Raw genomic sequence first — 72089 nt, forward strand, 5'->3', positions numbered from 1 at the left:
TGTATCAATTAAGCTACTGGCATTTTCGGTTAGACAGCCACAGCCCGAAATAATAGGGCGACCTGGAGGATGGGTTAGTGATTTGTGAACTTTCGGCAAAACGTAGAACATTACAATCTTAGGTTCTTCTACATTTAAAAATGTCCAGGTAGGTTTGTCAATCAAATTTGCAGAGAGGGCTTTACTGATGATATGTTTATATTCTCTACAGTAAGAATCAATGATGGTGCAGGAAATCGGTCTGTACCATTCACGATTTTGTAGAATGTGCAAACACATTTTTTCATAATCAAAACAGTTCATTATCACTAGATTTCCACCTTTATCAGCCGGCTTAATTATAATCTCCGTGTTATTTTGTAAATTTGTAAGAGCTTTCCGAAGTGGGGGAGAGAGATTGTCCGGATTAGGTCCAGACCAGGTCATCTTCTCCACCTCCTTGGTTGTCTGCAAGACAAACGCCCATATGTTTGGACATCTGCCCAAATTGGGAAAGTTCCTCGATTTGGGTTTAAATAACTGAGGGGGAGGGAATGTGCGAATAGGGTAAGTCCCCTGTTTTACAGGGGGAGGATTTATAGGAGAGTCAAGGGACTCTCCGTCCTCCTCCCAAAATTCCATTAATTCATGTAATGCCTGAATTTCTCGAATAGTGAGATCTTTCAAACCAGTGGATGTGGTCACATGATCCACATCCACTGGTTTGTGGTAGATGGTCTTAAAACAAAAGCCGATGGGCAAATAAATGAATATCCTTAATAACTTCAAAACGATCTACATTGGTGTCAGGACAGAACGTTAGTCCCAGTTGTAAGACACTGAGTTCATCATTGGTTAGTGAGTGAGACCCAATAGTATGTAAATATGTTGGGAACCAACCCCAGATCACATACAAACGTGCCAGGTCTCTGCGAGACCATCTTATTCACAGCCATTATCAAATGTCCTCTTTATCTACACTTACTCCGGGCTCATTCCCCTGTAAAAAATGTGACAAATGCCGCTTTGTGCTAAATCATCAAGAAATTCTTCTGCCTAATGGTCAAATTTATAAGATCAAATATAGGGTAACGTGCCAAACTCCGAGTGTTGTCTATTTAAGTGCAATGCACTTGCAAGTGCTTTTATGTTGGAAAGACTAAACGTATATAAAAAACGGAGTATGGAAACTCCAATCAGTCGCCATGTGGGATTGTACCATGGCTTCAGATTGGACACCATTAAGTTTATGGCACTAGAACATATTCCTTTGGACATTAGAGGAGGTAGCAATGATCAGAAATTATTACAACTCGAATCCCGTTGGATTCACTTATTGAAAGCCACGGTCTATCCCGGTTTAAACGAGATGCTGAGTTTCAAGCCCTTCCTATAAGGTCCCCCCACTACCCCTTGCTGTTTCCCCCTTTTTTCTTCCCCTCTTTCTTCCCCTCCTTCCCCCCCCCCCCCCCCCTATTTTCCCCTCCCCTCTTTCTCTCTCCCCTCCCTTTCCTTCTCTCTCTCTTTTTTCCCCCCTTTTCTTCTTTTTCCCTCCCTCCCACCCCTCTCCTTTTTCATTTCTTCCTCATCCCCCCTTTTCCCCCCTCTGTTCTTTTCATCTTTCTTCCCCCTTCCCTTATATGTTTTCTTTTTCCCTCCAGCTCCAGTTCCCCCTTTTTCTTCTCCCTTTTTTCCCCTGTCCTCTCCCTTTCTTCCCCCACACCCTTTGGCCGTTATCCCCTTTATTTGTTATTTGATATTATTAACATATTATCCCATTTAGTATCAACTAGGAATAGATCCAAATACTTAGATAATAACCCAGCTCCTTTGTTTATTTTTCATTTGAATTCATGTGATCCCCCAGATATCCTTATCCTAAACGAATATTTTTAATCACACATATATTTATTTATATGATACACATACTTTGTATGCCTCCTTTACATCGCATATCGATGTTTGTTGATCATTTGAAGCCTTGTTGTTTTTTGTTTTTTGTAAATGCACCTGTGTCTCCTAAAGCCTAGGGCATTGTTCCGGTCCCCCTAGTTTTCCTTAGAGTGAGCGATGGCTCCTGCCCATGCCCCCTAGCTACACTCCGGTCCGACTCTTTGGGCACCTTTTTTGGAGGTCACATGGACACCCGGGGGCATCCCTGCCTCACAGCGGGACGCCCGCCATTCTGTGCCGCTCTGCGTGCTCTGCATCTTATCTCCCTGTTTCACAGGGATGACTTTTCTCCCCCTTCGACCACCACAGGAGGGAGCTGTCCCACGCCGCCTAGTCTCTGAGCCTAGGACCCGGCAGTGATGGACGGAGCTGCGTGACGATGCACTGCGCAGGTGCGACACAGCTCCACGTCTGCTTCCGGTCCTTCGGGACCGGATGGAGGGGATAAAATGCCGCTGCTCCGGCGTTCACACGCTGCTGGAGCCCCCAGGGACAAGAAGCGCCACTGTCCATCCCAAGGTATTTCTCCATTCTTTTGAGAGCTTTTGTCTGTTTGAGACCTATTTTATATCTACATCCTGACGCCGGGCTGTCCTACCCTTGACTACTCAGGCTTCTTAAGATATTTTATGTTACTTTATCATAGCCCACAGTGTTGGTTTTCCCTATCTGGATTACCATTCATATATTGCGTATTTTTTGTCCTATTTTCTCTTATTTCCTTTTGCATTAGACCATTCCTTGCTTTTGGTTCTGGGAGGTGGTTCTATCAAGTCACACGGTTTTGAGCTCATATAGGGTCTAAAGTGTAAGTTTACTTTTCCCTTTTTATCTATTTGAGTAGAAAATTGCTATACATCGTATTATATATATTACATATAAAGACTCCCCTAACACTTTTCACTTATCCCTAGTTATATAATATTTGTTATGGCTTATTTGACCCCCTACATATTGTTTTTAGCTGGTCCTTTTGTCCCCTCTGTGACCCCCGTTCGCCTGCGGTCTTGACCTGTACAGTTGGCTGTGGGTTAGATTGTGACGGGATTGCTGCCCCCATTACTTTGGATACACCGGGACTGTAGCACTGCTCTGGGACTGGAGACACAGGTGCATATATTTATTTGTTTATATGCTTTGTATTGTATTTATAATTATTTGAACATGACTGCTTAGTGTTTATCCATCAAAAGTCCCTAATGTGTATACACTTTTTTTGATGTTTAGACAGTTACTTAGTATTTTTTCTCCTCTTTTTGTGTTTGTGTATTGTCCTTTTCAGAAGGCCTGTACCTCCATAAAGACAGCCCCCCCCCCCCGAAGAAGCCCAAACCATGGGTGAAACATGTCGGGTGTAGTTTGGTTGTCTTGCTTAAACATCTTGTCATCAGCATTTGTACATGCCTGTGTCCTTTGTTTTTATGTACATTTTTTGTTTTACCTTCTAAAACAAAAATAAAATATTTTTTATGGAATACATGTGATGATATTTTGCACCCTTAAAAATCCCCACCCCATTCCTCCTTAGCTTTTATATTTAATTGGGGGATTGGTGCCGATTGTTAGCATTTGCACTTACTGTTTTTGACATTTAGCACATCACTGCTATTTGATACTTTATATGGTCATTTATATTTACCATTAAGAAATTGTGCTGATCATTTCACTACTTTATTCATTTATGTGGACTGTGTACACTATAGGTCTAGCAGCAGTTTCATTTATCATTTTTTAAATTGTTTATTCACTTGGTAGCGCAAGGGACCACACTCTTCAGACCAGTGCAGTTAGCAACAGTGCCCCTGAACACCGTCACATTCATTCAGTATTCCCAGACCAGTGCAGCTAACTACAGTATCCCTGATCATCTCCACATCAGTAAACAGTGTTATCAGACCACTGCAAAAAGCATGCACTAATGGAAAAGAGGGCCTGGCCAAAGCATAAAAAAGCATTTACTAGTACATACTGAAAAACAGCCAATGCGTTGCGTAATAGATGAATGTGGACTCTTTTATCCTTTGGTCTGGTGTTCATTCCATCAGTGCATGCTTTTTTTTCTGGTAACCTGCTGAGGCACACACTGGAGGGTAGCCTTGCCTGTTGTGAGCAGCCTAACCTGAGCCAGTGAGCTCTCTGAATGTTTTTGTCCTCTCACTACTTTGTATGAACTCAAATTAAAGTTCCAGCACCTCCTTGAATGCTTTTTTTCCTCATTGGACCAGACCAGTACAGCCAACTGCAGTGTGCCTGATCACTGTTACACCAGTTCATGTGTAAGCCAGCCACAGTGTTCCTGATTTCCTCAACACTTTTCTAGTGTAACCAGTGCAGCCAGCCATAGTGTCCTTGATTGCTGCCACACCATTACAGTGTCACCAGACCAGTGAAACCAACCACAGCGTCTCTGATCAGAAGCCATACCAATCACACTGCATGTTTGTTAGCCAAACAAGTCACAGTATCAACAGACCAGTTTATGCCAGAAACAATGTTCCTGATCGTTACCACATCTATCCCAGTGTCACCACACCAGTGCCATTCACTGCCACACCAGTTCAGTGTCACCAGACTAGTATTGGTGAACAACAGTGTTTCTGATTGCTAGCCACACCAGTGCCAGTGTTGCCAGTGTGAGCCAGCAACAGTGTTCTGATTGCCACCACACCAGTGAAGTGTCGCCTTTGCCTACCTCTTGAACTGACCCTGTCTGTTTTATCAAACTGATTTTTACCTGCTGCCTAAAGTAATCCTTTGCCTGCATACTGAGAAAAAACAGAGGAGGTGCCCCTGCGATTTTATGGGCAAAGCATAAAGACCAGGTAAAAGAGTAAAGAGCGTATGTAAAAAAGTAATACAAAATGTATTAATTACAAAGAACATATGAATACACAAAACTGAATGATTATAAAAGCAAAATGGTTAGTCATGCTAGCATACTATCATGCTAGTACAATACAGCTAGGTTCTGGAACACATTATTGATCTTATAGTGGGAGGCCAAACAAAGTGCATAGGTACAGAAATCCCAACATGTTTTGAAATATATGTTTAAATGTTTAATTCCTTCTTCAGGGCTGAGTTTAAGCAAGCTGTGTTATCTGGTGACACAACAGCAAAAAAATCAAGTCAGAAAAAATATGTATATACAAAATACAGTATATATAAGTATACAAATATATAAACAAAAGTAGGAGACAGCATGATATATAAATAGGGCAGGCATTTTGAATCTGACAATACTCACAAGTAGGGATGAGCCGAACACCCTCCGGTTCGGTTCGCACCAGAATTTGCGAACAGGCAAAAAATTCAGCAGAACACGCAAACAGTCTATGGGACACAAACATGAAAAATCAAAAGTGCTAATTTTAAAGGCTTATATGCAAGTTATTGTCATAAAAAGTGTTTGGGGACCTGGGTCCTGCCCCAGGGGACATGTGTCAATGCAAAAAAAATTTAAAAAACTGACGTTTTTTCGGGAGCAGAGATTTTTTTAATGCTTAAAGTGAAACAATAAAAATGAAATATTCCTTTAAATATCGTGCCTGGGGGGTGTCTATAGTATGCCTGCAAAGTGGTGTATTTTTCCCTTATTTAGAACAGTACTACAGCAAAATTACATTTCTAAAGGAAAAATTGTCATTTAAAACTGATCGCGGCTGTAACGAATTGTCAGGTCTCGACAATATAGATAAAACTCATTGAAAAAAATGGCATGGGTCCCCCCCAGTCCATTACCAGGCACTTTGGGTCTGGTATGAATATTAAGGGTAACCACGAACGAAAATAAAAAAAAACAATTGCTTGGGGTCCCCCTAAAATCCATACCAGGCCCTTCAGGTCTGATATGGAAATTAAAGGGAACCCTGCACCAAATTAATGGTGTAGGGGTCCCCCCAATCCATACCAGACCCTTCAGGTCACCCTTGCCCGGTGGTTGTGGGGGTATGCGGGTGGGGGGCTTATCAGAATCTGGAAGCCCCCTTTAGCAAGGTGACCCCCAGATCCCAGCCCCCTATGTGAATTGGTAATGGGGTACACTGTACCCCTACCATTTCACAACAAAAAGTGTCAAGAATGTTAAAAAAGACAAGCGACATCTTGGGACATAAAAAAATAAAAATGTCCAGCGATATCCATTCATCTTCTATCACGCTGCCCGATGGACCGGAGAAAAAAAAAAAAGCCACAACCATTCCACCACCATGGGAGGTTCCCACCGATTGACGCTTCTTCTCTGTGACACTTCTTATATAGCTGAGGGCGGGGCCACCCGGTAACGTAAACGGACATAAACGGGTGACCCCACCCCCCTCTGATGCCACAGGGATTCCACAGGGAAGCCCCCATGGGGTCAAAGGGCGACAAAAAATGGCATGGTTACCAGCTAGGTACATGATATATGAAGACAGGAACACACATAATGTGAGTATAATAGTTGTCTGTTTGTCATGCAAATGCATGCACACAGATGCATATGTGGGAAGGCTGTCATGGTATGGGCATAGTACTATTAGCAGGTCGATGACCTGTATGGTACGCCAGCCTGACAGTGTCCTGAACAGTGAAGAAAAAAGAGGTTGTGTGATCCTGGCTGTTTAGCAGCTAACTAATGGTATACCTGGGCTGTTTATAGGTAAGGAGGTCAAATAATACACTCCCCAGGCACGGGTGAAGTCCAATGCCTGGTGCGGATGGACATCTGGTGACCGGAGGGCCCATCCTGAAATTGACAAGCCTCTCCGATCAGCTGTGTCACAAGCGTGTCTGGGAATTCGTCTATTAGACGATCCCCTGGCACAAGCAGCGTCCGGCGTCATTGCGCCATGTGTCAGTATCGTGGGCGGTACATCCGAGTCAGAATGGAAAAGACAGAGCCGCGCATGGGCAGACCGGCTTAAACCACCGGTCCACAGCGCAGATATAGGACTGAGCCCAAAGGAGGTGCCCGAGGCACCAAAGCACCAGGGCTAGCAACAACATAAAATCATGGGAGTATCCAAGAAATCTGTGCGAAGGAACATGAAATTGAAGGATGACGCAAAACCTGAACAGTATAAAACAGAGATGTAGTTGATGACATAAAATGCACATACAGTTTAAGAAACAATAAATTAATAATAAATAGACACTTGTATTGTATACTTCAAATGAGACATTTGTAGATACATAACAAAAACTAGTAGAGCCAAAGAGATATCAACAGGGAAGCAGAATGGAATAACAGAATCCCTAAAGGATGGTAAGAGTAGGGGTGACACGAGTAGGCAAACAGAGGCATTATGGTCCCCCCAATGAGACTTAGTCCGAATTTTTGAACAGGATGTATAGATGGACATGTTGGTGAATATGTCTCAAGGTATGAGTATCATATGTGGCATGAGAACATATGGTCACATGTCTCTCTCGAAACCTCCAGATGAGAAGTCCTGTAAGAATGGCTTAAAATTGAAGGCCTCATTTAGGCCAGGTAGTGAGGTAGCATTTAAGTCTGAGATCCATCTTAGCTCATGTTGTAGGAGGAGCTTGTTGAGGACTCCTCCACATGAGCCTGGATGTACTCGGTCCAGTACCAGGACTGAGACTCTAGGGAAACAACCGTTATGGACCTCTGCCACATGTCTCCCCAGAGGCAAATCCGGGTCGCTGGTCTGCATGGCCGGAATGTGACGGTAGATTCTTTGCCATAGTTTTTGTATGGTTTTACCTATGTAGTAACAACCACAGTCACACTGCAACAGGTACACAACTAGCATAGTTTGGCAATTAGCAAAATGTCTGGGGTTAAAAGTCCACCCATTGGGCAATCGTATGTTTTTCCAAGTGTCCATGTATCGACAATATGCACATGATGGTCATCTCGGGTGGATCCCCTAAATTCACTTTGGACTAGGATGTAACCCACAGAGGTGGCTTGTCTGTATGTGACAGGGGGGACTCATTATGTGTCTTAAAAATTCTTTTGGGTGTTTGTCTTTCAAAATGTGTCCATTTTGTGGATGTTTGTACTGTCCTTGCACTCCAGGGCCCCCAAAAATGTGATGGTCATGAACTTAGATTAATAATTCATGCCCTTTGAAGGTAACATAAGTGGGATTGTAAGGGGTAAATTGTAAACTACGTACATTATACATTTTGAGGTGAACAAGATGACTGCTGCTCTGTAAAAATAATACAGACTGGCCTATATAAAATAAATGAAATACTGTACCATCATCACAAGTAATCTTTATCATTCAGCCTTCTTTAACAAATTAGTTTAAAGTGGATGCCTAGGCACAAACACATCTTTCTAAATTCTTAATTGTAAAACATGTTTTCTTTGGGCAGGAGTGTTGGACTGTAAATGGTTCACAGAATACAAGGTGTGAATGGACAAGTGGAGATGGGGGGATATATACAGTAAATGACAAGGCCAGGCCAGCAAACTTTTTGGTATGTATGAATTAACTGTGAAGATTGCTTCTATGTACTGTTCAACGTACTTGCTTAGAGGTAACATTTTTAAAATAAAGAATTTGTAAAGATTTCTTTGTGCCTAAAGTTTTTCTTTCACGCCTTTCACGGTTTTGGAATCTTCCAGCGCTGACTTCCTTTGCAGCTCTCTACTTTTGGTTGCATAACATCTCATAGCTTGGAAGAAAGTAAATGCTTGAAGATATAAGCCTGATCGGGAAGAAGATGCCAGTATAACACTGAACATCAGTCAATGACTGTCTGTCATGTTCTGATTAAGGTCTGAAAAGGGGAGTATCTTTATTCAGTCAAAGCACATATTAATTCTACTGGCCTGGGGGGGAAGACGCCCCCCAGTACGCATTTAGATCAACAAATTACAGAAACCATTTGTGCAAAACAATGGGTATCCTGCAATATTGGATGTGTTGGCAAGCTGCCAGTCTGAAACTTTTTACTTTAGACAGGAATGTGTTACTGCGAGTCAGCATCATACTGTTTTGTTTTTTCTCCTAAGTGTCACCCCTGACAGCCCCGCTGCCCTTGGTCACAGTCTATGTTTGCTATACAAAAAACTGACATTGTGTGAACTTTCCTATGAATTAGAAATTATCTGTTACTTGTTTATTTTTCAAGGACCTCCCTCTTCCAGTGTGCTTCAGCATGCTTTCTACTCTGCAGATCCAGAGCTTTATCCTGCTCTGTGGGTGTCTGCTCTGCCATGATCCTGCTGTTGGCCTGCAGTTCCCAGTTAAGCCTACTCTCATTAGCTATCAGTTACAGTGTAGTTAGAGGGCCCACATTGGTGCAATAGCTGCCCTGACAGTTTGTTATTTTATATCTCTGTATAAGCCATTGTATACATCACAGTTAGTGCTAAAAAAACATTTAGGGCTTGTGTTTTCAGCCCTAGAATTGGTCAGCTCTTTATTTATCTTTTGGGTAGGAATACATTCTATGAAGAATACATGGAACAAGATAAATATATGATGACTGGTTATCGGCAACAATCCATGGTTTTCAAGTCTCCTCAAGCAGCTGTTACTATGTCTTGATCCTTCCCCACTAGAATCAAATTACATTTTAAGATCATCAAGTCCTGTAAACTCACTTCATACTGAACTACCGTACTGTAAGCCAATATGGCAATTGATGGATCTTCATGAAACTTCCTTTCTCTGTTGACAGTTACATTAAATAAATTACACAGCTAATAAGAGAGGAAATTACATCTTTCTTTGTGTAAACTCATATTAACAGTTGTTTTTAATAGGTGCCAGGGCACAATAAATATTGTTATAGTAATCGCTCCTACTTTTTGCTAGAAAGATTTTATAACATATATTTATAGAATTTTAAAAGGAGTTAGAAAAATGGGAAATTAATTTAGGTACTTTTCAACTTATAAGAAAGTGTCCAAGGTTTGTTGCAAAGTGAGTGGTTTTTGGCATGCTGTTTGGCTGTATTTAGTAATAGAGAATCTTATCGTTTAGCAACATGCATGTTCTTACACGTTTTCATATTTTCTGTAAATCCAGAAGCATTTCCTAACATTTGCAATTTTATGTTAGGAAAGTGCTCATTTTACCAAAATAATTTGCAAATAATTTACTTAACAATTTGTAGGTCTTTTTTTAGGAATGCAGATAAGCTTCCAGCTATTTTTTAAAATGGTCTTTCCATATGTTTTTTTTTTTTTTTCAACCAGCAGGCTGAATGAAAAAAAATGATTACTTTATAGCCAGCCTAAGGTTCACTTTTCTGTAAGATACACCACACAAAAATGCTGCTACAGGATATTAAAAATTAAAGATGCTAAAAAAAGATAAAATGCTGTTGAGCATCTGAATTGCCATAAGAATCTGCCCAGCTGGGCACTGGAATTCCCATGAGAAATTAAAAATCTTTTAGATGTGTTTCTTAGCAAACAAAATGTACAGGTAAATAGAAAATAGTAATAACATAAACACTCACACGCACATGCACACACACACACACTAAGGTTGAACTGGATGGACTGGTGTCTTTATTCAACCTTACCAACTATGATTTTGACTATGTGCCGCATCCCATTGAGGCAGTGGTTGCTTGCAGAATTTTGAGTGCCCAGGAGGTAGTAGTGAGGCATGGTGATGTCACCCATGCCTCCCATGGAAGCTAGAGCTGAGAATATTATTTTTATATTTGTTGTACCTTTTATCTTTATTTTTTTACAGATAATTTTGCTTAGGTAGTGGGGGGCTGGCAGGAAAGCAGGTCTATTTTAAATGTTTTCACTCAAGATAGGTGAATGGTTTGAGTTTTAACCAAGGGTGGTAACATTCTTTGAGGAGGATATTCCCAAAAGCATCACCTGTCTATAAGGCATTCATTGACAAATGTTCTGTGCTTTTTTCAGTACATGGGGTTATTAACCACTTGCCGATTTACATCGTCAGAATGGCACGGGTGGGCAAATGGGCGTACCTGTACATCTCTCCCTCCCTGTGGGACCGATCAGTCCTCAGGGCCAGGCCAATGATTTATGGCCTGGACCTGCTGATCGTTCCTAACAAAAAATCTAATGAAATCATTTCCCTGTCTGTGTAAGTGTAAACACAGACAGGCGGAAGTGATGTCATCTCTCCTCGTAGAGTCTTTTAGATTCCAGTAAGAGGAGAGAGGACATCTTACCGTGAGTTGCACAACACTACACTAATACCAGTACAAATAGGTACACTTGCCATCCCCGATCACCCCCGATCGTGCCCCCCCAATTAACCCCTTCACTCCCTGTCACTGTGTCACCAATTGCAGTTTTCAGATTTTTCACTGATCGCTGCATTGGTGTCAATTGTGTCTGTAATCTGTGTTAGGGCAGTAAGTAGTAGGCCCCGTTAGGTCTAGGGTACCCCCTAATAAAGGTTTACCCCTTGATCACCCCCCAGTTAACCCTTTCACCCCCGTCACCAGTGTCACTAATAGATATTTTTTCTGTTTGCCGTATTTGTGTCACGGGTGACGCTAGTTAGCCAGCTAGTTTCACCGTCAGGTTTTTATAGCATCAGGTACCCCCATATATTACCTAATAAAGGTTTTAACCCCCTGATTGTCCACTAGTTAACCCTTTCACCCCCTGTCACCAGTGATCACCGTATTAGTGTTACAGGTGATGCTGGTTAGCTCATTTGTTTTTTATAGCATCAGGGCACCCGCCGTATATTACCCAGTAAAGGTTTAACCCCCTGATCACCCGGCGGGTGATATCAGTTAGGTTTTAGTGTCAGATAGGGTCTGCATTGCCCCAGGCAGCACCAGATTAGTGCCAGTAGCGCTAACACACACGCACGCACCATACACCTCCCTTAGTAGTATAGTGTCTGAACGGATCAATATCTTTGATCTGATCAGAACTATATTAGCATCCCCAATAGTTTAGGGTTCCCAAAAATGCAGCGTTAGTGGAATCAGTTCAGATACCTGCTAGCACCTGTGTTTAGCCCCTCTGCCCAGCCCAGCCAACCCAAGTGCAGAATCAATCGATCACTGTCACTTATAAAAACACAACACAAATAACTGCAGCGTTTGCAGAGTCAGGCCTGATCCCTGCAAACATTAACAGTTTTTTTGGTAGCGTTTGAATCAATTGCTGACAGTCAGGTGCTTTTTTGCCTGTGAGTCTCACTAGTGTACCAGTAAATTTAGAGACCAAAATGTCAAATCGAAGGTACACTAGTGAAGAGGCCTACACGTTTCTGAGCATGACAGATAGTGAAGAGGAAGTCACCCATCTGTCAGATTCAGGCCCAGAATACGAACCTGTAGACAGCAGCGGCACCCTGACAGATAGCTCTGACGATGGAGCTGTGGTCCCTGCCAAGGTCAGGCGTACCCGACCCAGTTCTTCTGCTGTTGTTGAGGTGCAAGAACCGCAGGGCTCTCATATGGAGCAGAGAGCCAGTACTAGTACCGCTCATCCTTCTGGTGAACTGGCAAGCACCAGCAACCCAGTACACCCTGGTCATAGTCAAACCAGCACTGCAGTATCACGTGGTGGCGTGGCGAGTCCCATGAGTGCAGTTCAAGCTGGTGAGGTTGCTAGCACAACTAGTGTCCTGCAGCCACCAAGAAGACAAAGACAGGCCCATCGAGTCCATAGTGCCATTCCTGCTGCATTTGCCAATGTAGTGATCGGGTATATTAATATATATTGGGTGATATGATGTAGAGTGGGTATGATAATTAATTAGTGGTTATTATAATGATGATGATGTAAGTACTCTTCCGCAGCAACCCAATTCTTCCAGAGAGATGCACTTTATTGACTTCCAACACAGAACAAAGTCCAAAGTCCACAGATGACAGAAAATCCGACAGAGTAGATATAATTCAGAACCCCATCTTCATAGGTCTGCGTGTCCATACACAGACAAGCCTCACCTAAAACTATAGACTGAATGCCGTGTTATATTCACTAAATATTGAATGGCTGAGCAATTTGATTGGCCGTTTCAGTTTAGGACTTTGATTAGCTTTAGTCTTTTAAACAGACAACAACTCCCAGCCGTGAACAGCTGTAATCATAAACCGCCCCAATTTGCACTCCGGCATATCAACATCAACAAGTCCCCTTAGGTATGTGTAATTAGATTAGATTAACACATACCACCTGAATACCCTTTTGAGCCCTTGGAATGCCTACATTATTCTTGCATATTAATATCAACAAGTCCCCTTGATATATTAGCCCCACAGGAGGGAGCCTCCGCTAGGCCAACCCAAAACACTCCTTGATCCCATTGTTACCCCCTCAAGTCTAATTACCATCAATAAATACTTCTTCTATGGTCCTTTAAACAATGTACCCTTTGAAATGTTCAATTAGGTTAACAGCCCATACCTCACACCCCTAGGTAGACTTGCATAAGATTAACACATCAAAAGATCTTCAACTGTTATCTTAAAATTGAGTTGGCTTGGACAACCATTGTCAATCTGGCCTGGTCAACATTGACTGCATGTGTACATACACACAACAATGTCCCACATAAATCGATGAACATATTACAACATATACAACATATACCCCCACTTGGGTCGGTTCTAACTACTAGAACTGACCCATAAATCAAACAACAAAAAATATCATTTCGATTTAAGGTACTGGATGCTTTACAATGGCTCATATAAAATATGAAGTTGAAACTGGTTACATCTCTCTTCGCCAGCCTCTAAAATATCCCCATGAAACAGTTATTAGATAATATAACTTTTAGACCATGACTGGAAAAGGATTTGGTAAACGTCAGTGGCCCATATAGCTGTTAGGCCTTATTATATCACATCAAGATCTTGAATATTGCGCAAAGACGAGCTGATGTCACAGTCCATCCTTCGGTCTGACTTCATCACCTCTCTCACCATCTCACTGAAAGTAAACTTGGTATGCTCTGGGAGCTCCAATCCACAAGTCCAGGATTCTCTCATCTCCAGGCTCAAGCTTTTCATTTTTAAAGATGCTTTTACGCAAACACTCTACTTTCTTCTTAATAGTAAGTAGAACTATCAATGTACCAGCACTCACTTTCAAGGTCAAAAGGTTTGGATATGGCAGTAATAACTGTGCTTCAAACTATTGTCTTGCGCTTGACATTCATGAGTCCATCTTGCAAGCATTTTACAATTCACATCTGCTTCTTTCCATTTCCACAATTTGAACAAAGATGACCAGGTTGTGTACCTGTCAAGTACCAGAATTTGTTGATTGCCAGCCACAATTTGCTTTTGTAATTTGCTGTAGGCCGACCCCTCATTGCCTTCAATAGAGCAGTTACTTGGATCATTCAGTCCACAATTACACCTGAATGGTATACCAACATATACATATAGATATACCCCCACACGATGCTTCAGATAGAGTCATCAGTGTTTATCAGATCTTCTATCCAGACAAAGCGGCAGTGGAAATTCTTGCCAGTATCTTCACCATGAAAGGTAGAAAGGTCTTTTCCATCCATATATGTCATAGCCTTTAGCATATTATAAACAACTGAATCAACAAAGTTTCAAATCATGACTAGAGTGATGAATTTCACTCACCCCTCTTATAAATTTAGGAAAACCACCCAACATACTAAAATTTATTCTATGCCAAGCCATTGTGCAGCATCTCACCTTAGATGTCAAATATATTGATCAATACGCATTATGTAATATGTACAGATGTTATGAAAATTATTTTACGTTTAAATGCTTCTCTTTGGTTTTAAGACAAAGTTCAAGAAATAAAACATAAAGAAAATAAAAAATGAACTGCAAAAAAGAGAGAAAAATTAAAAATTAGGGCGTTGAAGAAAAAAGAAAAAAAGGTCCATTGCTTGATGAATCTTGAGAGTCCATGAACTTTTAATAATTCCTTGTTGTCTATTCAGCATTCCTCCCATAATTCTCCCCCACTAGCCAGCAATTTCAGACTGTGCTTCTGCTATTCACATGCAAACCAGCATCTTCAGACGTCCCTGAAAGACAAAACTCTCCAACAAAACTAATTAGCAAGGTCTTTAAACGTAGTTTGAAGTTAAAACAAAACACTATTTACACGTTTACAGTTTGGAGCTAATTCACCCCCACTGCTAGAGAAATGTCATCTGCATTCAAAAACAGATCTGGAGAATGTACATCTTCTGCATTTATGACACCCTGTACCCCCTTCAACTGCTCTAATAATTTATCATGCTCCTCTCTCATCTTGTCATACTCAATTTTCAGGTGGTCATATCTCTGTTTTAACTGAGAAAACGGTATCCAAGTCTTGCACCTTTTCTTATTATTATTTTGGTCAGCTCTGTTTTTCATATTAATATCACTTATGTTTGACCCGGTTTGTCCTCTCTGGGTGTTATCATAGGATGTTATCTTCTGATCTTTATGCTCAGTATTTGTCCTAAACAATGTGGCTAAATCAATTTTGACAGCCTGCTCATTTGACTTTCTCCATAAATGGTCTGCTCTCAACAATATGTCTTTTAAATCATGAGGATTTGGGGTAACTAATAAAATATTTTGTTTGATATCTTCATGCAACGCATCTAGAAACATACTTATATGTATCAAGCCCCCACGCTCAAATGCAAGATTATTACCAACCAATAATTCCATAATAGTTGCTATCCTGTGTGACAATTCATAGGGAGATTCATTTTGCATTTGTTGGATCTTCCCATGAATAGTAACATCAGAACGTACACCATACAAAACACATAATAATTCCAGTAATATGTCCCTTGTCCTCAGAGGCTGAATACAGATTTGTTTAATTCTTATCCAAAGACCACTTCCTACAGAATGTTGCAAAACTCTTTCTAAGTCAGATGGGTTGAGATTGTACATATCTCTGACTTGCTGCACGTCACAAAACCATTTTAAAAATCTGTTTAAATCATGGTATGGAACCATTCCTATTTCTTTAAGAATTGCGTCTAATAATTTTGATTTCAAAGGCTTCATTACAAGCTGAACTTCACCTGTATTATTATTGTTATAAACTGTGGTAGTCACAGTGGGGGCAGCTGGTAATGAATTATCAGATTTAATATGAGGTTCTGTTTCATTTGATAGAGAGTCTGTGTCTGTATTTTGCTGCAGATAGCTGAATCCAAGATTTGATGCATATCTGCATTCCTGAGATCTCTTCTCTAATTCCATAATTCTTAATTTTAATCTCTCATTTTCCTCTAATAATTCATCACAACGTTTAGATTTCTCAATTAAGGCTTCACCAATGGTAACCTCATGCAACTTTAAATTTACTGTCTCAGTGTCTGATTGGTTTTGTAACCTCTCACAAACATTGTTGCTATTATAAACTGCCTTCTGTAACTGCGCTATTTCCTCAATCTTACCATTCAAAGAACTTTCCATTGTTAAACAGCAAGATAACAAGCCCTGTATAATACAACCTTTTCTTTTACTTTCTGAAATTTTGCTATCAAAAACATTTTTTCTCTAAAAATTCCTTCATCATCGTCCATGTCTGCTTACATTTTTCTGGAATTTCATAAGGACCGCCATGGCGCCTAATACATTTTAATACCCATCTGTTAACTTTATCAGAACTGATACTGGCTTCACACTGAGTAAGCATTTTGACTATATTACTAATAATTAAAAAAAAGGAAATATTTTACTCACCACATTAGTTACTCCTTCAGCTTCCAGTTCAGGTCTTCTGGTACACGACACAGTCCTTTTTTTTTGTTGTTGTTTCCAGTCTCCAGAGAATAATTCTGGGGTTCCCAACTTGTTTAAATTTGTAGACCAGACTCTTTTATGTCACAACCAGACATTAGAGTCACAGCACAGCTCTTGGTTCTTCATCAGACTTCTGTCCAACTCACAGGATTGTTGTCACCACCGACTTCTCTTACTAAGTCCGAAAATGCTCTTCTGGTCGCTTGAACGGCACCAATGTAGTGATCGGGTATATTAGTATATATTGGGTGATATGATGTAGAGTGGGTATGATAATTAATTAGTGGTTATTATAATGATGATGATGTAAGTACTCTTCCGCAGCAACCCAATTCTTCCAGAGAGATGCACTTTATTGACTTCCAACACAGAACAAAGTCCAAAGTCCACAGATGACAGAAAATCCGACAGAGTAGATATAATTCAGAACCCCATCTTCATAGGTCTGTGTGTCCATACACAGACAAGCCTCACCTAAAACTATAGACTGAATGCCGTGTTATATTCACTAAATATTGAATGGCTGAGCAATTTGATTGGCCGTTTCAGTTTAGGACTTTGATTAGCTTTAGTCTTTTAAACAGACAACAACTCCCAGCCGTGAACAGCTGTAATCATAAACCGCCCCAATTTGCACTCCCGCATATCAACATCAACAAGTCCCCTTAGGTATGTGTAATTAGATTAGATTAACACATACCACCTGAATACCCTTTTGAGCCCTTGGAATACCTACATTTTTCTTGCATATTAATATCAACAAGTCCCCTTGATATATTAGCCCCACAGGAGGGAGCCTCCGCTAGGCCAACCCAAAACACTCCTTGATCCCATTGTTACCCCCTCAAGTCTAATTACCATCAATAAATACTTCTTCTATGGTCCTTTAAACAATGTACCCTTTGAAATGTTCAATTAGGTTAACAGCCCATACCTCACACCCCTAGGCAGACTTGCATAAGATTAACACATCAAAGGATCTTCAACTGTTATCTTAAAATTGAGTTGGCTTGGACAACCATTGTCCATCTGGCCTGGTCAACATTGACTGCATGGATCATGGAATTGGCGCATGTGGCACCGTGCGATCTAATCGCCGGGGCTTACTCCAGTGGCTTGTAGAGGCTGGGGTAGAGAGCCTGCTTGAAGTGTAATAATTTGCTCGCTGTGAAGTGGAGGGATAATCAGAATGTTTTTGTTCTGTCCTCCCTTCACGCAGACACAATGGTCCAAATTCCTACAGCAAATGGTGTTCTGGAGAAACCCCTCTGTGTCCACGAAGATAACCTTAATATGGGAGGGGTGGACCTCAATGACCAGTTGTTGGCGCCGTACCTAGTTACCGTAAGGCCAGACGCTGGTACATAAAAGTGTCTGTATACCTATTTAAATTTCTCTGCTGAATGCTTATGTGCTATACAAAGCTTCAGGCTGAACTGGATCCTTCCTTAAATTCCAGGAAGAGATCATCACAGCCCTTCTGTTTCCAGACGGTGCTGTGGCCCAACTTCCCAATCCAAATGCAGTAAGCTGGCTGTATGAGAGGCATTTTCCATATGTCCTCACTGGTACCCCTACCCAATGAGCCCCCCAAAGAAAATTTTGTGTCTGTAGAAAGCGCGGATATAGGCGTGACACCCGCTATTATTGTCCCTCCTGTCCTGACCATCCTGGTCTTTGCATTGGTGAATGTTTTGAAAGCTACCACACACTAGTGGAGTATTACCATAGGGTACAGCACTGCACAGACTAGGACACACTTTCACAGGGTCTCCAAAGATGCCATCGTATTTTGAGAGACCCAAACCTGGAACCGAACTGTTACAACCACTACAATCGTCACAACCACTACAACCATTACAGTTACAAATAAAAGTGTAAAAAAAAAAAAAAAAAGAAGTTAGAAAAAAAATAAAAATATATAAAATAAAAAAAACAAAAATAATTGTTGTTTTATTGTTCTCTCTCTCTCTATTATCCTCTTTTTTACTGTATTCTACAATGCAATGTTTTATTGTTACTATGTTTTATCATGTTTGCTTTTCAGGTGTGTAATTATTTTATACTTTACTGTTTAATGTGTTTTATTGTTAACCTATTTTTGTTTTCAGGTACGCCATTCAGTTGCAGCACTGATTTATTTATCTTGACAGCAACAGCGTTTGCTCCCACGATACGTAAATCAGTGACTCCATCGCTGTAGAAGGTGAGTTCACCATCACAGTTAAAAAAAGAGCATTTATGCTGAAGCAAGGGGGCAGGGGTGGAGGGGCAATTTGCCCCTAACATTAGGGGAGGATTGCCCCCATGCTTCGGCATATATTTTTTAGGCACAGATTGCATTGAAAAATGTTTTATTTTTACTATGTTTTATTGTTTTGCAGCTATGGTATGTCTTATGCCCCGTACACACGGTCAGATTTTCCGATGGAAAATGTCCGATCAGAGCATGTTGTCGGAAATTCCGACCGTGTGTGGGCTCCATCGGACATTTTCCATCGGATTTTCCGACACACAAAGTTGGAGAGCAGGAGATAAAATTTTCCGACAACAAAATCCGATCGCGTCAATTCCGACCGTGTGTGGCCTGTTCCGACGCACAAAGTGCCACGCATGCTCAGAAGAAATTTCGACACGGAACAGCTCGGTCAGGTAAAATTAGCGTTCGCAATGGATACAGCACTTTCGTCACGCTGCAATGTTAAAAATGGTTTAATACAGCGCACTCTCTTCTTCTTTATAATGTGACAAGAATTAAGTAGTTTTGCTGCTCATATTCACACACACTTCTCACAAACTTATTTCTTTACTATTTATCGGGATTCCCTCAATATATTTTGATTTGTCACATCTGACAACATTATTATATTTTTTTTTTTTTGGTTTTTAAGGCCGATTTGGTTTGGTTTGTCTTTTTTTCAAGGCTTATTTTTTGTTTTTGGGATTTTTATTTGTACTCCTGAAAATTTTTGTGTGTGTTTTTTGTGTCAAGTTACCATATCACCATTGATATGTTGTTCTATTTAATCTGTAGAAGATTGTGTGGTGGTGTTGTCCCTTGTTAATTTCACATTTTATGTTAGAAATGTACCTGAATCGTCACCAACAAACTGTCCTTTTTGGATGAAAACAAACATAGGAGAGGATAATTTTCCAAAAAATAACTTTTATTAAGGGCTCACAACTAAACAAAGAGGGAGGCAACGGTGGAGAAACTGCAGAAATGGGTGAAGCCTTGGACCCCCAGGGCAGACATCAATTATTTTCAAGGAAAATTGGTGGCCTGAGGAGTCCATATCTAAGGGAGGGCAGTCTGGTCCAGAAGTCCCAGAGATCCGGAAAGCAGCAGATGACATCTGTGTCCCCAGGCTGTGGTCATACGAGAGACTGCAGCTTTTGTCAGACCAGACTGAACCCTGGGCCATCACTCTCTGGTCTTCCTTCCACGCTTCCTTCCACACGGTGGCTCTGGTGGTGGAGTTGTGGCAGCAGGAGGAGGAGGAGGAGGAGGATGGTCCAACTCAATCACGTTGGTCTTGGGTGTTAGTTCCCCACTCACCCCCTTACTTAGGACTTTATAAAGCAGGTCCTCACATAGTTTGCGTTGACCCTCCTGCATGCCCTGCAGTTTTGTGGCAGCCATGCAGGCAAAGGCTTCTTCAGGAGTGGGTAAGGCGAGTCGTCTTCCTCGCTCTTTTATATGGAAGGCAGAGGGGAGGAACCTGCGATTCAGTCAGGCTGCAACTGGTCCCAGGCTTCTCTTGGCTGACAGTTAGCCCCGCCTCCTCCTGGCTGCCACTAATCCCCGCCTCCTCCTGGCTGCCACATTCCACAACCTTGTCCTGGCTGAGGTCTTCCTGTGTATGAAAAAGGGACAGAGTTTTAGTTTTTTATTCATCAATCACACACAATTGTCACCTCCTGACTGTTGCAAATTGAATGTTAACAGATATAACAGACTATCCTTCTGAGCCCAGCAGTTTTCTTTCTTGTCCCAATTTTGGGTGCCCACTACTGTCTATTGATATGTAAAACACTTTTTTCAATCAGCAATTAGTGATCAATAATAACATCTAGTAAAGATCATTTCTTTATTGACCAGAAATCTGTAGAAGAATGCTATACCTGACTCCAGCTGGGCTCCTCCACTTCTTCCTGGCTGGAAGGCCCAGGTTGGACATCGGAAGCCTCAGCTGGGGTGGAAGGAAGAGTAGAAGGAAGAGTGGAGAGGGATTCCCTGACTTCAGTGTGGTCTGACAGAAATCGCAGTCTCTCATAGTACCACAGCCTGGGGACATAAATGTCATCTGCTGCAGCTCCGGACCTCTGGGAATCTGTGACCTTCTGGCACTCCCTAAGATAAGTGCTCCTCAGGCCACCAATTTTGGCTTTTAAATAGGGGATGGTTGCTGTGGGGACCACCGGCTTCACCAACTCCAGCAGTGTCTCCAGCGCTGCCTGCCTCTTTTGTTTATTATTATAATGGGGGTGTCTCACCTGCCACAGACAGGGCAGCTCCCTGTATTTTTCTATGAACAGGGGGAGGAAATTGTGGTCATTGAAGCCATCCATTTTCTCTGCAAGACACAACACAAGACAAACCCTAAGGTCAGGCCAAACTCTCCTAATCTTGTTACAATATAGGCATCAATTTCGAAGCAGTATAGGCCCAAGTTTAGATCTTACCTTCGTTATCACGATCAGCGCTTTCGATGCTCCTTCCTCCGCTCACAGATCGTACGTAATACGCACGCGTGTTACGCTTTATACACACTGCGCATGCGTGTAACTCCACCCGCCCCTGACGTTCTTTCTAGTCTATTCCCCGCCCCTTTTCGTTCGGCGCAGTGGGGGAAGAGAACATGGCGGAGACACAGCAGGTGCGTGCTAATTATAGCAACGAGGAGGAGGAGGAGGAGGAAAGCCCGGAGGCAGAAACGTCCCGATCCAGAAGGAGATTTAAGGCCTCAAATATGTCCTTTGGGGAGATGTTGGAGATGGTGGACATCCTGAAGAGGGCTGACTATGAGGGGAAGTATGGACCTTACCCCAACCCCGATGGTCGAAAGGCCAAGATCATGGCGAAAGTGGTCAAAAGTCTGCACCGGTATTTCGGGGTACGTTGATCGAAAGATCAGCTCAGGAAGCGGTGGTCGGACCTGAAATTAAGAAAACATGAGAAGTACAGAAAGATCCGGAGAGTGCTGCAAAAAAGTAAGTATTTGTGCTGTGTTCCTATTCTTTTTGTGTTTATTACATTCGTGCTGCTCCATGTGCTTTTAGGAACTGTTGTACAGTTTAAAATGGCAACTTTTATGTTTATTACGATCGTGCTGCTCCATGTGCTTTTCTTACAAGTCTACATTTTTACATGGCAAATTTCATCTTCATGGGTACATTATTCGTTCGTATCAAACATTTTTCTTTCAGCCTATAAAACACCATTGTTTAGGCCATATGCATTTGGCCACAATTTTTACGCCCTACTTGTCATAAACTATTTTGGTTGTGTAGATGGCTTTGTTACTAGAATGAAATGCAAAATAGATTCTGTGTAAGGAGAGGACACTTAGCAGCTGTTTTCACATCTGGACACTGGAGCACTAGTGTGGGACACAAGAACACCCTTTTTATTAGGGGGGGCACACAGGTACTACAGTGTATACTATAGGGGGGGGCTACATCTGTGAAGCTTGTACCAAACAGGTCAAGTATTAAAGCTTGACAAAGGACACTGAAAATGCCACATTTTGGAACTCTGCCAAAATAGACAATTGTACCCCACTTCCAAGCAATGTTTTCTAATTATAGTTCTGCCATCAAATCACTGTGTGCTAAGTATAGCATTTTTTTTTTACATAGGGGAGAAAAGACTCGGAGGACACCCCTCATCCGAGGAGAACACAGACCCCCCACCTCTGGAAGAAGGGGAAATCCCACCATCCCAAGAAGAGCAGGAGGAAGAAGACGTGGTGGAACTAGTCACCACAACAGGTGAATGTCTGCGACCACAGGTTCAGGTAAGAGATGTATGACGGCATTTTTTTTAAACCTTTTTTTTTTGGGTTTCTCTCTTTTTAGGTGATCGTGATGTTGTGGATCCAGATCCTTTCACATCAGAAAGTGCCCAGATCCTGATCGGGGAGATCATGGGGTGTAATTTAGAATTGGAAAAACTCAATAAAAACATCAGTGATGTTATTCAAAAAAATAAAAACATCATTGATGTTTTGGGGCAAATTTAAAACCCCTCCCAATCCCTTTGTTTTTTGTGTGCTCCAATGTTCACAATGTTTGAAAGATTTTTCGAAAAGCCTAATTTGGAGGATGCACACAGTGTGCCAACATGTGCTATCTGCCATCACAGGAGATCAATGGACGCGTTTTGGGGGTGCAACCCCTTCCTCAATAATAAAGTAGCTGAGAGGAAGGGGTTGCTCCCCCAAAACACGTCCCTTGATCCCCCGTGATGGCAGCTAGCACATGTTGACATTGGGAAATTTGTGTGCATCTTCTAAATTTGGCTTTTCCTGAGGTGACTTCAAGCCATCTGAACGCAATATCAAACACAGTTCCTAAATACTCATGTCTGATATTGCCTTCAAGTTCTACCAAATGTGAACTTTGTAAGTTCAAGATTTGTGGCTTTCTTGTTGGTTTTACACATGCCTGTTTTAGCTTAAATGGACATTTATCTGTTTGATAATGCCACCCCAAAAATTGTTATACCCCAAACATGTTGTTTTGTTAGAAAAAACTTTTCTAAATGCACATGTGATTGTGCAGGTATTAAAGAGATTGCTAAGCAAGAATGTGTGGATTATTGTGTCAACGCTAAAACACTTTGTTGGTGATGTCATTGCTGTTTTCTGTGAAAATGGGGGTTATTTCCTAAGGGCAAAACCTCTTTGCACTACAAGTGCAGTTTCACTGCACTTGTAGTGCAAAGTGTCTTTGCCTTTAGTAAATAACACCCAACAGTGCTTTGTATAAGGTTACACAATCACGCCATTTTCGGGACTCACCACATTTCTGTCAGGGTCAGCTAAAACAAACACAAGCAGTAAATGTCCACAAAGATTTTCTTTTTTTTGCTTTTTTATTTGATAAAGGCTTCACAAATTTCCTGGCATATTGATGGCCCCCCTACCCACAAAGAACTCCAGGTATCGTAACCGGACATCACGGGAACTCAGGGAGGGCAAGCCAGGACGGCCGCTTTCAAGCGCCGTCAGTGTTGTTTCATGGATCATTCCGGCCTCAGGCCCAACTGAGCCAGCATAGTTGATGGAATGTTTGCGTAAAAAGTTATGGAGAATACAGCACGCCAGGATTATATGATTAAGTTTATACTCCGCCATATGGATGGGTGTCAGAAATAGGCGGAACCGGCTGGCCAGGATTCCAAATGTGTTCTCCACCACTCTTCTGGCTCTGGCCAGCCAGTAATTAAAAACCCTCTGTTCCGGGGTGAGGGTCCTCATAGGGAATGGCCGCATAAGATGGTCCCCCAGCGCAAACGCTTCATCAGCAACGAACACGAATGGGAGTCCTTCCACATTGTCCTCTGGAGGTGGCAAGTCCAAGCTGCCATTCTGGAGACGCCTGTAGAACTCCGTCTGGGCGATGACTCCACCATCGGACATCCGGCCATTCTTCCCCATGTCCACATACAAGAAGTCGTAATTAGCTGACACCACCGCCAACATCACAATACTATTGAACCCCTTATAGTTGAAATAGTACAACCCCGAGTTGGGTGGTGGGACGATGTGGACGTGTTTCCCATCAATTGCCCCTCTGCAGTTAGGAAAGTCCCACCGCTCGGCAAAGTGGGAGGCCACAGTCTGCCATTTCTGCGGCGTTGAAGGAAACTGTTGAGGAAAACAAAAATAAATTAATATTTTTGCAAATAAACATGGCAAGCAGATTAGACACAAACATTCTTGGCCAACCTCCAGATAGCATTTATTAAGGGGAATTTAACAACACCAAAGTATAAGTTACACCTATCATACCCCCCCCCCCTCTCATGGGCCATTTCTAACATTATGGGGGGTGTGGAAATCTTGGACAGGTAACCCTCTCCACTTCATTGAGAGATGAATGCCTAAATCCAGGGTATTACTTGGAACAGCCCCTCCTTAGTTACACTATTGGCAGCCCACTGGACAGGTAAGAAGTGTCATAATACAAAGATATAAATACACACTGTACACATTTGAGCACATTTGGACATTCTGCTATTACCTATCAAGATAATAATAGGAGATAAAAACTTGAAACAGTACCATTTGAAAGTATACAGGCAGGCCCTTGCACTACATGCTTTGGGGAATTCATCCATACATCTGACCACAAAAGAGATGGGTATAGTGTGTATGGGTTTGGCAAAGTCAGCAGATAGATGAGGATAGATAGAGAATTAGGATCAGCTGCCTTAGCAGTTGGGGGAGGGAGGGTTACTAAAAATGATTTGGGGACACCACAAAAAAAAAAGCCTCTGGCACTCTGCCTGAATTTAAAGCAAAAATCACATTTCTAAATATTTTAGGGGGTGTTTGGGGTAAAGCACTACTATGGAGCTGATAAAATACATTGTTAAGTGACTACATGAGGTGAATATAGGGCAGGAGAACATGCTGGGGAGGTAAGTGAAGGCAAATATGTATGAAGGACCTAAAAAATTAATTACATAAAAATCCAGCATGCATGAGAACAAAGGGGACATTCACAGCATATTACAATATATTATCAATCATTCAATACAATAAAATGTGATATTAAAGGATAAAAATCTTACCTTAATATAGGACCTGGATGATGGCAGAACAGGTCTCCGGGATAATGATCCCCAGAGCCTGGGGGGAGATGCCTGTTGAGAACTTGAGGTCCTGCAGACTTCTCCCCGTCGCCAAGTACCGCAGGGTAGCGACGAGCCTCTGCTCTGGAGTGATGGCTTGCCTCATGAAGGTATCCTGCCTGCTGATATAGGGGGTCAGCAAACCCAGCAGACAGTGAAATACGGGATCCGTCATCCTGAGAAAGTTCCTGAAATCATCAGGATTATTCTCACGGATCTCACGGAGCAAAGGCATATGAGAGAACTGGTCACGCTGAAGCAACCAATTCTTGGTCCATGAACTCATCCCCACCCTGTTCATGGACTGGACTCGTGTCAAGGTCAGGACCCCAACACCAAGCCCCCGCACAGCACGAACTCTACGAGGAGTACGGATACGCAACATGGCTAGAAAACGGTCGGCTGCTCAGAACGAAGTAACAGAACGCACTGAAGAACAGCAAGGCCTGTGAAGAGCGACCTGAAAAACAGTAACGAACGCACAAGAACACAATGACTACTTAAAGTCACGCGGAACTTGCTTGCACGCACTGAAGAGCAGATACAAACCCACAAGCACAAACTGAACGGCAGAAAACGATCTGAAAACCACGAGTCTGAAAAAGCGCGAATCGTCTCTCACCAAACTTTTACTAACACGAGATTAGCAAAAGGAGCCGAAAGGGTGCCGCGCTTGGTTCTGAACTGGCCTTTTCTAGTCTCGTCGTATGTGGTGTACGTGACCGCGTGGTTGGCGATCGGAAATTCCGACAACTTTGTGCGACCGTGTGTACGCAAAACAAGTTTGAGCCAACATCCGTCAGAAAAAAGGATTTTGTTGTCGGAATGTCCGAACAAAGTCCGACCATGTGTACGGGGCATAACTGTTATACTGCAATGTTACTTTGTTTTATTGTTAAAGTGGTGTTCCGGCCGAAATTATACTTTTTAAATAAAAATACCCCTATAATACACAAGCTTAATGTATTCTAGTAAAGTTCGTCTGTAAACTAAGGTCAGTTTTGTTAGTTTATAGCAGTAGTTTGTTATTTTATAAACTTACAGCAGACCGTGGCCATCTTAAGTGTGGGCATCTGAAGCCAGACTGTATTTCTTCCTGGATCTCATCCTTGCAGATCTCGCACATGCTCAGTGCAGCACAAGCAGTGTAATAGGTTTCAGGTCAGGTTTCCATAGCAACGGCAGTGTCAGAGGAAGTTGCCGCCCCCTCCCAGAAGGCATTGCAAACAGGAAATGATGGGCCACGGCCAGGGAAGAGGAAGTGAAAAATGAATACAGCAGATATACAGTAAGTGCTGAGAAAAAAAAAATATTAAAATATCCAATTCGTGCACAGTTTAGTGAGGGATGCTGAAGAGCTGTAAAAATGGGTGGAACTCCACTTTAACCATCATTTGCTTAACAGGTATACCATTCAGCTGCAGCATTGATTTATTTATCTTGACAGCAACAGCGTTTGTTCCCACGATACGTAAATAAGCGGCTCCAGTGCTGTAGGTGATTTCACCACCACAGTTAAAAAAAAAATGGTGCATGTATGCCCACCATTAGAAGTGGGTGGATGAAGGGCAGTATTTCAATGGTGGACATACCCACCGATCAATCTCTTTTTTTCGTTCAGCCCACAGGCTGCATGAAGAAAAGAACATTACAATGTATGCCCAACAAGAACCAGCAACGTCCTGGTATGTTGCTGGACTTTGAGTGGTTATACCAGAATGATGCCTGCAGGTTTAGGTATCATCTTGGTATCATTCTTTTTAGCTAGCGGACGGCTTTCATGTAAAAGCAATCCTAGCAGCTAATTAGCTTTTTACAAGCAGTGGGAGGGAACGTCCCCCCCCCACGTCTTCCATGGTTTTCTCGGGCTCTCCTGTCCCAACAGGGAACCAGAGAATGCAGCCGGTGGTTCCGCCAGGTGACCATAGAGCTGATCAGAGACCAGAATGGCTCCAATCATCTCTATGGCCTAAGAAACCAGAAGTTATGAGCATTTCATGACTTAGGTTTCACCGGATATAAACAGCACCATTGGGAAATTGGCAAACCATTTTATCACACCAATCTTGGTGTGGTCAGATGCTTTGAGGGCAGATGAGAGATCTAGGGTCTAATGAACCCCAATGTTTTCAAAAAAGAGTACCTGTCACTACCTATTGCTATCATAGGGGATATTTAAATTCCCTGAGATAACAATAAAAATGATTAAAAAATAAAATACTCAACATGCCTCTCAGAAAATAGCTTGGGGTGTCTAATTTTCAAAATGGGGTCATTTGGAGGGGTTTTGTGCTATCTGGGCATTTCATGGCCTCTGAAACTGTGATAGACAGTGAGGAGTGAAATCAAACATATACTGTACGTCCTTGGAAAGCCTGAAGACGGTGATAGGTTTTAGGGGTCCTGTATGCAGTTAGACTGCCAAAAAGTCTCACACATGTGGTATCCCCATATTCAGGAGGAGCAGCAGAATGTATTTTGGGGTGTAATTACACATATAACCATGCCATGTTTAAACAATATATCCTTTAGTGACAACTTTGTGTAAAAAAAAAAAAAAAATTGTAATTTTCCTAAAACTTGTGGCAAAATATAAAACATTCCATGGACTCAAATAGCTTGAAGTGTTTTCTATCCAAAATGGGGTCATTGGGGGCGGTTTGTGCTATCTTGTCATTTCATGGCCTCCGAAACTGTGATAGGCAGTGAGGAAGGGAAATCACCATTTTACGCCCTTAGAAAGCCTGAAGACGATGATTGGTTTTTGGGGCCCTGTACATGGCTAGGCTCCCAAAAAGTCTCACACATGTGGTATCCCCATACTCAGGAAAAGCAGCAGAATGTATTTTTGGGTGTAATTTCACATATGTCCATGGCATGTTTGAGCAATAGATCATTTAGTAACAACTTTGTGCAAAAAAATATTTTTAATTTTCCCGCAACTTGTGGCAAAGATATAAAACATTCCATGGACTCAACATGCCTCTCATCAAATAGCTTGGGGTGTCCTTTCCAAAATGGGGTCATCTGGGGGGGTTGTGCTATCTTGGCATTTTATGACCTTTGAATCTGTGATAGATAGTGAGGAGTGGAATCAAAAATATACACTCTTAGAAATCCTGAAGGCGGTGCTTGGTTTTCGGGGTCCTGTACGCGGCTAGGCTCCCAAAAAGTCTCACACATGAGGTATCCCCATACTCAAGAGAAGCAGCAGAATGTATTTTGGGGTGTAATTCCACATATAACCATGGCACCTGTGAGCAATATATCATTTAGTGACAACTTTGTGTAATTTTTTTTTTTTTTCATTTTTAAATCACTTGTGACAAAAAAATTAAAATAATCAATGGGCTCAACATGCCTCTCAGCAATTTCCTTGGGGTGTCTACTTTCCAAAATGGCGTCATTGGGGGGGGGGGTGTGTACTGCCCTGCTATTTTAGCACCTCAAGAAATGAGAAGGGCAGTTATAAACTAAAAGCTGCATAAATTCCAGAAAATGTACCCTAGTTTGTAGACGCTATAACTTTTGCGCAAACCAATAAATATACGCTTATTGACTTTTTTTTACCAAAGACATGTGGCTGAATACATTTTGGCCTAAATGTATGACTAAAATTGAGTTTATTGAATTTTTTTTATAACAAAAAGTAGAAAATATCATTTTTTTCAAAATTTTTTTTTCTTTTTCCGTTTAAATCACAAAAAATAAAAATTGCAGATGCAATTAAATACCATCAAAAGAAAGCTCTATTTGTGGGAAAAAAAGGACGCAAATTTCATTTGGATTCAGCATTGCATGACCAAGCAATTACCAGTTAAAGCAGCGCACTGCCAAATTGTAAAAAGTGCTCTGGTTATTGAGCAGCCAAATCCTCTGCGGCTGAAGTGGTTAAGCAAGCCCTCTCATGTACTGTATTATTTCATGTATTTCAAGTAGCCCCTGTGCCTTTTCCAGCCTGTACCAGTCCAATAATGTATTTTACATTTGAAAGTTAAAGTATCACATTTGTACCAGAAGTTACAGCAATTTTTATGTATAATATTTTTTGACAGAAGTAATTACTGCATTAATTAAAGCCTTACCTATTTTTGTAGATATATTGCAGTCAATACATTATTTATAGCATTCCCCTAAAGAATACAAAACATACTTCTCTAAGGCAATACAAGAAATTAAATTTGTATATTATATTCTATTTAAATATTTTGAAACCAGTTTTGCTTTTTAGAAAATCACTTCCTGTTCTAGCTAACGATTTGCTTAATGTTGCCAAAATGATATAGCCTGCACAAAATTAAATGTTTTTCTGCTGAAAAAATACTACAATAGAGTTGAATATGTAGCCTTTTGGTCTGCCAACCTCACCCCCTCCAGCAGCAGTGGTGCCCCTCCTTATCTCCTCCCACTTCCTGATATCACCAGTCATCCATTTTGGAGCATGTGGATAAGAAACAAATATGCACTCAGTCAGGGTGACCAATAAGGGGGTACCACTGGTCCTCCTGTACAAGGCTTGGTCCACCATCAGTTCATCAGTGGGACCCAGGCAGTTAACAAGCACAATGAAATGGTAATTGCTCCCCCACTGTATTGATCACCCCTTCCTGGTCCCCCCCGCAGTGCTGCCAGCTTCCCCTCTACTCCCTCCTGCCAGCTGCTGCAGGGCACAGGGGATTGTTTCAGAATGGAGAGCAGCCTGGGGCCAGTAGGTATGCCATATTTACTGACCCCTTCCTTTTCTATATGAACACAGTGAGTGATTAGTACCAATCACTAACTGTGTTCATTCATAACTGCAGCATAGTAAACTGTATTTACTATGCTTCTGTTTGTAAAAGAACAGGAAGCCTCTGTACAGAGCTTTTCCTGTTCATTCATTCTGTGCAGCTGCAAAGATAGAGACTGAGGACTGTGTTCTCATTCACATTCTGTGTCTCAAAAGTGAGACATAAGGGGCCTGTTTATACCCCTGATATTTCACCAAAACCTCCCCAACAGGGTTGTTAAAAAAAATAAAAATTGTAAATAATAAAACCCCCAAAAAATTCAAATATTATTAATGGCTCATTCACAAGGGTTCTCTGGCCCATACAGTGTGAATAAGCAGTTTGTTTGTGCAGCTGGAGCCGCCCGTTACTCTATAGGGATGCAGCAACCTTACAAACACATCTGCAGATCCTAATTTGACAGGTGTGCATATATGGTTGAGTGGCCATGAATGCACACTGTCTGTGTTCAGGACGTTTATCCACACACCTATCAAATTAAGACTTGAGACACTTGTTCGTATAGCCACTGTGCCTCCATAGCATAACATAGGCTGCCTGCACACAGTTCCAGCCACATAAAAAAATTAACAAAACACTGTTTTGATATATTTGGAAGAGGGGGGGGGAGGCCCTGTCAGGTAGGTTGTACAAGCCCCATGATTTCTAACAGCAGCCCTGCACACAGTAATTCCATGGTTTCCTAATAAAATGCTCATCTGGCAAAGCCACTGTTTATGTAGTCACTGCTTTTTAATTTTTATACTGCAAAGTCTTTACAGTGGTATTAAACCCAAAACCAAAAATGTACCATTTTGCAGCTTACCAATCATTTGAAGTTGTGGCTGCATCAGTTTTCTTTTCTTTGGCTTTTTCCCTCTGTTTTGTTGGTGGCCTGGCCAGTAACAAACCTCCTGTATTACTGAGACAACACTATGGATGAACAAGTATAGGAGGCACAGCAGAAAGTAGCATTGTCAGTCTGGGCGGGCAGAGTGTTAAATGTATTAGTAGATTTAAATACACTAATTGAAGCAAAGCTCCAGCTAACACTTTATATTCAATTACAGCAAACACTATCTTTTGAGATAAAGATTTTACACGAATAAAGAAAAACTGATCATTTTAACTTTCCCTGTCAGTGTTAAATGTTTTGTCTCATTCATGTAAACTGATACAGTGCCTTGAAAAAGTATGTAATACCCCTTGAAATTTTTCACATTTTTTTATGTTACAACCAAAAACTTACATGTATTTTATTGGGATTTTATGTGATAGACAAAGACAAAGTGGCACATAATTGTGAAGTGGAAGGAAAATGATAAATGATTTTTCAAAGTTTTTTACAAATAAATATGTGAAAAGTGTGGCGTGCATTTGTATTCAGCCCCCCTGAGTCAATATTTTGTTAGAACCACCTTTCACTGCAATTACAGCTTCAAATCTTTTTGGGTATGTCTCTACCAGCTTTGCACATCTAGAGAGTGAAATTTTTGCTCATTCTTCTTTGCAAAAAAGCTCAAGCTCTGTCAGATTGGATGGAGAGCGTCTGGGTCTGTGGACAGCAATTTTCAAGCCTTGCCACAGATTATCAATTGAATTTAGGTCTGGATTTTGACTGGGCCATTCTAACACATGAATATGCTTTGATTCTAAACCATTCCATTGGAGCTCTGGCTGTATGTTTAGGGTCATTGTCCTGCTGGAAGGAGAACCTCTGCCCCAGTCTCAAGTGTTTTGCACACTCTAATGCCGCGTACACACGGTCGGACTTTTCATCTACAAAAGTCCAACGGACGCCGACGGACTAAAGCTGGCTGGTAATCCGATCGTGTGTGGGCTTCTCCGGACTTTCAGCAGACTTTTTCAGCCTCAAATCCGACGGACTTTAGATTTGAAACATGCTTCAAATCTTTACGTCGTAACTACGACGGACCCCGAAATCCGCTCGTCTGTGTGCTAGTCCGACGGACAAAAACCCATGCTAGGGCAGCTATTGGCTACTGGCTATGAACTTCCTTATTTTAGTCCGGTGTACGTCATCACGTACGAATCCGTCGGACTTTTGTGTGGTCGTGTGTAGGCAAGTCCGTTCGTTAGAAAGTCTGCTGCAAGTCCGCCGAAAGTCCGCCGGAAGTCCGCCGGAAGTCTGTCGGACAGGCTGTCGGACTTTTGTAGACGAAAAGTCCGACCGTGTGTACGCGGCATAACAGGTTTTCTTCTAAAGGCCCGTACACACGATCTGACTTTCTGACAACAAACATGCAAATTAGCTGTTTTGGAGCAACATCCGACCGTGTGTACGCTCCATCGGACAAACCTTTTCTGTTTCCATCAGACTTTCGTTGGCTGTGGGAATGCACAAACTTTCCAGCAACAAAAGTTCAATGGAGCAAAGTCCGATCGGGAGTACACAAAACCATTGGACTTTTGTACAAACTACAGTACGCAGCCGCGAGAATGTTTCCAGCTGGTTCTCGGCGACAGGGTACTGTACTGCAATAGGAAAAACACATTTTCCTACTGCGGCGGGCACGAGAGGGAATTCCCCTCTGGGGGAATACCAGGCCCTTCGTTCTGGTATGGATTTTAAGAGGAACCCCCTACGCCAAAAACGGCGTGGGGGTCCCCCCAGATCCATACTAGACCCTTATCCGAGCACGCAGCCCAGCCAGTCAGGAAAGGGGGTGGGGACGAGAAAGCACCCCCCTCCTGAGCCGTACCAGGCCACATGCCCTCAACATGGGGGTGGGTGCTTTGGGGGAGGGGGGCACCCTGCGGCCCCCCACCCCAACGCACCTTGTCCCCATGTTGATGAGGACAAGGGCCTCTTCCCGACAACCCTGGCCGTTTGGTTGTCGGGGTCTGTGGAATCTTATCGGAATCCAGGAGCCACCTTTAATAAGGTGGCCCCCAGATCCTGGCCCCCCACCCTTTGTGAATGAGTATGGGGTACATCGAACCCCTACCCATTCACCTAGGGAAAAAAGTGTCAATAAAAAAACACAGTACACAGGTTTTTAAAGTAATTTATTAGGCAGCTCCGGGGGTTTTCTTCTGACTCCGGGGGTCTTCTTCCGACTTTGGGGTCTTCTTCCGACTTCGGGGGTCTTCTTTCGACTTCGGAGGTCTCTCCGGCATCTTCTCCCGGTGTCCAGATCTTCTGCCAGCTCCTCCGCTATCTTCTGCCACTCTTTTGCTAGTGGTGGCCCGAACTTCTGGATCGTCTTCTTCCCTCTTCTCCTCTTCCGATGTTGACACGATGCTCTCTCCAGACGGAATGCTCACTGAGCGCTCTGCAATGGACTTATATAGGCGGTGACCCTGCCCCCTTATGAGGTCACAGTCCCGAGGCATGCTGGGACTGTGACCTCATAAGGGGGCGTGGTCATGTCATCCGGTGTCAATCTCGCCGATAAAAGTGGCAAGATTGACACAATATCAGACAACAATACAGAACTTGACCAAAGGGTGGTGGTAAAGAGCTGAAAGACCACGGGATTTGGTGAAAGTTGACTGGAAAAGTCCTGCTGTCTGTATGCAATACAAACTTATGGCCAACGCCCTTTGTACAAAAATCCAAGGGAAAGTTTGTACAACGTCCTATCGTGTGTATGGGGCTTAAGGTTGCCCTGTATTTGTCTCCATCTATCTTCCCATCAACTCTGACCAGCCTCCCTGTCTCTGCTGAAGAAAATTTCCACACATCATGATGCTGCCACCACCATGTTTCACGGTGGGGATGGTGTGTTTAGGGCGATGTGCAGTGTTAGTTTTCCACCAAAAAGAAGAAACACACACTACCCCAAATTTATCCTTATTATATTTGTGTGAGCGGTGCCCCAATCCCCCCTCAACATAAAATCTTCTTAGTGACATTCCTTCCTATTTACATAAGATGTGACATATCCCATCCCTTTCTATCAATTTATGTTAGGATGCACATTCCAGCAGAGAAATCAGCCCTTCTACAAGAGCTTTGAGGCACAGAAATGCACGCATTTCTGTTGCCCATAGGAATCGGGCCGTGGCGCATGGAAGTGCGCATGCACGAACTGGCGCGCAAACAGAAGCCATCGTGAAATTAAGTGTGCGTCAACGCTCGCGCGCACACGTGAGTGACGCTGGAGCCAGTGAGTCTATTTAACACAGCCAGTATCTAGCCCCAGTGCTGCTTCATCTTCAGTTCTGTGCATCCTGTTTCCTGAAACCTGTATCTTGATCCCAGTTACCTACCCAGCTTGTCTTGACCATTCCTTGATCTCTGCCTGCACCGACCCCGGCTTGTCCTGTGACCATCCTCCCGTCTTTCTCCTTGGCTCCTGTTTGCTTACCTGGCTTTTGACCTTGGCTTGCCTCCAGACCATGATCCTGCCTGCACCCTGCATCCGTTTGTCCTAGCCTTGTATGACCCAGCCTGCCTGACCTTGCTTCTTCATTGCTGCCATCCGCACCAGTTGCCTGCCTGTCGGTCCTTCATGCTTAAGCCTGCTGCTGTCTTCTCAGCCCTTCCAGGATTGCCGTCCAGCTACCTGTTAAAGACTCTTGGCACTTGTGCGACTCTGTACCTTGGCGCCTTCTGTTCCCACTATCAGAGGCGTCAAGTCAGAGCTGTAAGGGAGGCCTTGCTCGTCCATTCAGGCTCTTCTACCAGGTACGTGATAATTTATGAAAAGAGAAATTACTCAACTTTTTACCACCTATTGGAGATTCCTCCGTAAAGTGCCTATTCTGTGAGAGAGAAAAAAACAAAAAAAAAAACACACCCCCTAATAATACCCTCAACCGTCGTCTATATTGTTTCATATTCTCAGTGACTTCTTACTTACATAGATAAACTGTGAGTTTCCCAGTTCCTTTTATTAAATTATAAGAGGAGAAAGTCTCGATTTTTTAAATCGATCACAATGTTCTCCAATGAAGTGTGCCTAATTTCTGTGTACCAATATCAAGAAAGAAAAAAAATTAAAAAGGGGGGGGAGTTGGGAAGGGGAGGGGGACAAAGGCGGGAAACGGTGGAACGTCTAGTTACTTCCCACATAAATTATATAATAAATCCGCGCTTAGGAAAATAGGTTGCAGCCTCCCCTAATAGGTTCCCAAGGGAACTTACAAGAGTGGATAAAAGAGATTGGGGAAATGGCACTACCCTGTATGGCCCTTTTTGGTTAAAGAAAATTATAAAATGTTTAGGCTAAGCTCCCAAGCCTGACTTATATTGCATATATTAGCGGAGTGTATGTCTCAAAAATAAAAATAAAGGTATTGTGTAAGAAAGGTAACACCTTATAGATACTCACTAGGTGTGTGAGTTAAAACTTTAAAGTGAATGAGTGTTAAGGGGGTAGTAGCTGAGAAAGGTTAGGATGCAGCTCCACTAAAGGAATAATGGGATGCACACCCACCCCCACCCATCCAACCCAAAACTAGATTTATACCTACATAAATCAATCCAATAACATAAATAAAAAAACATAAATAAAAAACGTGAATAATCTAAAAGTACAGAGCTCTCCAACCCTGATGTGAACACTATTAATATGTGCACACCCTAATTTGATGTGCAAAAAGAGTCCACAACAGTTGCATACTATAAGTGAGTGTCCAATGTGTGGTCCAAGTCCATGGACAAACATGAAAACATAAAAACAATATATGAACAACAAAGATGTGATCCGAAATTCCAAAGGATCAGGTGATTTTGGTGCACGGCAGGTATGGTGACTTGGTGCTCCCCCAATGGGTCCCCACTCACCAAATGTAGTTACCCCTGCAGGGGTAATAGGCATAGAGTGGGCAGCTGTATCCGGATCTCCTCCTTGGGTAGCTGTGTTACATCATCTGCACCTCCGCCAGCCTGTTCTCTTGTTCAATGGGACTCCGGAGTGTACTCCAATTAGGGCTTGTTAGATTCCTCCATTACAGCAGCAAGTGGCAAGGTCCTCATGGGAAAAAACAAGGGGCTCCCATAGTGTAGTAAAAGGATTTATTTAAAAATTAAATATATAAAAAGCACAATCGCTAATTAGCGATGGTAAACTGAGCGAGGAAACACAATTGGTACACTCCGGAGTCCCACTGAACAAGAGAACAGGTTGGTGGAGGTGCAGATGATGTAACACAGCTACCCAAGGAGGAGACCTGGATACAGCTGCCCACTCTATGCCTATTACCCCTGCAGGGGTAACTACATTCGGTGAGTGGGGACCCATTGGGGGAGCACCAAGTCACCATACCTGCCGTGCACCGAAGTCACCTGATCCTTTGGAATTTCAGATCACATCTTTGTTGTTCACATATTGTTTTTATGTTTTCATGTTTGTCCAAGGACTTGGACCACACATTCCTTTAGTGGAGCTGCATCCTAACCTTTCTCAGCTACTACCCCCTTAACACTCATTCACTTTAAAGTTTTAACTCACACACCTAGTGAGTATCTATAAGGTGTCACCTTTCTTACACAATACATTTATTTTTATTTTTGAGACATACACTCCGCTAATATATGCAATATAAGTCAGGCTTGGGAGCTTAGCCTAAACATTTTATAATTTTCTTTAACCAAAAAGGGCCATACAGGGTAGCGCCATTTCCCCAATCTCTTACTTCCCACATAGTTCCAATAAATCTGGGTTTGTCTGAATTCCAACCAGCTCTTCCAAGTACTGACAAATTTTGTTTCCGAGTTATTTTGCATATGTATTACTTCTTCCATTAGCCTAATTTTAACTATCTCCCTAAACCAGTCCTTTATCGTCAGGATTGTATTTGACTTCCATTGTTTCGGAATTAATGCCTTTGCTGCATTCAGTAGGAATGGAATAATTGCTGCTCTATATTTCTTCCTTGGCATCCCTGTTGCATGGAACAGACATTGTCTAGGGTCTAGTCCAATTTTATTCCCACTGATCTTCTTTATCCAATCCAATACTTCCCTCCAGTAAGGTTGAAGTAGGGGACACTGCCACCATATATGTGCATGCGTTCTGTTCTCACCGCATTCCCTCCAACATAAAGGGGATAGGTCCAGACTGATTTTATAAAATTTTATTGTTACGTAATACCATTTAATTAGTAATTTGTAGTTCATTTCTTTCACCCTTGTGTCCATTGAAGACCAATGAACATAGTCAAAAACTTTACTTCTCATTGTTTCAGGCAATGAATGATTCAATTCCAGTTCCCACCCCTCCAAGGAACACAGAGATTCCACATCTGGGGGCATCATCAACATCCTATATATATTGGAAATCCCAATTGGAATTTATTCCCCCTTGATCAACTAATCTTTCCCATGAATTTAATTCACTTAATGAACGGAGGGGTTTCGGAATAGATTCTACAAAGTGTTGAAGTTGTCTATACCTCCATGTATCCCATGATGTTACCCCATATTTTCCTTGTAATTCCAATAAAGAACAAAGGACATTTACCTTCAGGACATCTTTTAACCTCAAAGAATCCGAGGAAGTCCATTTTAAATACAGTTTATTATCCTTGCCTGGAGGGAAATAATTGTTGCCTGTCAACAGCATCAAAGGACTATTATGTTGCAAGAATGTATTTTTGAAAAGCCTATCCCATACTCTCAGCGTCTCTATGGTAATTAGAGTCATTTCTCTAAAGGAACCTCTATATTGCCTTGGGATCCAAATAATCTGGCTCAAAGCTGATTTACTCAGCTCTGCCTCCAATGCCACCCATTTTTTATACGGAGAGCCATGCACCCAGTCAATGACTCTCCGCAATACTGCTGCTGCGTGGTATTTTTCAAAATCTGGAAGGAATAATCCTCCCCTTTCCTTTGGTCTACTCAAAATTTTACAAGCAATACGATTGCCCCTATTATTCTGTATAAACTTTTGCAATGTCAATCTAAGAGTTTTAAAATAAGCCACGGGAGTATTTATCAGAAGACACTGAAAGATATACAAGGCTTTCGGGAGAGTCATCATTTTGATGACACTTATCCTGCCGAACCAAGATAGTCTGTGTGCAGGGTATCCTCTCAAGTCTTGTTTAATTTTATTCAATAAGGATAAGTAATTGTCCTGATATAAATCCAATGCTGATGTTGACAAAAACACTCCCAGATATTTCTCTCCTCTTCCTCCACTTGAAGGGATACAAAGATCTGAAATCCCTTCCTTAATTTGAGGAAGCCAAGATATCTAATATCTCGGTTTTCTCTGTATTAATCTTAAGATTCGATACAGCCCCATAGTCACTCAGTTTAAGCAGAATCTCTGGGAGTGTTTTTGTAGGTTTTGTTATATATAGCATAATATCATCCGCAAACGCAGATGTCTTATGTTCTTGATCTGCAACCTCTATACTGTACCTTTTAATTTTATAATTAGCTCTTATAGACACTAAAAAGGGTTCCAAGGAAAACACAAAGAGTAAGGGGGAGAGGGGACACCCCTGACGTGTACCATTATAAAGCCGGATGGTCTCAGACATAGTTCCATTTACTTGAATTTTGGCCATAGGATTAGAGTATAACGCCTCTATCCACCTCAGCATTCGTGGGCCCAAGCCAAATTTATATAGTGTCCACAGCATAAAGTCCCATTCTAACCTATCAAAAGCCTTTTCAGCATCTATTGATAGAAAAAGAACAGGTTTCTTTCCCTTTTTTGCTACATGCATCAATATGGTTGTTCTTAATATGTTATCTCTTGCCTCCCTCACGGGGAAAATTCCTGCTTGAGCTTTCTCAATACAATCTGGCATAAGTGGTCTCGGTCTTTCGGTCAAAATCCTCACGTATATTTTAACATTCTCATTAATCAAGGATATCGGCCTAAGCTAGAGCATAAAGTTGAGTCCTCCCCTTCTTTTCCCAAGAGTGATATAAAGGCCCCCAGAGCTTCTTCACGGATCTTCAGGCTTTCCCCAATAGAGTTCATATATAAATGAAAAAAGGAATCAGGGTACCTGAAAACTTTTTTAAAATATAGAGATGTATATCCGTCCAGTCCTGGACCTTTACCAACCTTACTTTTCCTAATTGCCTGTTCGATTCCTTCCTTGGAAATATCCTTTTCTAATTTGCTTACATCCTCATTCGATAGGGCCTGTAACTTTATCTTCTGTAAGTACTGTTCTATTTTATTTCCTCTATTTTGTCTATCATCACTATTTGGCATGTCATTTACTTTATATAATGATTGGTAGTACTACAGGAAGATTTTACTAATGTCCTTAGTAGAGTATTTCATTTCTCCCTTTTTAGCTTTCATTTTCGCAATGTAGTTTAAATTCCTTCTAGGTTTAATTACTCCCACCAACACTCTACCAGGTCTATTATCAAACTCATACTGCCTTTTACCTGTTCTGATAAAGGCTCATTTGGATTCCTGCTCTATCAAATCTCTCAGAGCCTCACGTTTTCCTATTAATTCCACCTTTACCTTATTATCATTTAAATTTTTATGTACAGTAACTGCTCTAATTCCTGAATTTCTTGTAGTAGAGATTGTTTTTGTGCTATCCACTTTTTCTTCCTCTTAATTCATTCTACTATCAATCTCCCTCTCATAAATACTTTATGTGTTTCCCACAGAACAGTTGGTGCAATGTTTTCTACATTATTCTCTTTGAAAAATAAATTCAGGTCCCTTTCTAAATCTTCCACTATACCATGATCAAAGTGATTCATCCACCCTCCAGGACCTTTTCCTATCAGGTATATTCTTTAACTCCAGGCTAGCTATAACCTCGGGCATGATGCGAGAGGGTGAAGGATTTCACTTCTACCTTTGATAACCCCTCTAGGAGCTGATGGTCTAAATATACATAATCAATTCTCGAGTAAGAGGAGTGAACTTGAGAATAGTGTGTAAAGTCCCTCCCCTTAGGGTGAAGGATTGTCCATTCTTCCACAAGCTGCTGTTGGTGTAATTTTTGTTTAACTGCCTTAAGGTGTTTACCCTCTGAATGTAAAGAGGGGGGCTGGGTATCCAAGGTTGGGTCAAGTACACAATTGAAATCCCCTGCCATAATTACTTTACCCTCTTTAAAATATTCTAATTTATTCATTACCTTTCTCAAAAAGAGGCACGAGTGAATATTTGGGCAGTATATGTTAACTAGTTATTGGTGAACACTGTGAGCAAACACATCCTATCCCATAATGTTCAAAACAACACACCCTGTGGCAGATGTGAAAATAATAAATGAAATCTTAACATAAAGTTCAAATCATGTGAATATATTCTAACAAAAAAAATTATTGGTGAACACTGTGAGCAAACACATCCTATCACATAATGTTCAAAGCAACACACCCTGTGTCAGATGTGAAAATGATAAATGAAGTCTTAACATAAAGTTTATATCATGTGAATATATTCTAACAAAAAAGTTATTGGTAAACACTGTGAGCAAACACATCATATCACATAATAATCAAAACAACACACCCTGTGACAGATGTGAAAATAATGAATAAAGTGTAATAAAGTGGAAGATCACAAAGAACAACCAAGAGTTTTTATTTATAGATTTTTTCAGACCATTCATCGGAATATTCATAATTTATGAACTTTATGTCAACACTTTATTCATTATTTTCACATCTGTCACAGGGTGTGTTGTTTTGATTATTATGTGATATGATGTGTTTGCTCACAGTGTTCACCAATAACTTTTTTTTGTTAGAATATATTCACATGATATGAACTTTATGTTAAGACTTCATTTATCATTTTCACATCTGCCACAGGGTGTGTTGCTTTGAACATTATGTAATAGGATGTGTTTGCTCACAGTGTTCACCAATAACTTTTTTTGTTAGAATATATTCACATGATATGAACTTTATGTTACTGTAAGATTTCATTTATTATTTTCACATCTGCCACAGAGTGTGTTGTTTTGAACATTATGTGATAGGATGTGTTTGCTCACAGTGTTCACCAATAACTTTTTTTGTCAGATCACATTCATATTGTGACTGATTTTCAATGAGGGTATTATTGTCAATATTCACACATATATACTTTTACTGTTCATTTAGATTGATCGTTGCTTTCATTAGCACATTTTTATTTTTCATTTTTATTTTAATTTTTTCACTTTTTATTTATTTGAGCGCTACTATTTATTCCACTTATCTCTAGAGGTTTAAATTCAGTCACGTATTTGTTACATATTAAGTGGCAGCTATAGTTTATTTAAATTATACTTTTTTCACTTATTCAGAAGCGCAGTGGAGGTATCACAGGGTGTAGGGAGTTAGCTTGTGAACTATCGGGTGTGCAGTATATGTTTATCAAAACCTATCGCTATTCCTTTTGATCTCTTATCAGAGGAATAACCGTAAAACCAAACTGGGAAGTTTTTTTGAATTCAATCCAATCCTAGATGACCATTTAAAATGGGTTTCTTGTAAAAAAACAATATTTGATGACCAACTTTTTAATTCCTGCAATATTTGATGTCATTTACTGGGGCTATTTAAACTTCTGACATTATATGTCACTATCTTCAAGGGCACCATTTCTCAGACCTATGAGGTATAAACATCCAGAAACCCTTAATCATAGGAAAGAATGAAAAAACTTCTAATTTTCCAGAGATGATCCATTCAACTAACACAAAATTTAACAAGACATGACAACACAATACAGGCATACCCCACTTTTAAGCACACAATGGGGTTTATTTACTAAAGCTGAAAAGTGCAAAATCAGGCCCACTTCTGCATAGAAACCAATGAGTCTAACCCCAACTTATTCAATTAAGCTTTGGTAATAAAACATGGAAGCTCATTGGTTTCTATCAGAAGTTAGCCTGATTTTGCACTTTCAAGCTTTAGTACATAAACTCCATTGCGTACTTAAAATTGGGGTATGCCTGTACAACCCCTTTTAATCTATCCCCATTATACCTCCTTTTGTAGGCCCCTCCTCCCCCCTCCCAATCTCCCTTCCCTTGAATACCAATAATATGGCCTACCTCGCTGTCGCTCAATTTATTGGCACCCAGCAAGGCAGGGCATCCCCTAGGGGTTTCAATATGCCTGCGTGGACCCCCAGATCTCATCCCAAATTCAGGGATGGTTCTGAGGGGGCAGGAAGGCATCCTTCCACTTCACAACTATGTGCCACTATGTGTTGGTCTATCACATAAATTCTCAATAAAATACATTTACGTTTTCGATTGTAACATGACAAAATGTGGAAAATTTCATGCAGTATGGATACTTTTTCAGGGCACTGTTGCTTCAATAACCTGATGAAAATAGAAGGAAGAAAGCCTAATGCAGCCATCACGTCTAAGAATTGATAAACTAAAAAATAATAAATCTTTTAAATGTTTGCTTTTCAGTTTAATACCGCTTTAAAGTGGTTGTAAACCCTGTTACACCACTTGCACCTACAGGTAAGCCTATAATAAAGCTTACCTGTAGCTACTGAAAATATATCATATATACCATATACGCTTGCGCCGACATCATCGGCACATGCGCACTAAAGAGATGGATCGTTCATGCCGTTTCTTCAGCAGCCAATCCATGATGTCATTGCAGCTCCGGCCAATCACAGCGCCGGAGTCCACAAACCCGGAAATAACTTCGGGAGACATGTGGCCAGTCACAGCTGTGTACAGGGACCACCGCAACAGCGTCAGGCTAAGGTAAGTGTTTCATAATGAGCTAGTATGCGATGCATACTAGCTCATTATGCCTTTGTGTTACAGGGTTTGTTTTTTCTTTGGGTTTACAACCACTTTAAGGAGCTTAATGCATTGTAGCCAAGCTTAATTCAGGATGTCTACCTGCCATTTTTGTTAGTAAATCTATTTGTGCCAAAGAAGATGGTAATAAAGCAACAACTATGACTGTAGTACAACTTGACTTTTGTGGTCTTTTGGAGAAGCTTAGCTAGTGGCAGGAACTATTAACAGCAGAAACTTAACTTGACATGAATGATCAAACAATATGTAGAGACCAAATACTTGCCCAGTTTCTCCAAATCCCTTAAAGCAATTGCCTTGACAATTGGCAAACATCACAATGGTTAGCTGATGCTCTGTATACAATACCAAATTGCACTCTGAATTTCCTCAATTAGACAAATTCATCAGAAGCAGAAGAAAAAACATAATATGCGTATATGGTTTTTACAGTATATAGGGAATTTACATGATTCCTGCAGGCTCATGCTTTAAATATAGATTGCCAAAATTTTCCAATAAAAGGCATGGTCAGGTTTAGTAAATGGCCCAATTTAACATTACAAACCTTTCAATATTTTTTTCAACTACATTTACTCAACACAGCTCAACTCATTAGAATGCAAAATTTATTTTTTACATATGCATATGTTTCACTAAATGGGCTAAGAGAAATATCAATCATTGCTTGAAACGTTTCCTGTGGCTCAAAAGCAGAGGGGAATATTGGTCATTTTTCCAGATGGTGAGCAGCAATATCTCTGGGACTGGTGAGCTGCTGCTGTGGGGATTTACTGTATGCTGCTAGAGAGACTGATCCCTTTAGGAACTGACCATAGAGCCATCGAGTAGTGTTACTACTGCCTGCAAGTGTGACTGGGACACAGATACTTTTCCTCATTGCCTATGCTAGGAGGTACCTCTCAAGAGACTTTGCACCATATCCTAGCCATTCTCTTATGCCCCGTACACACGGTCGGACTTTGTTCGGACATTTCGACAACAAAATCCTAGGATTTTTTTCGACGGATGTTGGCTCAAACTTGTTTTGCGTACACACGGTCGCACAAAGTTGTCGGAATTTTCGATCGCCAACCACGCGGTGACGTACACCACGTACGACGAGACTAGAAAAGGCCAGTTCCGAACCAAGCGCGGCACCCTTTGGGCTCCTTTTGCTAATCTCGTGTTAGTAAAAGTTTGGTGAGAGACGATTCGCGCTTTTTCAGACTCGTGGTTTTCAGATCGTTTTCTGCCGTTAAGTTTGTGCTTGTGGGTTTGTATCTGCTCTTCAGTGCGTGCAAGCAAGTTCCGCGTGACTTTAAGTAGTCATTGTGTTCTTGTGCGTTCGTTACTGTTTTTCAGGTCGCTCTTCACAGGCCTTGCTGTTCTTCAGTGCGTTCTGTTACTTTGTTCTGAGCAGCCGACCGTTTTCTAGCCATGTTGCGTATGCGTACTCCTCGTAGAGTTCGTGCTGTGCGGGGGCTTGGTGTTGGGGTCCTAACCTTGACACAAGCCCAGTCCATGAACAGGGTGGGGAGGAGTTCATGGACCAAGAATTGGTTGCTTCAGCGTGACCAGTTCTCTCATATGCCTTTGCTCCGTGAGATCCGTGAAAATAATCCTGATGATTTCAGGAACTTTCTCCGGATGACGGACCCCGTATTTCACCGTCTGCTGGGTTTGCTGACCCCCTATATCAGCAGGCAGGATACCTGCATGAGGCAAGCCATCACTCCGGAGCAGAGGCTCGTCGCTACCCTGCGGTACTTGGTGACAGGGAGAAGTCTGCAGGACTTGAAGTTCTCGACAGGCATCTCCCCCCAGGCTCTGGGTATCATTATCCCAGAGACCTGTTCTGCCATCATCCAGGTCCTGCAGAAGGAGTATATGAAGGTAAGATTTTTATCCTTTAATATCACATTTTATTGTATTTAATGTTTGATAATATATTGTATTTCTTTCCTCATTCCCTAATTACCATGATTGGAATATGCTGTGAATGTCCCCTTTGTCCTCATGCATGCTGGATTTTTATGAAATTAATTTTTTAGGTCCTTCATACAGATTGTCCTTCAATAACCTCCCCAGCATGGTCTACGGGCCCTATATTCACCTCGCGTGTAGTGCAAGGGCCTGCCTGTATACTTTCAAATGGTACTGTTTAAACTTTTTATATCCTATTATTATCTTGACAGGTAATAGCAGAATGTTCAAATGTGCTCAAATGTGTACAATGTGTATTTATATCTTTGTATTATGACACTTCTTACCTGTCCAGTGGGCTGCCAATAGTGTAACTAAGGAGGGGCTGTTCCAAGTAATACCCTGGATTTAGGCATTCATCTCTCAATGAAGTGGAGAGGGTTACCTGTCCAAGATTTCCACACCCCCCATAATGTTAGAAATGGCCCATGAGGGGGGGGGAGGGGGAATATGATAGGTGTACCTTATACTTTGGTGTTGTTAAATTCCCCTTAATAAATGCTATCTGGAGGTTGCCCCAGAATGTTTGTGCCGGAACACCCCTCACCCCGGAACAGGGACTTTCCTAACTGCGGAGGGGCAATTGATGGGAAACACGTCCCCATCATCCCACCACCCAACTCGGGGTCGTACTATTTCAACTATAAGGGGTTCAATAGTATTGTGATGTTGGCGGTGGTGTCGGCTAATTACGACTTCTTGTATGTGGACGTAGGGAAGAATGGCCGGATGTCCGATCGCCCAGACGGAGTTCTACAGGTGTCTCCAGAATGGCAGCTTGGACTTGCCAGCTCCAGAGGACAATGTGGAAGGACTCCCATTCATGTTCTTTGCTGATGAAACGTTTGCGCTGGGGGACCATCTTATGCGGCCATTCCCTATGAGGACCCTCACCCCGGAACAGAGGGTTTTTAATTACCGGCTGGCCAGAGCACGAAGAGTGGTGGAGAACACATTTGGAATCCTGGCCAGCCGGTTCCGCCTATTTCTGACACCTATCCATATGGCGGAGTATAAACTTAATCATATAATCATGACGTGCTGTATTCTCCATAACTTTTTACGGAAACATTCGGCCAACTATGCTGGCTCAGTTGGGCCTGAGGCCGGAGTGATACCTGAAACAACACTGACGGCGCTTGAAAGCGGCCGTCCTGGCTTGCCCTCCCTGAGTGCCCGTGATGTCCGGTTACGATACCTGGAGTTCTTTGCGGGTAGGGGGGCCATCAATATGCCTGCAAATTTGTGAAGCCTTTTTCAAATAAAAAAGCAAAAAAAAGAAATTCTTTGTGGACATTTACTGCTTGTGTTTGTTTTAGCTGACTCTGACAGAAATGTGGGGAGTCCTGAAAATGGCGTGATTGTGTAACCTTATACAAAGCACTGTTGGCTGTTATTTACTAAAGGCAAAGACACTTTTTATACTACAAGTGCTCTTGAAACTGCAACAATGAAAATGCTCTTGTAGTGCAAAGAGGATTTGCCCTTAGGAAATAACCACCATTTTCTCAGAAAACAGCAATTACATGACCACAAAAGTGTTGTAGCGTTGAGACAATAATCCACACATTCTTGATTAACAAACTTTTTAATACCTGCACAATCACATGTGCATTTAGAAACTGTTTTTAAAACAAACCAACATGTTTGTTGTATAACAATTTTTGGGGTGGCATTATCAAAAATAGAAATGTCCATTTACAATAAAACAGGCCTGTGTAAAACCAACAAGAAAGACAAAAAACTTGAACTTACAAAGTTCACATAAGGTAAAACTTGAAGGCAATATCAGACATGAGTATTTAGGAACTGTGTTTGATATTGCGTTCAGATGGGGTGAAGTCACCCCTGGAAAAGCAAAATTTGGAAGATGCACACCAATTTACGAATGTTAACATGTGCTAGCTGCCATCACGGGGGATCAAGGGACGTGTTTTGTGGGAGCAACCCCTTCCTCACAGCTACTTTATTATTGAGGAAGGGGTTGCACCCCCAAAACGCGTCCATTGATCTCCTGTGATGGCAGATAGCACATGTTGGCACACTGTGTGCATCCTCCAAATTTGGCATTTCGAAACATTGCTAAAAAATGTCAAACATTGTACCACACAAAAAAAAGTGATTTTGTGGGGTTTTAAATTCGCCCGAAAACATCAATGATGTTATTATTTTTTTGAATCACATCATTGATTTTTTTCTTGATGTTTTCCAATTCTAAATTACACCCCATTATCTACCCGATCAGGATCTGGGCACTTTCTGATGTGAAAGGATCTCGATCCCTAACCTCACGATCACCTAAAAAGAGAGAAAACAAACAAAAACAGGTATCAAAAATCTGCCAGCATCCATCTCTTACCTGAACCTGTGGTCGCAGACACTGACCTGTTGTGGTGCCAGTTTCCACCACATCTTCTTCCTCCTCCTGCTCCACTTGTGTTGGAGGTATTTCACCTTCTTCTCGAGGTGGGGGGTCTCTGGTCTCCTCGGATGAGGGGTGTCCTCCGAGTCTTTTCTCCCCTATGTAAAACAAAAATGGTATAATTAGCACACAGATATTTGATGGCAGAACTATAAATAGATAGGAAACATTGCTTGGAAGTGGTGTACAATTGTCAATTTTAGCAGAGTTCCAAGATGTAGCATTTTCAGTGTCCTTTGTCAACCTGCAATACTTTACCTGTCTTGTACAAGCTTCACAGATGGAGACCCCCCTATAGTATACACTGGAGCACCTGTGTGCCCCCCCAATAAAAATTGTGTTCTTGTGTCCCACACTAGTGCTCCAGCGTCCAGATGTGAAAACAGCTGCTGAGTGTCCTCTCCTTACACAGAATCTAGTTTGCATTTCATTCTAGTAACAAACCCATCTACACAACCAAATATTTTGCATCCAAGTAGGCCCTAAAAAATTTAGGAAAATGCATATGGCCTAAACAATGGTGTTTTAGAGGCCGAAAAAAAATGTTTGATACGAACGAAATAATGGGCCCATGAACATTAAAATTGACATTTTAAACTGTACAATTAAGAAAAGCATATGGAGCAGCACGAACGTAATAAAGACAAAAAGAATAGGAACACAGCACAACTACTTACTTTTTTGCAGCACTCTCCGGATCTTTCGGTACTGCTCGGGCTCTCTTAATTTCAGGTCCGACCACCGCTTCCTGAGCTGATCTTTCGATTGTCGTACCCCGAAATTCCGGTGCAGACTTTTGACCACTTTCGCCATGATCTTGGCCTTTCTGATATTGGGGTTGGGGTAAGGCCCATACTTTCCATCATAGTCGGCCTTCTTCAGGATGTCCACCATCTCCAACATCTCCCCAAAGGACATATTTGTGGCCTTAAATCTTCTCCTTCTGGATCAGGACGTGTCCGGATCTGGGCTTTCCTCCTCCTCCTCCTCGTTGCTATAATTAGCACGCACCTGCTCTGACTCCGCCATGTGCTCTTCCCCCCACTGCGCCGAACGAAAAGGGGCGGGGAATAGACTAGAAAGAACGTCAGGGGCGGGCGGAGTTACACGCATTCGCAGTGTGTATAAAGCGTAACACACATGCGTATTACGTACGATCTGTGAGCGGAGGAAGGAGCATTGGAAGCGCCGATCGTAAGAACGAAGGTAAGAGACATACTTGTGCCTACACTGCTTCTAGATTGAGGCCTATATTGTAACAAGACTAGGAGAGTTTGGTCTGACATTAGGCTTTGTCTTGTGTTGTGTCTTGCAGTGAACATAGATATCTTATTACAAGATAATGACTTCATGTCAATATTCATTGACATGTTCAGGGAGCTGCCCTGTTTGTGGGAGATCAACCACCCACATTACAGGAACCAAACAAAGAGGAAGGCAGCGCTGGATCAATTGTTGGAAATTGTGAAGCAGGTGATCCCCACTGCAGACATGACATATTTGAAGATCTTACAGTTTTTCTCCATTGTTTTGGCTCATTTCTTGAAACAGAAATGACATTCTCAAAACAACATGGACAAATCTCCAAACCACTTGGCAATTGTTCACAACTGAATTGAATTTCTCATTCATTTCATCAAAATTGCAAATGTCTCAGTACATGTCTCAATGATTCAGTAAATCTTTCAAATGATTAAGTACAAGTAGCCTACATTTAGCACAATTTCCAAGTGAATAGATCTTGTTGATCTAAACTGATTGTCAATTCTCAGTCTAATGGTTGTTCTCTCCAAAACGTGTCAGCGTCATTTCATTGTTTAAGTCATCACATGCACAATAGTCTGTTCAATTGTCAAAATTATTCAGGAACATAATACCATGAATACCATATATGAATCTCTTGGAACATTTGATAAAATGATTACAGCAATTGACAGTCAGGTGCAACTAGAACTTGACTAACAAAGGAGGAGTTGGAGTTGGTCTCAGATGACCAATCAAACAGTATGTTTAGTTACCTGACAGGTGCTGTCCATGATTGTAAATGCTGCCAAACATGTATATATAGAGCTTGACCATGCAAGACCAGTACAATTTCTGAACATGGAGGCACCCGGCCAAGTAAATGAACAAGGGAAACTGCCTGCTCAAGGAAGAGGAAGAAGAAGAGGAGTAAGGGTGAGTGGTGGTGGAATAGGGGGAAGAGGCCGAAGAGCACGAAGACACTATGCTGTCCCTGATGAAATTCGGGCCACAATTATAGATCATGTCATCAACCATGGACTCACAATGGCGGAGGAAGGTTGCCGAGTGCAGCCTAATGTGCCTCAATCTACAGTCTTCTCCATCATCCAAACCTTTCACAGGGAAAACAGGTATGTAGTCAGTCAATGATGGAATTATATAATGTATAGGACAGGACACTGTGCATTACGATTACATTGGTAACTCATTCTGTACGGAATACATAAGGTATAAATTACGAATAGAGTGTTGTCCTTTGAATTCTATGTCTAGGATTGGACGACAACCTGGCACGGGTGGCCGAGGAAAACTTCTCAATGAACAACAAGAACGAGAGATCTGTAACATGGTGTTTGCAAATAATGCCATCACACTGAGACAGATCCACACTGCAAGACAATGCCATATTCCAAAATGTCAACTCTATAAGCAGCTCCACAATAGCCCGCATATTGAAAAAGCATCAGATGACAATGAAGCAAATTTACAGGGTACCATTTGAGAGGAAGTCTGACAGAGTGAAAGAGCTGCGGTACCAGTATGTACATGTAAGTCAGTCACTGGTTGTCCATCAAGATAACCTTTTTACAATTACCATAAGCAGTGGTTCCCAAAATGTATTGGTTTCAGTACCCACTTTACCTGATTTCTGAATCTAGGTAATCCAGGTATGAAAGTATTTGATTTACGTATCTGATTTATAAACATTTTGTCTAAAAACTGCAGCTTACTGTATGATGCAATTATCATTATAATCCTTATTTTCTTATTTTGAAGAATATAACATATAATACAGTAAGAAATAGGGTCAAAGAGCTGCAATTACAGTAGTGCCTCCCATGTAAATCTATCTAATACTGTGGGTTTTACTGTAACATTTCAGCAAGTCTACTCATTGATAATTTTTCCCCTCCCCTTTCTGTTAAATACCCCCTGTAGTACCTCTGCATAGGGTACATGTACCCCAGGTTTGGAACCACTGGAATACTGGCCAGTAATATATTGAACTTGTGTAGAACATTCCTATGTAACTGTCTGTAACTGTAGTGTATAACTCTTCTGTATGACTGATTTGATGTTTTCTTTTTTTACTCTATTGTTGAGAATAATGGCATTGCAAGGAAACGAGACCTCTCACATACTCATGTATGTGGATGAGGCTGGCTTCAACCTGGCCAAGGGCCGAAGACGTGGCCGTAATTTTATTGGCCACCGGGCCACGGTGGATGTCCCAGGCCAGCGAGGGGGCAATATAACTATGTGTGCTGCCATTTCTGAGAATGGTGTGGCCACTCACATCCCCAGTCTTGGCCCATAGAATACACAGAAGCTCCTCATCTTCTTGGACCGCCTTCATTTGGATTTGAGGATGGATGGATATGGTGTTCCTACCACCTTACTCTCCTTTCCTCAACCCTATTGAGGAGTTTTTCTCCGCTTGGAGGTGGAGAGTGTATGAGCATCGGGCTCAAGATGCCTGTGAAGATATTACAGGAGATCAGTGTAGGGGATGGTTGCGACATGCACACCATTTCTTCCCTCGTTGCATCGCAAGGGAGGATATACGCTGCAATGTTGATGAGAATCTGTGGCCAGACAGACAGCAGCGTGTGGATGGGCAGGAGGGTGAGGACAGTGGCCAGTGAAGAGATGTTACAGTAGTTGTGAAACTCCAGCTTTATTTACAGCATTGTAGGCTAAATGTAATTTTCCTTGTTTTATGTTTGTGTGTTTATATTTCCGTATATTAAGCTGTATACATTTTCTTGTTACTCTGATGTATGGAAGTTACTTTGTGTGTGAATGATAATGGTTACAATACTGTAAAGTAATTTTTCCTTGGCAGTATGAGTGCAATGTGTGATGTCAAACCTTGGAGGCTACTCTTACCCTAAAATCTTTTCTTTTTTTTCAGTTTTATACACAATTGTATTCAGTTAGCTAGACAAAAACTGTACAGTAACCATTGTCAATGAAGGACTGGGCTAAGACTGAAAGCTGGACATGAGGGATATTTCCATGGTCCTCTGCCTTAGAGACAAAACATCTAAACATTTTGACTTGCAGTGCTTACACAATGCCAAAGGGATGAAGCATTTTGGGGGCACTGACTATTTGAATGAGAAAGAAATTTATTTTTGACACATGAGTGAACTGTTTTGGGAAAGATATGAGCTTTTGAAGGTGAACCATGGTGTTGTGCTGAACCATCCAGGTTATTTTGGCAAAAGCACCAAGAGAGTTGAGAACGTCTGGTCTGTTTCAAGAAATGAGCCAAAGAAATTGAGAAGAATCTTTGCCATTTTGGTAGCACTGACTCTTTATATGGGAAAGGAATATGGTTTTGAAGCATGAGTGAACAGTTTTGGGAGAGATGTGAGCTTTTGCACGTGAGTTATTGTGTTGTGCTGAACTGTAATAGGGCGTACACACGGTCGGACTTTGTTCGGACATTCCGACAACAAAATCCTAGGATTTTTTCGACGGATGTTGGCTCAAACTTGTTTTGCCTACACACGGTCGCACAAAGTTGTCGGAATTTCCGATCGACAACCACGCGGTCACGTACACCACGTACGACGAGACTAGAAAAGGCCGGTTCAGAACCAAGCGCGGCACCCTTTGGGCTCCTTTTGCTAATCTCGTGTTAGTAAAAGTTTGGTGAGAGACGATTCGCGCTTTTTCAGACTCGTGGCTTTCAGATCGTTTTCTGCCGTTTAGTTTGTGCTTGTGGGTTTGTATCTACTCTTTAGTGCATGCAGCAAGTTCCGCGTGACTTTAGGTAGTCATTGTATTCTTGTTCGTTCGTTACTGGTTTTCAGGTCGCTCTTCACAGGCCTTGCTGTTCTTCAGTGCGTTCTGTTACTTCGTTCTGAGCAGCCGACCGTTTTCTAGCCATGTTTCGTATGCGTACTCCTCGTAGAGTTCGTGCTGTGCGGGGGCTTGGTGTTGGGGTCCTGACCTTGACACAAGTCCAGTCCATGAACAGGGTGAGGAGGAGTTCATGGACAAAGAATTGGTTGCTTCAGCGTGACCAGTTCTGTCATATGCCTTTGCTCCGTGAGATCCGTGAGAATAATCCTGATGATTTCGGGAACTTTCTCAGGATGACGGACCCCGTGTTTCACCGTTTGTTGGCTTCGCTGACCCCCTATATCAGCAGGCAGGATACCTGTATGAGGCAAGCCATCACTCCGGAGCAGAGGTTGGTCGCTACCCTGCGGTATTTGGCCACAGGGAGAAGCCTGCAGGACCTCAAGTTCTTGACAGGCATCTCCCCCCAGGCTCTTCTTTGTGGACATTTACTGCTTGTGTTTGTTTGAGCTGACCCTGACAGAAATGTGTGGAGTCCAGAAAATGGCGTGATTGTGTAACCTTATACAAAGCACTGTTGGCTGTTATTTACTAAATGCAAAGACACTTTTCACTACAAGTGCACTTGCAACTGCACTGAAACTGCACTTGTAGTGCAAAGAGGATTTGCCCTTAGGAAATTACCCCCATTTTCTCATAAAACAACAATTACATCACCCCAAAAGTGTTGTAGCGTTGAGACAATAATCCACACATTCTTTATGAACAATCTTTTTAATACCTGCACAATCACATGTGCATTTACCAAAGGTTTTTCTGACAAACCAACATGTTTGTTGTATAACAATTTTTGTGGTGTCATTATCCAAAATCAAAATGTGCATTTTATAGAAAACAGGCCTGTGTAAAACCCACAAGAAAGACACAAATCTTGATCTTACAAAGTTCACATTTGGTAGAACTGGAAGGCAATATCAGACATGAGTATTTAGGAACTGTGTTTGATATTGCGTTCAGATGGGGGGAAATCACCCCAGGAAAAGCCAAATTTGGAAGATGCACACAAATTTCACAATGTCAACATGTGCTATCTGCCATCACGGGGGATCAAAGGACGTGTTTTGGGGGAGAAAGCCCTTCCTCACCGCTACTTTATTATTGAGGAAGGGGTTGCACCCCCAAAACGCGTCCATTGATCTCTCGTGACGGCAGATAGCACATGTTGACACACTGTGTGCATCCTCCAAATTTGGCTTTGGGAAAAATCACAAAAACATTTAGCACATTGTAGCACACAAAAGAAGAAAGTGATTTGGAGGGGTTTTAAACTCGCCCCAAAACATCAATGATGTTTTTATATTTTGGAATAACATCATTGATGTTTTGCTTGATGTTTTCCAATTGTAAATTACACCCCATGATCTCCCCGATCAGGATCTGGGCACTTTCGGATGTGAAAGGATCTTCATCCACAACCTCACGATCACCTAAAAAGAGAGGAAACCCAAATTAAATTAGGTTTGCAAAAAAATGCCGCCATCCATCTCTTATCTGAGCCTGTGGTTGCAGACACTCACCTGTTGTGGTGACTAGTTCCACCACGTCTTCTTCCTCCTGCTCAGCTTGTGTTGGGGGGATTTCCCCTTCTTCCAGGGGGGGGGGGCTCTGGTCTCCTGGGATGAGGGGTGTCCTCCGAGTCTTTTCTCCCCTATGTAAAACAAAAATGGTATAATTAGCACACAGATATTTAATGGCAGAACTAGAAAGATGAAACATTGCTTGGAAGTGGGGTACAATGATCTATTTTAGCAGAGTTCCAAGATGTAGAATTTTGAGTGTCCTTTGTCAAGCTTCAATACTTTACCTGTTTTGTACAAGCTTCACAGATGGAGACCCCCCTATAGTATACACTGGAGCACCTGTGTGCCCCCCCCTAATAAAAGTGGTGTTCTGGGGTCCCACACTAGTGCTCCAGTGTCCAGATGTGAAAACAGCTGCTGAGTGTCCTCTCCTTACACACAATCTAGTTTGCATTTCATTCTAGTAACAAAGCCATCTACACAACCCAATTCTTTGAAGACAAGTATAGGGCGTCAAAATGGTGGCCAAATGCATATGGCCTAAACAATGTTATTTTATCGTCCGAAATAAAAATGTGTGATCCGAACGAATAATGTGTCCATGAACATGAAAGTTGCCATTTTAAACTGTACAACAGTTCCTAAAAGCACATGGAGCAGCACGAACGTAATAAACACAAAAAGAATAGGAACACAGCACAAATACTTACTTTTTTGCAGCACTCTCCGGATCTTTCGGTACTGCTCATGTTCTCGTAATTTCAGGTCCGACCACTGCTTCCCAAGCTGATCTTTCGATCGTCGTACCCCGAATTTCCGGTGCAGACTCCTGACCACTTTCGCCATGATCTTGGCCTTTCGGACATTGTGGTTGGGGTAAGGCCCATACTTTCCATCATAGTCGGCCTTCTTCAGGATGTCCACCATCTCCAACATCTCCCCAAAGGACATATTTGAGTCCTTTAATCTCCTTCTGGATCGGGACGTTTCAGGCTCCGGCCTTTCCTCCCCCTCCTCCTCCTCGTTGCTGTAATTAGCAGGATCCTGCTGTCTATCCACCATGTGCTCTTCCCCCACTGCGCCGAACAAAAAGGGGCGGGGAATAAACTAGAAAGAACATCAGGGGCGGGCGGAGTTATACGCATGCGCAGTGTGTATAAATCGTAATGCGCGCGCGTCTTACGTACGATCTGTGAGCGGAGGAAGGAGCATCGGAGACGCCGATCGTGCTAACGAAGGTAGGATCTAAACTTGCGCCTATACTGCTTCGAAATGGAAGCCTATATTGTAACAAGATTAGGGGAGTTTGGCCTGACATTAGGGTTTGTCTTGTGTTGTGTCTTGCAGAGAAAATGGATGGGTTCAACGACCACAATTTCCTGCCCCTGTTCATTGACAAGTACAGGGAGCTGCCCTGTCTGTGGCAAGTGAGACATCCCCATTATAACCACAAACAGAAGAGGCAGGCAGCGCTGGAGAAACTGCTGGAGTTGGTGAAGCCGGTGGTCCCCACAGCAACCATCCCTTATTTAAAAGCAAAAATTGGTGGCCTGAGGAGCACATATCTTAGGGAGCGCAAGAAGGTCACAGATTCCCAGAGATCCGGAGCTGCAGCAGATGACGTTTATGTCCCCAGGCTGTGGTACTATGAGAGACTGCGATTTCTGTCAGACCACACTGAAGTCAGGGAATCCCTCTCCACTCTTCCTTCCACCCTTCCTTCCATCCCAGCTGAGGCTTCTGATGTCCAACCTGGGCCTTCCAGCCAGGAAGAAGTGGAGGAGCCCAGCTGGAGTCAGGTATAGCATTCTTCTACAGATTTCTGGGCAATAAATAAATGATGTTTACTAGATGTTAGTATTGATCACTAATTGCTGATTAAAAAAAGTGTTTTACATATCAATAGACAGTAGTGGGCACCCAAAATTGGGACAAGAATGCAAAATGCTGGGCTCAGAATGATAGTCTGTTATATTTGTTAACATTCAATTTGCAGCAGTCAGGAGGTGAAAATTGTGTGTGATTGATGTAAAAAATACTAAAACTATGTCCCTTTTTCATACACAGGAAGACCTCAGCCAGGAGGAGGCTGTGGAATGTGGCAGTCAGGAGGAGGCGGGGATTAGTGTCAGCCAGGAGGAGGCGGGGATTAGTGGCAGCCAGGAGGGGGCGGGGCTAAGTGTCAGCCAAGAGAAGCCTGGGACCAGTCGCAGCCTGACTGAGTCTCAGGTTCCTCCCCTCCGCCTGCCACATAAACGAGCCAGGAAGATGACTCCCAGTCCTGTGCAGGATTCAGCATACAGGCTGATCCAGGAGGCTTCAGCGTCCCTCAGAGCCTTCCCCAGTCCTGAAGAGGCCTTTGCCTGCATGGCTGCCACCAAATTGCTGGGCATGCAGGAGGGCCAACGCAAGATCTCTGAGGACCTGATTTATAAAGTCCTACGTAAGGGGGAGAGTGGGGAACTGACACACAAGAAGGATGTCATTGAGATCGACGATCCTCCTCCTCCTCCTGCTGCCACAACTCCACCACCACAGCCAAAGCCTGGAAGGAAGCATGGAAGGAAGACCTGAGAGTGATGACCCTGGGTTCAGTCTGGTCTGACAGAAGCTGCAGTCTCTCGTATGACCACAGCCTGGGGACACAGATGTCATCTGCTGCTTTCCGGATCTCTGGGACTTCTGGACCAGACTGCCCTCCCTTAGATATGGACTCCTCAGGCCACCAATTTTGCTTTTAAATAATTGATGTCTGCCCTGGGGGTCCAAGGCTTCGCCCACTTCTGCAGTTTCTCCAGCGTTGCCTCCCTCTTTGTTTTTTTATAGTTGTGAGCCCTTAATAAAAATTTTTCGGTAAATTCTACTCTCCTGTGTGTGTTTTCATCCAAAAAGGACAGTTTGTTGGTGACGATTCAGGTACATTTCTAAAAACATAAAATGTGAAATTAACAAGGGACAACAACACCAAACAATCTCCTCCAGATTAAATAGAACAACATATCAATGGTGTTGTGGGAACTTGTCACAAAAAAGACACAAACATTTTTGGGAGTACAAATCAAAATCACCAAAAAAAAAATTAAAAAAGAGAAACACAAAAAAAGAATCTACATTAAAGTAAAAAAAAAAAAAATATGTTGTCAGATGTGAGAAATCAAAATATATTGAGGGAATCCCGATAAATAGTAACGAAATAAGTTTGTGAGAAGTGTGTGTGAATATGAGCATCAAAACTACTTAATTCTTGTCACATTATAAAGAAGAAGAGAGTGCGCTGTATTAAACCATTTTGAACATTGCAGTGTGACGAAAGTGCTGTATCCATTGCGAGCGCTAAGTTTACCAGAACGAGCTGTCCCGTGTCGGAATTTCTTCTGAGCATGCGTGGCACTTTGTGCGTCGGAACAGGCCACACACGGTCGGAATTGACGCGATCGGATTTTGTTGTCGGAAAATTTTATCTCCTGCTGTCCAACTTTGTGTGTCGGAAAATCCGATGGAAAATGTCCGATGGCGCCCACACACGGTCGGAATTTCCGACAACACGCTCCGATCGGACAGTGTCCATCGGAAAATCCGACCGTGTGTACGGGGCATAAGACTGTTTTGCCAAATGAACTTAGAGTTTTGAGAATGTCATTTCTGTTTCAAGAAATGAGCCAAAACAATGGAGAAAAACTGTAATTGGTGGCCTGAGGAGCACATATGTAAGAGAGCGCCAGAAAGTCCAGGATTCACAGAGATCCGGAGCAGCAGATGACATCTATGTCCCCAGGATGTGGTACTATGACAGGCTGCATTTCCTGGCAGGCCAGACTGAACCCAGGTCATCCCTCTCCAGTCTTCCTTCCATGCTTCCTTCCCCCCCAGCTGAGGCTTCTGACACCCAACCTGGGCCTTCCAGGCAGCAACATGTGGAGGAGCCCAGCTTGAGCCAGGTATAGCATTCTTCTAAATATTTCTGCTTGTCCAATCAATGATGTTAACTAGATGTTAGTTTGGAGTACTAATTTATGATTGTGATTGATAATGCAAAAACTAAAACCATGTCCCTTTTTCATACACAGGCAAGTCTCAGCCAGGAGGTGGCCGGGCCGAGCCGGCTGCCTGATATGCCGGTCCCTCCCCAACACCTGGAAAGAGAAAGTGGCAGGAGGAGGAGTGCCCTAGAGGAGGCTGCCATAGGCCTCTTTTGGAGGGCTACAGAGGCCCTGGGAGCACCACAGACCTTGGAGGATGATTTCGCTGCCATCATTGCCTCTAAAATGAAGAGGATGGAGGAGGGACAACAACTCATGTGTGAGTCGCTCATATTGGAGGCTCTTAATAAAGGTATGAGGGCCCAAATTACATCTCAGACACACGTTTGCGAACTCACAGATGGTCCTCCTCCTCCTCCTGCAGGTCCTCCTCCTCCTCCTCCTTCTCCTCCAGGTCCTCCCAGTCCTCCTCCTCCTCCAGGTCCTACTCCTCCTCCTGCCACATCTCCAACAGCACAGCCACAGCCCGGAATGAAGCGTGGAAGGAAGACCAGAAAGTGAGGACCCTGAATGCAGTCTGGTCGGCCAAAAGATGCAGCCTCTTGTGGTACCACAGCCTGGGGACACAGATGTCATCTGCTGCTTTCCGGATCTCTGGAACTTCTGGACCAGACTGGCCTCCCTTACATATGGACTCCTCAGGCCACCAATTTTGATGTTCAAGAATTGATGTCTGCCCTGGGGGTCCCAGGCTTCGCTAATTTCTCCTGTTTATCCAGCGTTGCCTCCCTCTTTGTTTGGTTCAGAGCCCTTAATAAAGGAATTTTGTTTTGAATTATACTTGCCTATGTGTGTTTTACTTCAAAAAGGACAGTTTGTTTGTGAGGATTCAGGTACATTTCAAAAATACAATGTGAAATTAACAAGGGACCCCAAGCAATCTCCTTGAGATTAAATAATAAAAGATATCAATGGTGTTGTGGTAACTTGACACACAAAACACACACAAAAATACTGTAGTCTGGAGTAAAACTAAAAAAAAAAAAAAAAATTCTGTCAGATGTGACAAATAACAATATATTCAGGGAATCCCAAGAAAAAAACAAAAAAATAAGTTTGTGAGAAGTGTGTGTGAATATGAGCAGCGAAACTACTTAATTCTTGTCACATTATAAAGAAGAAGAGAGTGCGCTGTATTAAACCATTTTTAACATTGCAGCGTGACGAAAGTGCTGTATCCATTGCGAACGCTAATTTTACCTGACCGAGCTGTTCCGTGTCGAAATTTCTTCTGAGCATGCGTGGAACTTTGTGCGTCGGAACAGGCCACACACGATCGGAATTGACGCGATCGGATTTTGTTGTCGGAAAATTTTATCTTCTGCTCTCCAACTTTGTGTGTCGGAAAATCCGATGGAAAATGTCCGATGGAGCCCACACACGGTCGGAATTTCTGACAACACGCTCCGATCGGACATTTTCCATCGGAAAATCCAACCGTGTGTACGGGGCATTAGAGTGCACTCTAGACTAGTTATAGTATTATTTTTCACATTGCAGTTAATGCTTACACTGTATGCATTGTTTATTGCTTACTTTGCTGATTCATGAGTTAATTCCAGTCTAATGGTAAATAACTCTTTTCTAAGTTACTTTGGCATGGTGATTATACTGTTTAGCACACTGTGTCTGAACCTCTGTATGCCCATAACTTCTATATGCCCATTTATGCTCAAATCACCATTCACACCATTTTAACCCATACCATTACATCAAATTAATTTACCACTAAAGGTCTTGTATTATCCACACTTGTGTTCCTCTAAGTACATGCAGTAACTTTCACTGAACTAGGTATGCCACAGGGGCTCAGGTTGTTCTTGGAGCCGAGGCACAGAACACAGAGCCCAAATTACCAAGAGGCTCCTTTAGGGGTAGCGCTATACTTCCATTAGACAGTTTTGGTTATATTTGCTATATGTATGGTGATCCACAACTAAAACAAGACAAATTATATTGTATCTCAGTCAGAAGAATAGAATTATTTTCCTAGCTATTAAAAATATCCACTATGGACCACGTACTTCTTTGTGTTAGATTGTTGTTGTGTTTTGTCTAATTTCAGGCTAGGTATAAATTACAATATTACATGCATATTGAGCATACATTTTGACAGTTGAATATAAATATATGCTTGTTTGCAGAGTTTGAAATACAGAATATGTAAAAATGTATCCATGCTGCTTACAAGAGCATGCTGAACTACGCCACTGTGTTGCAGTGTAATGCAGTCTGACATTTCAGGGATTGACAGCAGATATTGCAAGAATTAGTTATACAACTGTTTAAACCACTTCCCATAACTCCGCTTGTCATTGTGACTGATATAGACTTGGAAATTCAGTATTGGTTCTGAAATGAATTAATCTTTTTTTTCCCGGTTATCCCTTGTCTCTGGATGGTTATTATGAAACTAAAGGACGCTTTATTTTTCTTAAAATCAGACGGCTCAAAACCACACCAATGATTGTTACAATACAGGCATGCATAGGCAGGCATTTGTAGTATCTATCTATCTATCTATCTATCTATCTATCTATCTATCTATCTATCTATCTATCTATCTATCTATCTATCTATCTATCTATCTATCTATCTATCTATCTATCTATCTATCTATCTATCCATCTATCTATCATTGCACAAAATTAGCTACATGAGATATGTTTATATACAGAAGTTTGGAGAACAGATTGCTAAAAAGTTGAATAATATCATATTTTCCTTAACATGATGTCAACCATTTGGACAACCCATGACCACTTTATCAGAATTACATTTGTAATATTTTCATATTAAATAAACTTGTTATCTATCTGTTTGTAGCTTAATAATTCTGAATAATTAATAATAATAATTCAGAATGAGTAAACATTCCAGATTGGCAATAATTACCACTATTTCAGTCTGCCCAAAACCTAGACATAGCTGCCCAAATTATACAGATTGTTTATACACTATACACTACATTCTATTTTAGTAATACCAGCATAATTTCCATTGTGAAAGCCAGAGTGGCCCTGCAGACATTCAGGCATGTATATGGTGTGTGGTCCACTGAATTTACATACATTACCAGGCATAAAGATAGGTTAAAGTTAAAGAAAAACAGGAGTGGACTTACAGTTCCAAATTAAAGTGGGAGAAACATCATAATGCCTTCAGGTGGATGAATCATATATTTCAGCATGCAGCTATAGAATTCCAATCAAACCCATGGTTCTTTACATTTTATGACACATCACCAGGAGCTTCTGGGATCAGAAGACCCAGCTTCAGGTTCTGCAGATACAGACCAGGTTTCACCTATTGTTCTCAGTATTACACTTTTTCTCCATTGTTTTGGCTTGTTTCTTGAAACAGAAATTACATTTTCAAAACTTTAAGATCATTTGGCAAAACAGTTTTACAGTTCAGCACAACACTATAACTCTGGTGCAAAAGCTCATATCTCTCCCAAAACTGTTCACTCATGCTTCAAAACCATATTCCTTTCCCATATAAAGAGTCAGTGCCCCCAAAATGGCAAAGATTTTTCTCAATTGCTTTGGCTCATTTCTTGAAACAGACCAGACGTTCTCAACTCTCTTGGTGCTTTTGCCAAAATAACCTGGATGGTTTGACACAACACCATGGTTCACCTTCAAAAGCTCATATCTTTCCCAAAACAGTTCACTCATGTGTAAAAAATACATTTCTTTCTCATTAAAATAGTCAGTGCCCCAAAATGCTTCGCCTCTTTGGCATTGTGTAAGCACTGCAAGTCAAAATGTTTAGATGTTTTGTCTCTATGGCAGAGGACCATTGAAATATCCCTCATGTCCACCTTTCAGTCTTAGCCCAGTCCTTCATTGACAATGGTTACTGTACAGTTTTTGTCTAGCTAACTGAATACAATTGTGTATAAAACTTAAAAAAAAGAAAAGATTTTAGGGTAAGAGTAGCCTCCAAGGTTTGACATCACACATTGCACTCATACTGCCAAGGAAAAATTACATTACAGTATTGTAACCGTTATCATTCACACACAAAGTAACTTCCATACATCAGAGTAAAAAGAAAATGTTTACAGCATAATATACGGAAATATAAACACACAAACAAAAAACAAGGAAAATTAAATTTAGCCTACAATGCTGTAAATAAAGCTGGAGTTTCACAACTACTGTAACATCTCTTCACTGGCCACCGTCCTCACCCTCCTGCCCATCCACACGCTGCTGTCTGTCTGGCCACAGATTCTCGTTAACATTGCAGTGTATATCCTCCCTTGCGTTGCAATGAGGGAAGAAACAGCGTGCATGTCGCAACCATCCCCTACTCTGATCTCCTGTAATATCCTCACAGGCAGCGTCCATTGCATGGAGCAGGGACCTCTGATCTTGAGCCTGATGCTCATACACTCTCCACCTCCAAGCAGAGAAAAACTCCTCAATAGGATTGAGGAAAGGAGAGTAAGGTGGTAGGAACACCATATCCTTCCTTGGATGAGCAGTGAACCAGGCCCCAATAAGTGGGCCACGGTGGAAATTCACATTGTCCCATACAATTATATATTGTGGTAGGTGAGGGCCTATGAGACCTCTCTCATTTTCAGGGGTCAAATCCAAATGAAGGCGGTCCAAGAAGATGAGGAGCTTCTGTGTATTGTATGGGCCAAGACTGGGGATGTGAGTGGGCACACCATTCTCAGAAATGGCAGCACACATAGTTATATTGCCCCCTCGCTGGCCTGGGACATCCACGTCTTCAACCCTTGGCCAGGTTGAAGTATGTGAGAGGTCTTGTTTCCTTCCAATGCCATTATTCTCTACAATAGAAAAAAAAAAAAGAAAAACATCAAATCAGTCATACACTATAGTTACAGACAGTTACATAGGAATGTTCTATGTTCTACACAAGTTCAATATACTACTGGCCAGTATTCCAGTGGTTCCAAACCTGGGGTACATGTACCCTATGCAGAGGTACTACAGGGGGTATTTGACAGAAAGGGGAGGGGAAAAATTATCAACGAGTAGACTTACTGAAATGTTACAGTAAAACCCACAGTATTAGATAGATTTACATAGGGAGCACTACTGTAATTGCAGCTCTTTGACCCTTTTTCTTACTGCATTGTATGTTATATTCTTCAAAATAAAGATTATAATGATAATTGCATCATACAGTAAGCTGCAGTTTTTAGGCAAAATGTCTATAAATCAGACACGTAAATCAAATACTCTCATACCTGGATTACCTGGATTCAGAAATCAGGTAAAGTGGGTACTGAAACCAATACATTTTGGGAACCACTGCTTACGGTAATTGTAAAAAGGTTATCTTGATGGACAACCAGTGACTGACTTACATGTATATACTGGTACCGCAGCTCTTTAACTCTGTCACAATTCCTCTCAAATGGTACCCTGTAAATTTGCTTCATTGTCATCTGATGCTTCTTCAATATGCGGGCTATTGTGGAGATGCTTATAGAGTTGACATTTTGGAATATGACATTGTCTTGTAGGATTGCAGTGTGGATCTGTCTCAACGTGATGGCATTATTTGCAAACACCATGTTACAGATCTCTTGTTCTTGTTGTTCATTGAGAAGTTTTACTCAGCCACCCATGCCAGGTTGTCATCCAATCCTAGACATGGAATTCAAAAGACAACACTCCATTCGTAATTTATACCTTATGTATTCTGTACAGAATGAGTTACCAATGTAATCATATTTTTTTTTTTACTTACAGTAACTTTACCACAATTTTAATGCATCACTGCACAGTGACTGGAATACTACTGTAAACTGTATCATCAATATTGTAGAAAATAAACTATTCAATACTATTCCATAGTTTATTTTCTACAATATTTTTCTTGTCATTGTTAGTATCATACGTAACATCCCACTGAGGTAAGATACTGTAATACTGTAGACCTATCACAAACACACACACACACTAAATGAATATGTAAATGAGTAAATAAACATATTTGTTGCTCTATGCACAGTGTCCTGTCCTATACATTATATAATTCCATCATTGACTGACTACATACCTGTTTTCCCTGCGAAAGGTTTGGATGATAGAGGAGACTGTAGAGCGAGGCACATTAGGCTGCACTTGGCGACCTGCCTCCGCCATTGTGAGGCCATGGTTGATGACATGGTCTATAATTGTGGCCTGAATTTCATCAGGGACAGCATGGTGTCTTCGTGCTCCTCGGTCTCTTCCCCCATTCCACCACCATGCACCCTTACTCCTCCTCCTCTTCCTCGAGCAGGCAGTTGCCCTTGTTCATTTACTTGGGCAGGTGCCTCCATGTTCAGAAATGGTACTGGTCCTGCATGGTCAAGCTCTATATATACATGTTTGGCAGTATTCACAATCATGGACAGCACCTGTCAGGTAACTAAACATACTGTTTGGTCATCTAAAACCAACTCCAACTCCTTCTTCGTTAGTCAAGTTCTAGTTGCACCTGACTGTCAATTGCTGTAATTATTTTATCAAATGTTCCAAGAGATTCATATATGGTATTCATGGTATTATGTTCCTGAATAATTTTGACAATTGAACAGACTATTGTGCATGTGATGACTTAAACAATGAAATGACGCTGAGACGTTTTGGAGAGAACAACCATTAGACTGAGAATTGACAATCAGTTTAGATCAACAAGATCTATTCACTTGGAAATTGTGCTAAATGTAGGCTACTTGTACTTAACCACTTCAGCCCCGGAAGGATTTACCCCCTTCCTGACCAGAGCACTTTTTACAATTTGGCACTGCGTCGCTTTAACTGCTAATTGCGCGGTCATGCAATGGTGTACCCAAACAAAATTTGCGTCCTTTTCTTCCCACAAATAGAGCTTTCTTTTGATGGTATTTGATCACCTCTGCCATTTTTATTTTTTGCGCTATAAACGGAAAAAGACCGAAAATTTTGAAAAAAAATGATATTTTCTACTTTTTGTTATAAAAAAAATCCAATAAACTCAATTTTAGTCATACATTTAGGCCAAAATGTATTCGGCCACATGTCTTTGGTAAAAAAAAAGTCAATAAGCGTATATTTATTGGTTTGCGCAAAAGTTATAGCGCCTACAAACTAGGGTACATTTTCTGGAATTTACACAGCTTTTAGTTTATGACTGCCTATGTCATTTCTTGAGGTGCTAAAATGGCAGGGCAGTACAAAACCCCCCCAAATGACCCCATTTTGGAAAGTAGACACCCCAAGGAAATTGCTGAGAGGCATGTTGAACCCATTGAATATTTATTTTTTTTGTCCCAGGTGATTGAATAATGACAAAAAAAAAAAAAAAAATTTACAAAAAGTTGTCACTAAATGATATATTGCTCACACAGGCCATGGGCATATGTGGAATTGCACCCCAAAATACATTCAGCTGCTTCTCCTGAGTACGGGGATACCACATGTGTGGGACTTCTTGGGAGCCTAGCCGCGTATGGGGCCCCGAAAACCAAGCACCGCCTTCAGGATTTCTAAGGGCATAGATTTTTGATTACACTCCTCACTACCTATCACAGTTTTGAAGGCCATAAAATGCCAAGATGGCACAAAACACCCCCAAATGACCCCATTTTGGAAAGTAGACACCCCAAGCTATTTGCTGAGAGGTATGTTGAGTCCATGGAATATTTTATTTTTTGACACAAGTTGTGGGAATGTGACAATTTTTTTTTTTTTTTTGCACAAAGTTGTCACTAAATGATATATTGCTCACACAGGCCATGGGCATATGTGGAATTGTACCCCAAAATACATTTAGCTGCTTCTCCTGAGTATGGAGATACCACATGTGTGGGACTTTTTGGGAGCCTAGCCGCGTACGGGGCCCCGAAAACCAATCACCGCCTTTAGGATTTCTAAGGGCATAAATTTTTCATTTCACTCCTCACTACCTATCAGAGTTTTGAAGGCCATAAAATGCCAAGATGGCACAAACCCCCCCCCCAAATGACCCCATTTTGGAAAGTAGACACCCCAAGCTATTTGCTGAGAGGCATGTTGAGTCCATGGAATATTTTATATTTTGACACAAGTTGCTGGAAAGTGACAATTTTTTTTTTTTTTTTTTGCACAAAGTTGTCACTAAATGATATATTGCTCAAACATGCCATGGGCATATGTGGAATTGCACCCCAAAATATATTCTGCTGCTTCTCCTGAGTATGGGGATACCACATGTGTGGGACTTTTTGGGAGCCTAGCCGCGTACGGGGCCCCGAAAACCAAGCACCGCCTTCAGGATTTCTAAGGGCATAAATTTTTGATTTCACTTCTCACTACCTATCACAGTTTTGAAGGCCATAAAATGCCAAGATGGCACAAAACCCCCCCAAATGACCCCATTTTGGAAAGCAGACACCCCAAGCTATTTGCTGAGAGGCATGTTGAGTCCATGGAATATTTTATTTTTTGACACAAGTTGCGGGAAAGTGACAATTTTTTTTTTTTTTTATTTTTTTTGCACAAAGTTGTCACTAAATGATATATTGTTCAAACATGCCATGGGCATATGTGGAATTACACCCCAAAATATATTCTGCTGCTTCTCCTGAGTACGGGGATACCACATGTGTGGGACTTTTTGGGAGCCTAGCCGCGTACGGGGCCCCGAAAACCAAGCACCGCCTTCAGGATTTCTAAGGGCATACATTTTTGATTTTACTCCTCACTACCTATCACACTTTTGAAGGCCATAAAATGCCAAGATGGCACAAAACCCCCCCAAGTGACCCCATTTTGGAAAGTAGACACCCCAAGCTATTTGCTGAGAGGCATGGTGAGTATTTTGCAGCTCTCATTTGTTTTTGAAAATGAAGAAAGGCAAGAAAAACGTATTTTTTTTTTCTTTTTTCAATTTTCAAAACTTTGTGACAAAAAGTGAGGTCTGCAAAATACTCACTATACCTCTCAGCAAATAGCTTTGGGTGTCTATTTTCCAAAATGGGGTCATTTGGGGGGGGGGTTGTGCCATCTGGGCATTCCATGGCCTCCGAAACTGTGATAGGCAGTGAAGAGTGAAATCAAAAATTTACGCCCTTAGAAAGCCTGAAGGCGGGGCTTGGTTTTCGGGGTCCCGTACGCGGCTAGGCTCCCAAAAAGTCTCACACATGTGGTATCCCCGTACTCAGGAGAAGCAACAGAATGTATTTTGGGGTGTAATTTCACATATTCCCATGGCATGTTTGAGCAATATATCATTTAGTGACAACTTTGTGCAAAAAAAAAAAAAAAAATTTGTCTTTTTCCTGCAACTTGTGTCACAATATAAAATATTCAATGGACTCGACATGCCTCTCAGCAAATAGCTTGGGGTGTCTACTTTCCAAAATGGGGTCATTTGGGGGGGGGTTTGAACTGTCCTGGCATTTTATGCACAACATTTAGAAGCTTATGTCACACATCGACCACTCTTCTAACCACCTGAAGACAAAGCCCTTTCTGACACTTATTGTTTACATGAAAAAATTATTTTTTTTTGCAAAAAAATTACTTTGAACCCCCAGACATTATATATTTTTTTAAAGCAAATGCCCTACAGATTAAAATGGTGGGTGTTTCATTTTTTTTTTTCACACAGTATTTGCGCAGCGATTTTTCAAACGCATTTTTTGGGGAAAAAACACACTTTTTTAAATTTTAATACACTAAAACACACTATTTTGTCAAAATGTTTGATGAAATAAAAAAGATGATCTTAGGCCAAGTACATGGATACCAAACATGACATGCTTTAAAATTGCGCACAAACGTGCAGTGGCGACAAACTAAATACATTTTTAAAAGCCTTTAAAAGCCTTTACAGGTTATCACTTTAGATTTACAGAGGAGGTCTACTGCTAAAATTACTGCCCTCGATCTGACCTTCGCAGTGATACCTCACATGCATGGTGCAATTGCTGTTTACATTTGACGCCAGACCGACGCTTGCGTTCGCCTTTGTGCGAGAGCAGGGGGGGGGCAGGGGTGCTTTTTTTTTTTTTTTTTTTTTTTTTTATTTTTTTTTTGCTTTTTTATCTTATTTTTAAACTGTTCCTTTCATTTTTATTTTTTTTTTATCATTTTTATTGTTATCTCAGGGAATGTAAATATCCCCCATGATAGCAATAGGTAGTGACAGGTACTCTTTTTAGAAAAAATTGGGGTCTATTAGACCCTAGATCTCTCCTCTGCCCTCAAAGCATCTGACCACACCAAGATCGGTGTGATAAAATGCTTTCCCAATTTCCCAATGGCGCTGTTTACATCCGGCAAAATCTAAGTCATGAAATGCTTGTAGCTTCCAGTTTCTTAGGCCATAGAGATGTTTGGAGCCATTCTGGTCTCTGATCAGCTCTATGGTCAGCTGGCTGAATCACCGGCTGCATTCTCAAGTTCCCTGTTGGGACAGGAGAGCCAGAGAAAAACATGGACGACGGTGTGGGGGGGGGCATTCCCTCCCACTGCTTGTAAAAGCAGTCTAGAGGCTAATTAGCCGCTAGGATTGCTTTTACAAGAAAGCCGACCACTGGCTGAAAAGAATGATACCAAGATGATACCTAAACCTGCAGGCATCATTCTGGTATAACCACTCAAAGTCCAGCAACATACCAGTACGTTGCTGGTCCTTGTTGGGCATACATTGTAAACTTTTTTTTCATGCAGCCTGTGGGCTGAACGAAAAAAAGATATTGATCGGTGGGTATGCCCACCATTAGAATACCTCCCTTCATCCACCCACTTCTAATGATGGGCATACATGCACCGTATATATATGCCGAAGCATGGGGGCATCCTCCCGCAAAAGGCAGGAGCAAATCGCTCCTCCACCCACTGCTGCCCCCACGCTTCGGCATATATGCTGAAGTATGTAACTGTGGTGGTGAAATCACCTCCGACAGCACTGGAGTCACGGCTTTATGTATCGTGGGAGCAAACGCTGTTGCTGTCAAGATAAATAAATCCGTGCTGCAACTGAATGGCGTACCTGCTAAGCAAATGATGGTTAACAAAAAAACAAAGTAACATTACAGTATAACAGTATTACTTACCATACCTGCAAAGCAAAATACAAAAAAAACATAGTAAAAAATAAAACATTTAACGCAACCTGTGCCTACCTAAAAATATATATATGCCGAAGCATGGGGGCATCCTCCCACAAAAGGCAGGAGCAAATCGCTCCTCCACCCACTGCTGCCCCCACGCTTCGGCATATATGCTGAAGTATGTAACTGTGGTGGTGAAATCACCTCCGACAGCGCTGGAGTCACGGCTTTATATATCGTGGGAGCAAACGCTGTTGCTGTCAAGATAAATAAATCCGTGCTGCAACTGAATGGCGTACCTGCTAAGCAAATGATGGTTAACAAAAAAACAAAGTAACATTACAGTATAACAGTAATACTTACCATACCTGCAAAGCAAAATACAAAAAAAACATAGTAAAAAATAAAACATTTAACGCAACCTGTGCCTACCTAAAAAATATATATGCCGAAGCATGGGGGCATCCTCCCGCAAAAGGCAGGAGCAAATCGCTCCTCCACCCACTGCTGCCCCCACGCTTCGGCATATATGCTGAAGTATGTAACTGTGGTGGTGAAATCACCTCCGACAGCGCTGGAGTCGCGGCTTTATGTATCGTGGGAGCAAACGCTCTTGCTGTCAAGATAAATAAATCCGCTCTGCAGCTGAATGGCGTACCTGAAAACACAAAGGTGGTTAACAATAAAAAAAACAAAGTATAAAAAAATTGCATACCTATAAAGCAAACATGATAAAAACATAACAATAAAACATTGCAGTATAGAATGCAGAACAATAGAGAGAGAATAGAGAGAGAACAATAAAACAACAACTATTTTTGGTTTTTTTATTTTATATTTTTTTTTTGTGTTTTTTTCTTTTTTTTACTTTTTTTGTTTTTTTTACACTTTTTTTTGTAACTTTAACTTTTTTAACTGGTACCAGGTTTGGGTCTCTCAAAATGCGACAGCATCTTGGGAGACCCTGTGGAAGTGTGCCTAGTCTGTGCAGTGCTGTACCCTACGCTAATACTCCACTAGTGTGTGGTAGCGTTCAAAACATTCACCAATGCAAAGACCAGGATTGCCAGGACAGAGGGGACAACAATACCGGGTGTCACGCCTAAATCCGCGCTTGCTGCAGACACGACATCTTTTTTGGGGGGTTCGTTGGGTAGGGGTACTCGGGAGGGCATAAAGAAAATGCCTCTCATGCAGCCGGCTTACTGCATTTGGTTGGGGTTGGTGAGGTGGAGCACCGTCCTGGAATTTAAGGAAGGATCCAGTCCGTCCTGAAGCTCTGTATAGCACATAAGCATTCAGCAAAGCCAATTGAAATAAATAAACAGACACTTTTTTGTACCAGCGTCTGGCCTTACGGGCAATTAGGTACGGCGCCAACAACTGGTCGTTGAGGTCCACCCCTCCCATATTAAGGTTATATTCGTGGACACAGAGGGGTTTCTCCACAACACCAGTCGCCGTAGGAATTTGGACCATCGTGTCTGCATGAAGGGAGGTGAGAACGAAAACATTCTTCTTATCCCTCCACTTCATAGCGAGCAAATTATTATACTTCAAGCAGGCTCTCTCCCCCAGCCTAAGACGGGAATCTACAAGCCGCTGGGGAAAGCCCCGGCGATTAGGTCGCACGGTGCCACATGCTCCAATCTGCTGATCAAACAAGTGACTAAAAAGTGGCACGCTCGTATAATAATTGTCCACGTACAAGTGGTACCCCTTTCCGAATAAGGGTGACACCAAGTCCCACACTATCTTGCCAGCGCTTCCTATGTAGTCAGGGCAGTTTGTCGGCTCTACGTGACTATCTTTTCCCTCGTAAACCATAAATCTACATGTATAGCCTGTGGCCCTGTCACAGAGCTTATACATCTTGACCCCGTATCTGGCACGCTTGCTGGGAAGGTACTGTTTGAATGACAAGCGGCCAGAAAATTTAACCAGGGACTCATCAACGCAGACAACTTGATGGGGGGTAAACAAGTCTGCAAAACGTTGGTTGAAGTGGTTTACGAGGGGCCGAATTTTGTAGAGCCGATCGTATTCAGGGTCTCCACGAGGACGACAGAGTTCATTGTCGTTGAAGTGCATGAACCGCAAAATCTGCTCGTATCGTGCCCTGGCCATGGAAGCAGAGAACAAGGGTGAATGGTAAATTGGGTCAGTGGACCAATATGACCGCAACTCACTCTTTTTATTCAACCCCATGAGGAGGGAAAGGCCCAGAAAGATCTTAAATTCGGAGACCGTAATTGGTCTCCAATCTCTGGCAAGGGTGGACTGGGGCATAGTGGCGATGTATTGACCAGCGTATAAATTGCTTTGGTCCACAATAGATCTATAGAGATCTTCGGTGAAAAACAGCGAATAAAAATCCAGTGGCATAAAGTCAACTGTTTCCACCTGAATTCCGGGTTGGCCAGTGAAAGGGGGAAGTACGGGTGCTGCAGAAGTGGTGGGTACCCAATTCGGATTGGCCAATGCAGCAGGAAGGGCACTATGGGCACGACGGGCCTGTGTTCGTCTTCTTGGTGGCAGCGGGACACTACTAGTGCTTGCCACCTCGCCAGCTTGAACTGCACTTATGGGACTCGCCACGTCACCACGTGATACTGCAGTGCTGGATGTACGACCAGGGTGTACTAGGCCGCTGGTGCTTGCCAGTTCACCAGAAGGAGTAGCGGCACTAGTACTTCTCTGCTCCATACGAGAGCCCTGCGGTTCTTGCACTTCAAGGACAGCATAAGTTCGGGGTCTGGTACGCCTGACCTTAGCAGGGACCACAACTCCGTCGTCAGAGCTATCTGTCATGGAGCCGCTGTCCTCTACAGGATCGTATTCTGAGCCTGAACTTGACAGATGAGTGACTTCCTCTTCACTATCTGTCATGCTCAGAATCCTGTAGGCCTCTTCACTAGTGTACCTTCGATTTGCCATTTTGGCCTCTAAATTTAGGGGTACACTAGTGAGACTCACAGGCAAAAAAGCTCCCGACTGTCAGCGACTGATTC

This window comes from Aquarana catesbeiana, linkage group LG03, assembly GCF_042186555.1.
Source record: "Aquarana catesbeiana isolate 2022-GZ linkage group LG03, ASM4218655v1, whole genome shotgun sequence".
NCBI lineage: Eukaryota > Metazoa > Chordata > Amphibia > Anura > Ranidae > Aquarana > Aquarana catesbeiana.